The 72,089-nt window shown below is 35.7% G+C and overlaps 1 protein-coding gene across 2 annotated transcripts; it reads left to right on the top strand.

Moving 5' to 3' along the window:
- Positions 1-31,440: 31,440 nt before the first annotated feature.
- LOC110110737 (cyclic nucleotide-gated ion channel 1) lies at positions 31,441-71,077 on the top strand. Of its 2 annotated transcripts, none has more exons than XM_020842343.2 (8): positions 31,441-31,712; positions 39,424-39,598; positions 55,935-56,478; positions 58,927-59,139; positions 59,253-59,530; positions 63,815-63,926; positions 65,284-65,520; positions 70,046-71,077. In XM_020842343.2, exons 2-8 carry the CDS (start codon positions 39,570-39,572, stop codon positions 70,742-70,744), a joined length of 2,112 nt encoding a protein of 703 aa, XP_020698002.1. In that variant the 5' UTR covers positions 31,441-31,712; positions 39,424-39,569; the 3' UTR covers positions 70,745-71,077. The 2 variants fall into 2 exon arrangements, with proteins under 2 accessions (XP_020698002.1, XP_020698013.1); XM_020842354.2 differs by having other exon boundaries at positions 31,441-31,823.
- The last annotated feature ends 1,012 nt before the right edge of the window (positions 71,078-72,089 follow it).

The following is a 72,089-nucleotide window of genomic DNA, read 5'->3' as shown; positions in this document are numbered from 1 at the left end:
AGACCCGAGATGTTCATCTTGGTATGAAATGGGGATCGTCCCGTATGATCTAGACTTGGAAAAAATGTTTCGTGCAAGAAACAAAATAGAGGCTTTCTTCCCTGCACGAAAATTAAGATCGTCCTATATGATCTTCATGTGAGAACAAAAAGAGGCATTCGTCCCTATACAAACACTAATATCGTCCCGTAGATCTTCGTACGAGAACAAAATAGAGGCGTTTATCCCCATATAAAAACTGAGATCATCTCGTATGATCCATACTTAGAAAATTTTTCTCCTATCGGTTCGTTTAATTGCTCGATAGAGAAATAGCTGGCCAGATCATCCCATACGAAGTGACATCGTACTGTACGATCAGTTTAAAAATATGATTTTTAAACTCTCCCTTGGTGTGTGTGTGTGTGTGTGTGTGTGTGTGTGTGCTTAGTTACTCAATTACAATCACACTCTCTTAGACTCAATAAAATGGTAAATACATACTTCGATTACAATAAACTCTAAACTGATCTTGATTTGAAGTTTTCAACAATTCAGAGTATAATATCTCTAAAATATTAATACATACAAGAATAAAATAATTTTTCCAAAATGTGTTAGGATAAATAATAATCAAATCAATAATATTTGCAATCATAAAAAACATACAAGTTGCAAGAATATTAAACATGCATGCAAAACTAAGTAACAACTATCTCAACAGTATTGTGCTCTCTATTACAGAGTGGTGCAGTGCTGGGTAGGTAGCGTTATAATGTTTATACAATAAAAATATATTTTAAAATATCTAAATTCATTTTGCTTAAATCCCTCACCACCATCCTAAGCTTCCATTTAATATCTTTTAGTAAAGGTAAAGAGAGGAGAGAAGGGGGAGAGAGAGAGAGAGAGAAGAAAGAATATGAGAGAAGAAGTTCACCTTAAGCCTTTTTATCTATCATGCTTGCTGACGTGGATCGTATTGTACGAAGTGGAGGTATCGTACAGTACGATACGCAATAATGTCGTACCAAACGGCTTTAATTCGTCCCAATCCGTTGCTGACGTGGATCGTATTGTACGAAGTGGAGGTATCGTACAGTACGATACGCAATAATGTCGTACCAAACGGCTTTAATTCGTCCCAATCCGTTGCTGACGTGGATCGTATTGTACGAAGTGGAGGTATCGTACAGTACGATACGCAATAATGTCGTACCAAACGGCTTTAATTCGTCCCAATCCGTTGCTGACGTGGATCGTATTGTACGAAGTGGAGGTATCGTACAGTACGATACGCAATAATGTCGTACCAAACGGCTTTAATTCGTCCCAATCCGTTGCTGACGTGGATCGTATTGTACGAAGTGGAGGTATCGTACAGTACGATACGCAATAATGTCGTACCAAACGGCTTTAATTCGTCCCAATCCGTTGCTGACGTGGATCGTATTGTACGAAGTGGAGGTATCGTACAGTACGATACGCAATAATGTCGTACCAAACGGCTTTAATTCGTCCCAATCCGTTGCTGACGTGGATCGTATTGTACGAAGTGGAGGTATCGTACAGTACGATACGCAATAATGTCGTACCAAACGGCTTTAATTCGTCCCAATCCGTTGCTGACGTGGATCGTATTGTACGAAGTGGAGGTATCGTACAGTACGATACGCAATAATGTCGTACCAAACGGCTTTAATTCGTCCCAATCCGTTGCTGACGTGGATCGTATTGTACGAAGTGGAGGTATCGTACAGTACGATACGCAATAATGTCGTACCAAACGGCTTTAATTCGTCCCAATCCGTTGCTGACGTGGATCGTATTGTACGAAGTGGAGGTATCGTACAGTACGATACGCAATAATGTCGTACCAAACGGCTTTAATTCGTCCCAATCCGTTGCTGACGTGGATCGTATTGTACGAAGTGGAGGTATCGTACAGTACGATACGCAATAATGTCGTACCAAACGGCTTTAATTCGTCCCAATCCGTTGCTGACGTGGATCGTATTGTACGAAGTGGAGGTATCGTACAGTACGATACGCAATAATGTCGTACCAAACGGCTTTAATTCGTCCCAATCCGTTGCTGACGTGGATCGTATTGTACGAAGTGGAGGTATCGTACAGTACGATACGCAATAATGTCGTACCAAACGGCTTTAATTCGTCCCAATCCGTTGCTGACGTGGATCGTATTGTACGAAGTGGAGGTATCGTACAGTACGATACGCAATAATGTCGTACCAAACGGCTTTAATTCGTCCCAATCCGTTGCTGACGTGGATCGTATTGTACGAAGTGGAGGTATCGTACAGTACGATACGCAATAATGTCGTACCAAACGGCTTTAATTCGTCCCAATCCGTTGCTGACGTGGATCGTATTGTACGAAGTGGAGGTATCGTACAGTACGATACGCAATAATGTCGTACCAAACGGCTTTAATTCGTCCCAATCCGTTGCTGACGTGGATCGTATTGTACGAAGTGGAGGTATCGTACAGTACGATACGCAATAATGTCGTACCAAACGGCTTTAATTCGTCCCAATCCGTTGCTGACGTGGATCGTATTGTACGAAGTGGAGGTATCGTACAGTACGATACGCAATAATGTCGTACCAAACGGCTTTAATTCGTCCCAATCCGTTGCTGACGTGGATCGTATTGTACGAAGTGGAGGTATCGTACAGTACGATACGCAATAATGTCGTACCAAACGGCTTTAATTCGTCCCAATCCGTTGCTGACGTGGATCGTATTGTACGAAGTGGAGGTATCGTACAGTACGATACGCAATAATGTCGTACCAAACGGCTTTAATTCGTCCCAATCCGTTGCTGACGTGGATCGTATTGTACGAAGTGGAGGTATCGTACAGTACGATACGCAATAATGTCGTACCAAACGGCTTTAATTCGTCCCAATCCGTTGCTGACGTGGATCGTATTGTACGAAGTGGAGGTATCGTACAGTACGATACGCAATAATGTCGTACCAAACGGCTTTAATTCGTCCCAATCCGTTGCTGACGTGGATCGTATTGTACGAAGTGGAGGTATCGTACAGTACGATACGCAATAATGTCGTACCAAACGGCTTTAATTCGTCCCAATCCGTTGCTGACGTGGATCGTATTGTACGAAGTGGAGGTATCGTACAGTACGATACGCAATAATGTCGTACCAAACGGCTTTAATTCGTCCCAATCCGTTGCTGACGTGGATCGTATTGTACGAAGTGGAGGTATCGTACAGTACGATACGCAATAATGTCGTACCAAACGGCTTTAATTCGTCCCAATCCGTTGCTGACGTGGATCGTATTGTACGAAGTGGAGGTATCGTACAGTACGATACGCAATAATGTCGTACCAAACGGCTTTAATTCGTCCCAATCCGTTGCTGACGTGGATCGTATTGTACGAAGTGGAGGTATCGTACAGTACGATACGCAATAATGTCGTACCAAACGGCTTTAATTCGTCCCAATCCGTTGCTGACGTGGATCGTATTGTACGAAGTGGAGGTATCGTACAGTACGATACGCAATAATGTCGTACCAAACGGCTTTAATTCGTCCCAATCCGTTGCTGACGTGGATCGTATTGTACGAAGTGGAGGTATCGTACAGTACGATACGCAATAATGTCGTACCAAACGGCTTTAATTCGTCCCAATCCGTTGCTGACGTGGATCGTATTGTACGAAGTGGAGGTATCGTACAGTACGATACGCAATAATGTCGTACCAAACGGCTTTAATTCGTCCCAATCCGTTGCTGACGTGGATCGTATTGTACGAAGTGGAGGTATCGTACAGTACGATACGCAATAATGTCGTACCAAACGGCTTTAATTCGTCCCAATCCGTTGCTGACGTGGATCGTATTGTACGAAGTGGAGGTATCGTACAGTACGGTAGGCAATAATACTGGACGATAATCGTACAGTACGATGGGTATCGTATAGTACGATCAACAGAGCTGAATTCTGCCTATTGGTGGACGCTAGATTTGTGATAAGTCGTACAGTACGATATAGATCGTACAGTACGATGAACAGTCAGTGTGAATTTTGGTGTGGTGAGTGTGTGGTGATCAGGAGCAGCCCTAAAAATTTTTTTTTTTTTTTTTTTTTTTTTTTTTTTTTATGCATTTATATCTATGACACCTAATCTAGTCCTCAAGGTACTAAAGGTGTCAAACGCTAATGGTTTTGTGAATATGTCTGCCAATTGATCTTCTGTAGCGACGTGATGTAATTCTATATCTCCCTTAGCGACGTGATCTCTAATGAAATGATGTCTAATGTCTATGTGTTTTGTTCGGGAGTGCTGAATTGGGTTCTTAGAGATACAAATTGCACTTGTGTTGTCACACATGATTGAGATGGTTCCAACAGGTAGTCCAAGATCAAGAATTTGTTGTTTTAACCATAGTACCTGTGCAACACAACTTCCTACTGCAATATATTCTGCCTCGGCTGTGGAAAGTGCTACTGAGTTTTGCTTCCTACTGGACCAAGAAACTAATGATTGTCCGATGAATTGACAGGTACCAGAGGTGCTCTTTCTATCTATCCTACATCCTGCAAAGTCAGAATCTGAGTACCCAAGGATTTCAAAGGAAGTGCTGTGCCTGGGATACCAAATTCCTAAGTTTGGTGTGCCTAGTAGATATCTAAGAATTCTTTTAACAGCAGTTAGGTGAGACTCTTTAGGATCGGCTTGGAAACGGGCACAAAGGCATACACTAAACATGATGTCCGGTCTACTGGCAGTCAAGTAAAGAAGTGATCCAATCATTCCTCTATATTTTTTCTGATCTACTGATTTTCCACTAGGATCCTTATCTAATTGGATTGTCGAACTCATTGGGGTGTTCATGGGTTTTGCACTATCCATTTCATATTTCTTTAAAATATCCTTAATGTACTTTGATTGGCTAAGAAAGGTTCCATTTTCCATTTGTTTCACACTAAAGCCAAGAAAGTAGTTAAGCTCTCCCATCATGCTCATTTCAAACTCATTACTCATTGTTTTTGAAAATTCATCGCATAAATTTTTATCCGAGGATCCAAACAAGATGTCATCTACATATATTTGAACAATGAGAATTTCTTCTTTAACTTTTTGTAAAAAGAGAGTAGTATCTACACTACCCTTTTGAAAACCTCTATTCAAAAGAAATGAGCTAAGTCTTTCATACCATGCTCTAGGTGCTTGCTTTAATCCATATAGTGCCTTTTTTAATTTGTATACATGGTTTGGAAATTGTGAGCTTTCAAATCCGGGGGGTTGCTCAACGTAGACATCTTCCTTAATTACCCCGTTCAAAAATGCACTCTTTACATCCATTTGATATAACTTAAAGTTCTTGAAGCAAGCAAAAGCTAAGAGCACTCTTATGGCTTCTAGTCTAGCAACCGGGGCAAAGGTTTCTTCAAAGTCTATTCCCTCAATCTGGTTGTACCCCTTAGCTACTAGCCTTGCTTTATTCCTTATTATTGTTCCTGAATCATTCACCTTATTCTTGAAGACCCATTTTGTTCCAACAACACTCTGCTCTTTAGGTCTCTTAACTAACTCCCAAACATCATTCCTGGTGAATTGGTTCAGCTCTTCTTGCATTGCTAGAATCCAAAATTCATCTCCTAAGGCTTGATCTATACTTGTAGGTTCTATCATAGAGATGAAAGCTGAGTGACTAACCTCCTTCCTAAGTCCATGCCTAGTTCTTACACCTTCTGAAGGGTCACCTAAAATTAACTCTTTAGGATGACTAGAAGAATATCTCCATTCTCTAGGCAAGTCTTCCTGAGATTCGACCCTCTCTTCTAAGGTCATAGTCTCTACTCCTTGAATTGCCTCTATTTCATCATCTTCAATTTTAGTTTCTGAGGGCATATCAGATTCATCAAATACCACATGGGTGGATTCTTCTACTACCAGGGTTCTCTTGTTGAAAATTCTATAGGCCTTACCTACAGAAGAATAGCCTAAGAAGACACCCTCATCAGATTTGGGATCGAACTTTCCTAAGGGATGTTTACCATTATTTAAGATGAAGCACTTACACCCAAAGACATGTAAATGTGAAAGGTTTGGTGTCCTACCCTTAAGGAGTTCATATGGAGTTTTATTCAGCTTCGATCTAATGTTTACTCTGTTCAAAACATAACAGGCTGTGTTGACTGCTTCTGCCCAAAAGTATCTAGGAAGGGTATACTCCGCTAACATTGCCCTAGCAGCTTCTACCAAGGTTCTATTTTTCCTTTCTGCTATGCCATTCTGTTGGGGTGTTCTTGGAGCTGAGAAATTGTGCTCTATTCCTATCTCTTGGCAGAATGACTCAAATCTTTCATTTTGGAACTCTCCACCATGATCGCTATGGATTGTTGATATCTCACAACCTAATTTTCGTTGTATCCATGTGGAGAAAATTTTAAATTCCTCAAAAGACTCATTCTTGTGTGCTAAGAATCTTACCCAAGTAAATCTAGTGAAGTCATCTACAATCACAAATCCATAATTCTTTCCACCTAGACTGGCTGTACTAACGGGTCCAAATAAGTCCATGTGTAGAATTTCTAGTGGCCTAGAGGTGATCACGTCTCTAATTGAGTGAAAGGATGATTTGACTTGTTTTCCTTGTTGGCAAGCATCACATAAGTGATTCTTGGTGAATTCTAATTTAGGTACACCTCTAACTAGGTTTTTCTGAGTGATGTTTCTAAGAGTTTTCATACTAGCATGGCACAGTCTCCTATGCCATAGCCACGAATCATCAACTATTGTTTTCAAGCAAAATGATTTTGAGTTATCTACACGATCAAGGTCTAACATGTAAACATTGTTCATTCGTTTTCCTTCTAAAATTATTTCACCAAATAAACTAATCAGGCATTTATCAGTAAAAAATTTAACATCAAAACCTTTGTCACACAGTTGACTAATGCTAAGTAAATTATGTTTCAAACCATCAACTAGTAAAACATTTTCAATTAAAAAATTCTTAGCATTACCAACTGTACCTGAGCCTATCACCTTCCTGGTAGTGTTGTCTCCCAACGTTACTTTGCCTCCAGTTTTGGTCTCCAATAGGATGAACTTCTTCATGTCTCCAGTCATGTGTCGCGAGCAGCCACTATCCAGGTACCACATGCTCTCACTAGGTCTTTTGTGAGAGCATTCCTACAATTTCATTCACAGATTAGATTTGGGAACCCAAGTGAGTTTGGGTTCCACCTTATGCTTGCATGAATGAGATGTATGCATGTTATGCTGTGATGGATGCAATTTAGGTCTCCATACTAAGTGTGTCCTACGGTGAATTGTGCATGTGCGGGCTATGTGACCTAACATGCCACAAGAGAAGCACCTAACACCAGGAAATGGGTTTACTAATCTATGAGTGTGGTGGTGCCTCTTCCTAAGATTTTGTGATGCATGCTGTGTTGGGGGTTTTCTAGGATGGCCTATTGTGAGTGATGCAATTTCTTTTTCTAGTTCTTTTATTTTTTCACTATAAGTTTTATTTTGAGCTGTCAATCCATCAACTTCTATCAATAGCAAGTGCTCACTATGGTCTACTTCTAATATAAGTGCAGTTAGTTTTTCATACTCTACATCTAGTTCAATATGTGATGTTTTCAAGGATTCATGCGCTTCAATTAGATCAATATGCTTCTTATTTAATGCATCATACTCATCAAGAAGTAACATGTGATCTTTATCTAAATCAGAATTTTCTTTAACTAAGTTAGCATGCTCAATTTGTAAGGAACTAAATTCAATATTAAGTTTAGCATGCATTTTCTTCAGTTTTCTATAAGAGTCATGAATATTCTCAGAAATAAGCAATAATTCATCATAAGAAAGTTGACATACCTCATCCTGATCCAATTGATCAAGGTTATCATTAGCCATAAGACACAAGTTTGTTACCTCCTCCTCTGCTTCTTCTTCTGATGATTCTGAGGCAGAGTCGGCCCAAAAAGCTTTCTGTGTCTTGGTCTTTCCTCTCTTGTATTTACCTTTGTCATCTCCTTTCTCCTTTGTTGGTTGGCTCTTAAGATTAGGACAATCTGCTCGAAGATGACCTGGCTTCCTGCACTCAAAGCAAATTGTATCAGATGAAACTTTATTGGTCCTTGAGCTTTTACCTTTATTCCAGCTGTTCTGATGACGCTTCTGTTTTCTCTTCAGAAAATTTTTGAACTGTCGGGTCATCAGTGCTATTTCATCGTCTTCCTCCCCTGCAGAGCTTTCACTTTCTGAGTTGCTAGCTTTTAATGCCACCGTCCGCTCCTTTTTCTTTTCACCTGCATCACTTTGCCTTTGGCTCACTCCTTGCTCGTATGCAATGAGTGACCCGAGGAGGTTATCAATAGAATAAACATTAAGATCTTTGGACTCAGTGATAGCAGTTATCTTAGCATCATAGGAACTAGGCAGACATCTAAGAATTTTATTTACTTTCTCAGAATTTGAAATTTCTCTACCTAAAGCATGCAAGGATGTCACAATTTGGGTGAACCTAGTGTACATGTCAGAAATTGTTTCGCTAGGTTTCATACGGAATAATTCATAATCATGCAGTAAAATGTTAAGCCTAGACTGTTTTACTTCGTTTGTTCCTTCGTATGTAATGCACAGTCTATCCCAAATCTCCTTACCAGAAGCACAAGTAGATACTCTCATATAATCCTCAGATTTCAATGCACAAAAGAAACAGTTTAAGCACTTAGCATTCAGTTGGGCTAATTCCCTATCCTCATTGCTCCATTCATTAAACGGTACAGGAGTTTTCAAACCATTAACAGTTTTAAACGGTGCAACATACCCATCATTAACTAACATCCACATGCGGTAATCTATAGATTGCAAAAATGTAGACATTCTAATTTTCCAAAAATCAAACGGTATGTTATCAAAAAGTGGTGGACGAGTTATTGAATAACCCTCCGCAGTGTTACGATTACCAAAATTCGACATGATCGTTTTTTCAAGGTTTTCTAAAACACTATTTTTGAAAAACAAGCTCTGATACCAATTGAAATTACTAAACGACAAGAGGGGGGGTGAATTGTAAAAAGTTTTCTCTTAATAAAAATTAACCCTAAACAAGAGTTCTAATTTTTTGTTGTTTTTTGAAATATTAAAATAAAGATCAATGCAATTTTGCTTTATCAAAAAACCACGTGCAATAGATATGAAAAATTAAAGTGCAAGCAAAAAGTAAACAATGATAAAGAACGAACACACCAAGATTTTTATAGTGGTTCGGTCAAAATATGACCTACGTCCACTCCCCGGAGTCCTCCACTCCGGGATTTTCACTATAAAAATAGTTCTCCTTTTGCCCCCCTTGGCAAGGCGGAGAAGCCTGTACAAACCTCCCTTTCACCAACCCGGCGTGGCGGAAGACCAAACTCTGTTTTCGCCCTCCTGGCGACGGCAGAGAACCTTCTCGTTTTTCTCCCTCCTGGAGAAGGCAGAGAACCTCGAGGTAACGGATGCAGACGAGCCTTTCCCTTGGAGATCCTCCCTCAAATCCTTCTCGGGCCACAGGAGGAGCAAGATGCAGCGAGCTTGGAGCAACCGTGTGATCTCCCTCACACCTCTTCTCCCTCACAACGCTCACCTCCTCCTTCCTCTCAACCCTCAAGAATTTCTCTTGAGTTTTCTCCCTTGGAATCCCTCTCTAATCACGTTCACCCTCTCTAACAATCTTACCCAAAAAGAACTTGATTGGCATATTAAAAAAGGCTCCAAAAACCTCTGAATTCAAAATTAGCCGTTACTGTTCGTACAGTACGATTCATCATCGTACAGTACGATCTTCATAAACAGCCGTCGTCCTGGTACGAAGGTGTACGAACAGTACAAAAACAATTCGTACTGTACGATACAATATCGTACGGTACGATTCAACAACATACTATTCGTACAGGACGATGGTCTGGACGATCGGATGTCGTCTCTGTTCATCGTATGGTACGATCAAGTTCGTACAGTACGATGTTCAAATTTCAATTAGGCCTTGATTACGTGCACTAATCACGGGTTAATTTAAGTAAGTATTTAAAACCAATCGTACAGTACGAACATATTCGTACAGTACGATGTGCAAATCTCAATTAGGCCTTGATTACGTGCACTAATCACGTGTTAATTTAAGTAAGTATTTAATACAGATCGTACAGTACGAACAAGTTCGTACAGTACGAACGGCGCAAAAATCACTTCCTCAAATTAAAACACGACCAGGGTTTTTGGATCTGAACATATCGTACAGTACGAAGTACTTTCGTACAGTACGATCTATTCACAGATTTGCCCACATAGCCTGGATCGTACGGTACGAAATAAAATCGTACAGTACGATCTCCAGAGAAGAATTTTACTTATATTTTCAGTTAAAAAAATTCTCCCCCTGTGTGTGTGCATGGTTGCTCTTACTCTTACACATTTGTGGCCAGACTCAATAAAGTAAAAAATACAATAAATGGAAAAATACAATTTTTGACTCGTACTCCTAATCTACCCGGTCTTGAGTCTTCCTTTCTTCCTGAGTCACTTGTGATCTTCCTGAAATGTTAGTGCTCAAGGAAAATAACAAATAAAATAATAAGCAATGAAAAGCAGTTCCAAGACACTCATTATTTGGCATCATCAAAATCTCAAACTCGGGGTCATGAGTTGCAACATCTTTCTCTCCTCAAGGCCTTCTCAGGTCAAGGTAGCAGCAAAAGATTTTTCAAAACATTGAACAAGAGCTCTTAAATAGAAGAGCTTCAAAGGAGCTCATTAATTGCAAGTTGCTGACAATATCGTCCAGGACGATATGGACATCGTCCTAGCCGATCAGTACAAATCTCAGAAGATTGGCCAAAGCATCGCCCTGAATGCAAAACTGGACGATTTAAAATTGGCTTGATCGTCCAGGCTGAACTCGCGATTGTCCTGGCCGATCAGTTCAAATCAGAGGAAAGTTGTCCAGAGCATCGCTTTGAATTTGAGCTGGCCGATATTTATCGTCTAGAAGTAACTAAGGTTTTTGAATAGATTGTCCAGGACGATATGATCGTATCAATCATCCTTAATTACTCCCTTGATTTCATGTTAATTAAGGCATAATTTGTGAATATCATCCAGGCCGATCAATTATCGTCCTGGCCGATTATTAAAAATACATAATACCTTAATTGTCTAAGCAACTTCTTTTTGTTTTGAGCTTATCATCCTGGCCGATACACGTATCGTCCAGGACGATCTGTTAATGGCGGCTGCCTTAATTAAGAATCCTTGTTTTGATTTTCTATTTTAAGCCCGATCGTCCAGGACGATGTAAATATCGTCATGACCGATATGATTAAAATAGAAATTTTAAGTCTCTCAAGTGTGTGTGTGTAGTGTTACTTAGCATCAGTCTCTTTGATCATTACAAATAGACTCAAGAAGAGAAAAAACAAAGTACAGACTGACTCAACCATAAACCTACATAATCTTGAACTGGCTTCGTTAGTTCGTCCGATCTTCGATTCCTAAAATGTTAGAAGTAACCGGCAGTCCAAGAGAATCAATAGTGTTTGTCAATCATCAAAACATAAGTCATGAAAATAGATTTGCAACAAACTGGACTATAAAAGAATGTGACTTAGCACAACTAAATGTAAAATGTTTAAACAATTTCTTTTGTGCATTTAAGTCATAAGATTAAATGCGGGTTTCCACTTGTAAAAGTGGAAAGGACATTTGGGATAAACTTTGTATTACTTATGAATGGACTAATGAAGTAAAATAATCTAGATTAAATATCTTGTTATATGACTATGAATTACTTTGCATGAAATCCAATGAATCTATTTTTGACATGTATACAAGATTCACTCATATAGTTACTTCTTTGCATGCATTAGGTAGGGAACTAACGAATGCTGAAATGGTCAATAAAATTCTTCGTTGTTTGCGTACTACTTATGATGCTAAAATAATTGCAATTATATAGTCTAAAGATTTAAATATTTACTCTATTAATAATCTTCTTGGATCACTAATTGCTTATGAGCTAGGAGTGAGTCAAAGGAAGATTGATGCAGGTGAACAGGGAAAGTAAAATAATATAACAAAAAAGTGGAGGACTCGGAGAGTGATCAGTCACAACCTGAGGATGAAGATGACATTGCCTTGATGGCTAGGTAATTCAGAAGTTCCTTAAAAAGAAATAAAGGAGATGCCAACAGTGGAATAGAGGTAAATTCAATAAAAATATTATGGTTTCTAATGATGTAATTTTCTATGAATGTAAGAAACCTGGACATATAAAATCAGACTACCTAAATCTTAAAGCCACTCCTAGCAAGGAGAAGGTAGAGGAGAAAGCAAATGTGAAGAAGGGCAAGAAGAGCTTTTAGAGAGCTTTTTGGGCAGACTCGTCTTCATATTCATCATAAATAGAAAAGGAGGAGGAATTCACCAACCTATGTTTAATGGCTGATAATCTTAATCAGTCATATCAAGAAGAGGTATGTGACTTAACCTATAATAAATTATTAGAAGTTTCTGAGAGAATATATGATTCATATAGAAAATTTAAGAAAATGTAAGCTAGTTTAAACCTAAAAATGCAAGAATTTAAAAAAGAGCATGAAATCCTTAGAAAAGATCATGCACTGATAGATAACAATTACATGAGCTTACTTAATGAATTCGATGATTTGAAAAAAGAATGATCTTTTGAAAATATCCTATGCTCAATTAGAAAAACAATTTAAAGAGTTTAAGGATGAATCTAATAATAAAGAGCACTATTTAAAATATGATAACACTGTGTTAGAGGATACAAATTCATTTCTTAGAATAACAGTGAAAGATCTTGAAGAAAATAGGATACCCCTAACACTTGAAAATTTTTCTAATCCTATTTTGAGGTCAAAAATTTTAAAACCCATGAAGAGACAAAATTATTATAGAAAATTAAGAAACTCATTTCCTAAAGTAGAATGCTATACTTATGGGATGATTGGACATATTTCACACACTTGTATCTTAGATAGAAATTTTTATTTAGTGTGGAGACATAAGATGCATAAACTAAGTCATATCATATATGCATCTAGTTTTATTTTGCCAAAAGGAGAACCAAAACTTGTTTGGATTCCCAAGTCTAACATTTGATTATTTTGCAGGAACACTCTCATACAAGGCCTCATGAGAGCATTTGGTACCTGGATAGCGATTGTTCGAAGCATATGACTGGAGACACTAAATAATTCATCTTGCTGGAAGCTAGGAATGGAGGCAAGGTTACACTAGGAGATAACACCACTAGGAAATTTGTTCACACATGTATGATCGAAAACTTGCAAAATTTTTTCATAGAGAATGTATTGCTTGTAGAAGGCTTAAAGTATAATTTATTAAGTATTAGCTAGCTATGTGATAAGGGCTATAGTGTAAATTTTTTTCTCACTAGATATATATTAAGCCCAAATGATAATGATGTTTTACATGGAAAAAGAGTAAAAATGTTTATATGCAAGATTTGAATTATATTAAAAATCCTAATGCTTTTTGTTTAAAAATAATTTCTGATGAATCTTGGTTATGGCATAGGAGACTTTATCACGCTAGCATGAAAAAACCTTAGGAAAATTACTCAAAAATATTTGGTTAGAGGTATACCAAAATTAGACTTTACTAAGGATTACCTTTATGATTTATGTCAATTAGGAAAATAGGTAAAGTCCTCATTTCATTCGAATAAGGATCTTAGAACTAGTAAATCATTGGAGATTATTCTTATGAATCTTTTTGGACCGGTTAGCACTATTAGTCTAGGAGGTAAAGTATACGGATTTATGATAGTAGATTTCTCAAGATTCATGTGGGTTAAATTTTTAATTCATAAGAGTGAGTAATTTGAGGAATTTAGAGATTTTTTTACTTGAATTTAGAGGAAACTAGGGCATGAGATTTTAATAATTCAAAGTGATCATTGAGATGAATTTGAAAATAAAAAATTTGATGATTTTTGTAAAAAAAAAGAGGAATTGATCACAATTTTTCTGTACTTAGAACCCCTCAGTAGAATGGGATAGTCGAAAGAAAGAAAAGAATATTAATTGAAGCCACTAGAGCCATGTTGGCTAAATATTCGCTTCTTAAATATTTTTGGGCCGAAGCGATTAGTACTGCATGTTATGTTCTGAATAAGATGAACATTAGGTCTAAATTAAATAAAATACCCTATAAACTTCTTAAGGGGAGAACACCTAATTTGTCACATTTGTATGTTTTTAAATATAAGATGTTGCATATCTTATTTCATGGATTAGAATTTTAATGATAGCAAACATTCATGATTTTCTACGACTATCTTGCTTACTAACTTTCAGGTCCAAAAGATCGAGTGCAACTGAAGCCAGCTCAAGATTGGGCAGATTAGGTCTGAGTCAGTTTGTAATTTTTTCTTTCATGAGTCTATTATAAATGATGTGGTTCCTGATGCTAAGTAACCTTTCACACACATACATATGGGGGAAAAATTTTATCTATTGATTAGAATTCTCTATTTTGATCACATCGTCAGGGACGATCCTAAAATCTTCTTGGATGATCAGCTAAAAATAAAAATCCTAATTATGGCATCCTGGTTAAGGTAACTGTCATTAAGCACATCATCTTAGATGATATTCATATCGGTCGACATGATAGGCTCAAATTAGAAAGAATCAGCCGCTAGATCTATTTAGGTATTCTTTATTTTTGGATATCATCCAGGACATCGGCTTGGACGATGCAGCATAATTATGCATAAATTAATCTAGTAATTAAGGAAAGCAATTAAGGTTTGATTGCATGATCACATCGTCTGGGATGATCGCAGGATCATCCGAGATGATCTCTTGGATGATTGACATCGGCCAGCTTCTATTCAAAGCGATCATCTGGACAATATTCATAAAATTATACTAATCGTCCAGGATGAGATTATATTGGCCTGGACGATATGACCAAAAATCTTTTGATCATCCCAAACCGACCGGGCTGATTCAGTGAAATCTATGCTGATCGGCTAGGACGATATCCCTATCGGCCAGGATGATAAAGTCGGTTTGCATAAAATAAGAGCTATTCCGAAGATCTTTTATTTAAGAACTCTTGTTCTATCCTTTAGCTCATCTTTGTTGCTTCTTTGACCTAAGAGAGCCAAGAGGTGAGGGAGAGCAAGGGAGAGAGAGAGGATCTTGTGAGTAGGAATTTGTGAGGGAGTTCATAAAGGTTGCTCCAAGAAAGGATCCATCATCGTCTTCTCCAGTCATCATCCTTAGTTCCTTAGGGGTTCTAGAGAGGTAAACTTCAGCATTAGATCAAGGTTCTTTGTCTGTTTCAGGAGGAAGCAAAAAGAGTTGGGTTCTCTGTCTGCTTTAGAAGGAAGCAAAAGGAGTTGAGTTCTCTGCCTGCTCTAGGAGGAATCAAAAGGAGTTGGGTTCTCTACGTGCTTCTAGAGGAAGTAAAAGGAGTTGGGTTCTTTGCCTCACCTGGGTTGGTGGAAAGGAGGTTTGTATAGGCTTCTCCGCCTTGCTATGGGGGAAAAAGGAGAGACATTGAGTTTAGTGCAATACTTGGAGGACGCCTCCGGGGAGTAGATGTAGGTCGTGTTGACCGAACCACTATAAATCTCTATACTCTTTATTACTACTTCCGCATTTATTTTCAGCACTTTGATTTTTATGGTGAATCTTAATTTTTGTTTTAAGATTATATTTTGATCAAAAAAATTTTTAAATACCATTTCACCCTCCCCCCCTCTTGGTTAGCCTTGGGACTAGTTCACAAGGGCTTAACATCCCTAACAAACTTTTTAGTGCCATCAGTGCACTTTCAAGTGGTATCAAAGAGGGATTCATAAAGTTAAGTTTAAAAACATTTTGAATTTTGATTCATGGGTAACTTTGGTAATCATAACATAATAGAAGGATATTCTATTACACGTCCACCTTTGTTTGATAATATTCCTTTTGGATTTTGGAAAACTCGCATGTCTACGTTTTTACAATCGCTTGATTATCGTATGTGGATGCTTGTTAAAGAAGATTATACACCACCTTCTCATGAACTTAATGGCATTAAAATTGAAATTCTTTTTAGTGAATGGACTTTTAATGAAAGATATTTAGCACAACTTAATGCAAAATTCTTAAACTATTTTTTCTGTGCTTTAAAATCTAAAGATTATATGCGTGTTTCAACTTGTACAACTAGTAAAGAATAAACTATTTTTCTGTGTTTTACAACTAGTAAAGAATAAACTATTTTTTCTGTGCTTTAAAATCCGAAGACTATTTTTTCTATGCTTTAAAATCTGAAGATTATACGCGTGTCTTAACTTGTACAACTAGTAAAGAAAATTGGGATAGATTATGTGTAACTTATGAAGGAACCAATGAAGTTAAACAATCTCGATTAAATATTCTTTTGCATAACTATGAACTTTTTTGTATGAAATCTTCTAAATCAATTACTGAAATATATACAAGGTTTACTCAAATTGTCACCTCATTGCATGCTTTAAAAAGAGAGCTAACTAATTATGAAAGGGTTAATAAAATTTTGAGATACTTGTCTTGTTCTTTTAATGCTAAGATCACTGTAATTACTAAATCTAAAGATTTGAACAGTTATTCGATTGATAGCTTACTTGGATCACTCATTGCTTACGAGCAATGAGTGAATCAAAGAAATCTTGATGTAGGTGAGAAAAAGAAGAAGAAAATTGTGGCACTAAAGGCCAACAACACGGACACTGGTTCTTTCGGATCTGAAAATGTTGATGTTGCTTTCATCATTAGGCAATTCAAAAGCTTTCTAAGGAAGAAGCATAAAGACCATCAGAAGTGGAAAAGAGGTAAGGATAGCAAAAATTATAAAAGCTCTTATGATGTTTTTAACTTTGAATGCGGGAAGCCTGGACATGTTAAAGTTGATTGTCCTACACTTAAGGAGCACCCAAGCAAGGAGAAGGGTGAGGAGAACCCCAAATATAGGAAGGATATGAAGTAGTACCAAAAGGCGTTCTGAGCGGATTCTGCATTTAACTCCTCTAAGACTGAAGCAGAGGAGGAAACCACAAACTTATGTTTAATGGCCGATAATCAACATCAACACTCTGATCAAAAAGAGATATGTGAACCAACCTATGATCAATAAGTTGAAATTTATGAGAAAATTTATGCATCGTATAAGAAACTTAAGAAAATGCATGCTAGTTTGAAATTGGAGTTTTTAAATTTACAAAAAAAGAATGAAATTTTGATGAAAGATCGCCTCTAAATTGATAGCAATCACATGTCTTTACTTGATGAGTTTGATGAATTGAATAAAAAGTGCTCTGAGTAGAGCATAATTTTTTGAAAGCATCATACTCCTCACTTGAATCTAATTTTAAGACATGCATTGATAAATCTGAGCATAGGGGGCATAATTTGAGAATTAATAATGCAGCTTTAGAAAGTGCTAATTTTAGGTTTAAAGCTAAATTGAACACACTTAAGAGAATTGGAATACGTCAACACTTGATCTAAAGCCAAAACCTAGGAAGAGGCATTATAACCCAAACAGATTAGTAAATTCTTTTCCTGGAGTTAGATATTTTTCATGTGGCATACTAGGACACATTGCACACTATTGTACCATTCACCATAGTACACATTGGGTATGGAGACCAAAATTTCATGATTCATAGCATAACATAATTACATTGCATTCTTCTTTTCATAAGAAGTGACCCAAACCTATTTGGGTTCCTAAATTTGATTATTGATGATTTTTATAGGCGTGCTCTCACCAAAGACCTCGTGAGAGTATATGATACTTGGACAGTGGAGGCTCATGGCTCATAATTGCTTAAACTTGCTGCTTAATAAATTCTGGATTACATGTTTACTACTCTATTGATTATTGTTATTTTTTTTATATTTATTGAATTTTTAATTATTTCATCTATAATATTTTTTTTCCTTTGAAATGATATTTTGTCTTAATTTTTAGTTTTTGAAATTTTGTAGTCAATATCCGAACATCCCTAAACCAGTTTGAGGGAGAAACACCATTGATTGTTTCCCTCCCTCTAACCTCTTTTAGTGGTGTAATTTGTTTTCTAAATAAAAGTCTATCTCAAATTAACAACTAGACTTTGCAATTAAGATATTTTCTATCTTGCTACAGTAATCTATCTTATATATATAATGTTCAAAAGTCTTTATATTACTTTCAAGTTCTTTGAAATCTTATCATTGCATTTATCATATGAATTTGATTCTATTTTGTGATTTATTCTTCCCTTTATTAGAGAGTGAGATTTTCTTTTCTAATAATTAGAATATACATTCACAACTGAGAATATTTAAGAGTTTTAAAAACGGATTTAATTTGGAAAAATAACAAAAAAAAGTGGTCATTGACACAAAAACAAAAGATGTGCAATGATCGCCATAAATTGAAAAATACACAAAGTATATAAAAAATCAAAAGATGTGTAAAGTATGTCAATCAAATTGACAAGAGGCATAAATTGAGCCCACAAAAAGAAAAGCTTCCCTCTTTTTAAAACATTTAAATCTTAGAAGAGTTCATGTGTCACTTGATATTTTTAAATGCTTGATTTCAAATTTCATGATTGTGATAAATCACTTTAGTATATTATTCTATAAGATATTTTTCTAGAACCAAGTTTTGAATGTATCTTTTTTCTTATCCAATTGGTTTGTTCTGAGTTAGGTCTCCTATTTTGAAAAGATGATTTTTCCCTAAGAGAAGTTCGAGCTAAGGTTAGCAGGATCGGATATTCTATCTTTTTTTTTATTTCATCGATGTTAACACATTGGTCTTACAAGTCCCTAAATTCAATCACCTGGAGATTTTATTATGTTCATACCTTATTTTTTAAAATAAAAAAAATAAACTTTTTTGTTTTTCATTTTTTTCTCTTCTTTTTTTTTCATACTTTTAACTTTCTGATGTTGTTATGTTTTCGGGCCTTCTCTGATCATCTCCATCCATCCCCTAATTTAAATTTTTTTGTCACATCATCCTGGATGATATTCACATTATCCTGGATGATTGGTTCAATTCACATCAAAAAATCATCTGCTAGCTGTTTTGACCTTTATGCTCTTTATCGTCCTGGATGATGCATTATCAGTCGGGAGGATCTTATCATCTTTCTACTTCAATCATCTGTGATCATCCTGGATGATTCTCTTTCATCATATACAATGTTGTTCTCTATTTGCTCAATTTATAAAAAATTGACCCGGACGATCCACCTGTTCAACCTAGCCGATACATATGACAATACATTTTTAACACTTTAAACTCGGCCGGTACGATCAATTATTAATGATCAGCCCGGATGATCCACATATTCATCCTGGATGATACATGTGGAAATGTTTTAAATATTTCTAAATTTGGCCAATATGATCCATTATTAAGCATCATCCTAGACGATCCACCTAATCGGCCAAGGCGATTTACTTTTTCAATGGTCATCTAACTTGCCTCCTTGGGATAATCACCTGTGTCTTATCATCCTAGATGATATTTGATCGGTCTAGATGATATGACCACTTTTTTAACCAATCGTCCTGGACGTCATTAATGTACCCAATCAGCCTGGACGATTCTGCGATCGGCCTGGATGATCGTGTCGATTCTTTAAATTTTGAGGGTTCCAGCCATTTTTCTTCACTCCAAATTCCTCAAATCTTCTTGTGCTCTTGATTTTGTGCTCTATTCTCTAATAATGACAGGAGGTAAATGATCCCGTCATTTTTCTAGAAGTTTCTCAAGGGCATCTTTTGACCCTCGATTCATGGAGGTGGACAATCATGCCGCCTACCAACGATACAAAATGGCCGGAATCACTGTATCCCAGTCCATCAACTCAAACCATCTATCTTATCCGGTACTTGACTTATTTTCTCACACTTCTTTATGCTTCATTCTTACTCTTGAACCCCCTTTCAATTTAAAACTTCTCTTTGAGTCCTTTGCCAGTCTCCGCATAAATTTTACCTTTACTTCTCTTAGATCCTATGTGAATCGACGCCCAATTGAGATCACATATCAAGATTGTGCATAATTTTTACAACTTTCCACCACAGGGGATAAACTCCATACCCTGTGTTCTGATCCTGATTGTGATTGGGCTCCGGCCAACCATTTTCTTCGAAACACCAATGCTTATTTTCATATTGGAGAGACTAGCAGCTTGCTCAAAGATTCTAGGACTATAAAACATGTCCTTCGCACTTCCATCATTCCAAAAGCTGGTGATCGCATTCATATCACCACACTTATTTTGATCACCACCTTTTATATTTTGGCCCATTGAGAATTCAATGTCACGTATTTAATTTTTTGCTACATCAAGCATCTTACTACCATTCGTGATCTAGGACATAGGAGGAAGTCAAATCTAGCCCTAGGACATATCATTGCTTATGTCTTAGAATTAAAATATAACCTCCAATATCCTGCTCCACCAAACTTCCAACCTGCTTTCTACTCCAACAATTTCTTTCATGCTCTTCATAGTACTCATCTCCACCTAGGGGACGGGGAAGCTCAAGAGGTGGAGGAGGAGGCTCCTGCACCCGCTCCTGCACCTACTCCGCTCCGCCAGCACTCTAAACTGGATCAGCTGATGGAGCGATTCGACCAGTAGGAGCTTTGCTTTGAGGGATACATTGCTGCATAGGAGCAGCAACATACTTAGAACATTATTCACCTGCAACACTAGCATGACCAAGATATGGCCTGGTTTAGAGAGCAGTTCGTCACCCTTACAAGCTACTTTCACCCGCCACCACCACCTCCACCTCCATCCGATGATCAGGGGCTGTATTTCTATTAGTCTGTTTCTTTTATGTTTTTTTTAGTTTGTTTATGTTTTTAGTTTCTGCTCTTGCTTTTGTTTTACTTTTCTCCTTTTTTTGTGATGTCAAAAGGGAGAGTAGTTTGTGCATTATTTGTTCTTTAGTTTGATTTTGTTATTGGATAGTTAAAATTGTATTTTATTTTTTCTCACTAATTCTTTTAAAATGTTCTTGAACTACTTAGATTAATTTTTGGTTTTCCATCATCAAAAAGGGGGAGATTGTTGCATATCTGATTTCATGGATTATAATTTTGATGATAGCAAACATTCATGATTTTCTGCGACTATCTTGCTTACTAACTTTTTAAGTTCATAAGATCGAGTGCAACTCAAGCCAACTCAAGATTGGGTAGATTAGGTCTGAGTCAATTTGTAATTTTTCCTTTCTTGAGTCTATTATAAACGGTGTTGTTCCTGATACTAAGTAACCTTGCACACACACATGGGGAAAAAATTCTGTCTGTTGATTAGAGTTCTCTGTTTTGATCATATCATCAAGGACGATCCTAAAATTATCTTGGATGGACAGCTAAAAATTGAAACCCTAATTAGGGCATCTTGGTTAAGGAAGCCATCATTAAGCACATCATCTTGGATGATATTAGTATCGGCCGAAATGATAGGCTCAAATCAGAAAGAATCAACCGCCAGACCTATTTAAGTATTCTTTATTTTTGGATATCGGCCTGGATGATGCAGCATAATTATGCCTAAATTATTCTGGTAATTAAGGAAAGTAATTAAGGTTTGATTATACAATCATATCATTCAGGACAATCGCAGGATAGTCCAGGATAATCTCTTGGATGATTGATATTGGACAGTTTCTATTCAGAGCGATTGTCTGGACAATATTTACGGAATTGTACTGATTGTCTAGGATAATATTATATCGTTCTAGATAATATAACTAAAAATCTTCTGATAATTCCAAACCGACCGGGCTGATTAAGCAAAATTTATGCTGATCAATAAGGATGATATCCCTATCGGCCTGGACGATAAAATCAGTTTGCATAAAATAAGAGCTATTCTGAAGCTCTTTTATTTAAGAACTCTTATTATACTCTTTTGCTCATCTTTTGCTATTGCTTTGACCTGAGAGAGCCAAGAGAAGAGGGAGAGTAAGGGAGAGAGAGAGGATTTTGTGAGGGAGAGTTTATGAGGGAGTTCATAAAGGTCGCTCCAAGTAAGAATCCATTGTTGTCTTCTCATGTCATCGTCCTTAGTTCCTTGGAGGTTCTAGAGAGGTAAACTTCAGCATTTGATCAAGGTTCTCTGCCTGCTTCAAAAGGAAGCAAAAAGAGTTGGGTTCTCTACCTACTTTAGGAGGAAGCAAAAGGAGTTGGGTTCTCTGCCTACTTTAGAAGAAAGTAAAAGGAGTTGGGTTCTCTGCCTGCTTTTGGAGGAAGGAAAAAGAGTTGGGTTCTCTATCTCACCTGGGCTGGCAGAAATGAGGTTTGTATAGGCTTCTTTGCCTTGTTATGGGGGCAAAAAGAGAGACACTGAGTTTAGTACAATACTCGGAGGTCGCCTCCGGGGAGTGGACGTAGGTCGTGTTGACCGAACCACTATAAATCTTTATGTTCTTTATTATTGCTTCCACGTTTATTTTTTGCACTTTGATTATTGTGGTGAATCTTGGTTTTTATTTTAAGATTGTGTTTTGATCAAAAAAAATTTTAAATACTAATACACCCCCCTCTTGGTTAGCCTTGAAACTAATTCACAAGGGCTTAACATCCCTAACAAACTTTCTTATGCCATTAGTGCACTTTCATAAGGTGTTCATACATAATAATGAAAAATCTTCTTTAGGAAAATTTGATTTAAAATAAGATGAAGAAAATTTTCTTGTATACTCTAATATTGGAAAATATTATAAAGTATTTAACAAAAGAACTTTGATAGTTGAGGAGACCACACATGTTGTATTTAATAAATATGGAATTTTAATAGAGCCAATTTTGGAAGAAGAAGATTTAGAAAATAACTCCCAAAAGATTGAGAAGATTAATTTGGAAAAAAAATTGGAGATAGAAAACAAATTTCCTAGAGATTTGAAATTTTCTAAAAATCACCCTAAGTAATTGATTTTAGGTGAACATAATGAGCAATGGCGGATGCAAACTAGGGGCCATGGGGGCACCGGCCCCCACTGGATTTGGGAAAACGAATGAATTAATAGCATTAATCATATATTAATTACATACTTTATTAAGTTTTCTTTTAACTTTTTCATCAATTTTTTTTTGCTTTTTCCTATTCGGAGTCGGAACGCTGCCGCTGCCGCTTCAACGTCGGAGTCGGAACGCTGCCGCTGCCGCTTCAGTGTTCGGGCTGGTCGCGTAACACACCTGCTTGGAGTCGGAACGTTGCCGCCGGCCGCTTCAACGTCGTGTAATATTTCGCATCCAAGCCCGAACGATGCAGCAGGCCGCCCATTCAACGGCGTCCAAACTTGAAAGCTGCCACCGGCCGCCCATTCAACGTCGTCCAAGCTTGAACGCCGCCGGTCACCCTCTTCAGGACGCTTTATAAGATCGCTAGATCTTGTAGCTTTCCTGCATATTATTTTGAGTTTGAAAATTTTTTTGGGGGCATGATTTGTTCAATATGATGAATCATATTGACTGCTCCGTTTAATAACTTACATCTGATTCAAATTTTTTTTTTAACTTCATCTGATTCAAAAAAAAAAAATTCATGATTTTTAAATCAGCCGTGTAGAAATTCCGTGGGGGATTTTTTTTTAATGAAATCACATAGAATACTTATTAAACTAAAAAAAATAGGGTTTCAAGACCAATAGTTCGCACGTCCTAGCTTAATGAAATCAGTGTATTGCAAGAAAATATGATCGTTTTCATATGCCTATATTTGACATGACACATGTTATAAGAAATAATTTTTATTATAATAAAATGATAATATTTTTTTTCATTCAATTTAGCATGGATAGATATTTCAAAAGAAAAGTTGAAGGAGATCAGCACAAAATAATATGTGAAGAAAACAATACATAAATCAAACATAGTCGTGTAGAAATTAACTTTGCTGATATCCCCACCGATCCAAGATTGAGGAAAAAAATTCTGGATTATCATCCTAGATAATCAAATTGAAAATTTTATTATTGATATGAGATCAAATGATGCATTTATGAATTTAAAAGGACTTGGAGAACTTGCTCAAAAAATGGTGGTGACTAGAAAAAATGATATTTTTCCTTTGGTGTTCTTGCTTATGAAGCTTGCTCTGATATTGCCAATTGCAACAGCAATAGTTGAACGAGCATTTTCTGCAATGAAGATTATAAAGAATCGTTTAAGCAATCGTATGGGAGACTCTTGGATGAATGATTGTTTACTTACTTATATTGAAAATGATATTTTCAATAGTATTGATAATGACTTGATTGTACAACGATTTTAAAAAATGAAGACTCGACGGGAGAAATTATAGAAGACATATAATAAGAATATCAAGATTAGTATTCTCAATTGTAAGTTTTTTCCTTTATTATATATTTTCTATTTTAATTATGATTCTAATTATTAAAAAAAAATTTAAAACCGTCAATGCTGATCCCAAGCCCGGATGAAAAAGGTTGAGGGTTTTTTTTTTAACTTTAATATTTTGTGCCCCCACATGAACAAAATCCTGGCTCCGCCCCTGATAATGAGGGTGTTAGAACTAGGCGTAGACTTAGCAAAGAAGTCAATCATTCTGCCTTTATTTTAATGATAGAATCTACAAAAATAAATCAAGTACTTTCGGATGAATTTTGGATTTTGGTAATGCAAGAAGAATTAAATCAATTTGTAAGGAATAATGTTTGAGAATTTATTGCAAGGCCAAAGAATCAAAGTGTAGTTGGAACTAAGTGGATATTTAAAAATAAAATGAATGACTCAGGAGTTGTTGTTAGAAATAAGGCTAGATTGGTAGCTAAGGGATATAATTAAATTGAAGGGATTGATTTTGAGAAGACTTTTGCTCCTATAGCAAGACTTAAGCAACTAGAGTTTTGTTAGCTTTTGCCTATTTTAGAGGATTTAAATTGTATCAAATGGATGTTAAAAGTGCCTTTTTGAATGGGGTGATATAAGAGGATGTTTATATTGAACAACCTCCAGGTTTTAAAAATTCAAAATACCCAAATCATATTTTTAAATTAAAAAAAGGCATTATATGGATTAAAACATGCACCTAGGGCTTGACATGAGAGGTTAAGCACTTTCCTATTTGAGATATCTTTTGAAAAATGAAGTATGGATACCATTCTCTTTTTGAAGAAATTGTTACAATCCATGACCCCTAGTTTGAGCTTTTGATGATGACAAATAATGTCGTCTTCACTTCTATTCATTAAATATATTTTGATTTCTGCTATTGTCTGTGAGTACTAACATTTCAGGAAGATCACTAGTTATTCAGGACAACAGGAAGACTCAAGACTGGGTAGAGTAGGAGTGCGAGTTTGAAATAATGTAATTTTCTATTTATTTTATTTTTTCTTTTCTTGAGTCTGATCACGAATTGTATGTAAGTCTAAGCAACCATGCACACACATAGAGGGAGAGAATTTTAAAAAAAATGATAAGGATTTTTCTCTGTTAATCGTACTGTATGACTTTATATCGTACTGTACGATTAGATCTTGTAAAATGATTTTCTATGAACAGATCATACTGTACGAACCATATCGTACGGTACGATGTGTTACAAATCTAAAACCCTAGCCGCCAGATTAGTTTAAGTAAGTTATATTAGCCGTTCGTACTGTCCGAATACATTCGTATTGTATAAATTTATTTGAATACTTAACTTAACCAGTGATTAGTGGAATAAATCAAGGACTAATCTCTGATTGGTTATCATACTATACGAATTTGTTTGTACTATATGATGAACAGAGGCTGATTTTGATCATCCCGGAGATCGTCCTTGATGATCCCTTGATTTGGCCTTATCGTACTGTACGAAGTAGATCGTACCCTACGATGCACAGAGATGAGTTTTGATTATCCCGTCTGTCATCCTGTATGAACAAAAGGATATGATGATCATACTATACGAAGTTTTATCGTACTGTATGATTTTATTCAGAAGTTTTTTGAACTGTTCGTAAACCTTCATACTAGGATGAAGCCTATTTATACTAATTGTACTATATGATATGGAATCGTACTGTATAATTGTAACGACTACTTTGAAAATTTCAGGGATTTTGGAGCCTATTTTAAGTATAAAAAATAGTAATGTTTTTGAATGAGAAAGAAAGAGGGGAACGTGATTAGAGAGGAAATCCTTGGGAGAGAGCTCTTGAGAAGTTTTTGAGGTTTGAGAGAGGAAGGAGAGGGTGAGCTTGGTGAGAGAGAAGTAGTGTGAGGGAGATCACATGGTTGCTCTGTTCTTGCTGCATCTTACTCCTCCTATGGCCTGAGAAGAACCTGTGGGAGGCTCTCTGAGGAGGAGACTCTTCTATATCCGTGTTCTCGAAGGTACTTGCCTTCTCCAGGAAGGAGAAAAATGAGAAGGTAAGCTGCCGTCGCCATGAGGGTGAGAAAAGCCCTTGGCACTCCGCCATGCTGGGTTGGTGAAATTGAGTCTTGTAAGGGTTTCTCCACCTTGCTGAGGGGGCAAAAGGAGAACTATAGTTTTATAGTGAAATTCCTGGAGTGGAGGCTCCGGGGAGTGGACGTAGGTCATGGTTTGACCGAACCACTTTAAAATTTTGGTGTGCTTTTTCCTTATTGCTTTTTATTTTTGCTTGTACTTTATTTTCATTATATTTGCTTGTTGATAATTGTGAAAGAAAAATAATTTATTGTTGCAAATTATTTTCAAATAATTGCTTCCGCGTTAGATAAAATTTTCTTGTTAAAAATTAAAAAACACAAAAAATATTTAACTCTTGCTTAAGATTTTAATTATTGCAACAAATTTTTGCAATTCACCCCCCCCCCTCTTGGTAATCTAGTAATTTCAAAAATTGGGAGATGATATACTTATTGTTCAAATTTATGTTGATGATATCATTTTTGGATCTTCAAATAAAAAACTTTGTAATAACTTTTCTAAAATAATGAGTAGTGAATTTGAGATGAGCCTAATGGGAGATCTTAGTTACTTTCTATATTTTAGCATTAAACAAATTGAGGAAGGTACATTTCTTAGTCAATCAAAGTATATTAAGGACATCATCAAGAAGTATGAAATGGATAATACTAAACTAGTTAGTATACCTATGAGTTCCTCAGTTCAATAGGATAATGACCCAAAGGAAAAATCTATTGATCAAAATAAATTTAGAGGAATTATTAGATCTTTGATTTATTTGACAGCTAGTAGATCTGATATTATGTTTAATGTTTGTTTGTGTGCTAGATTTAATAAGATCCAAAAGAATCGCATTTGACAATAGTAAAAAGGATTTTAAGATATCTTTTGGAAACTCAAAACTTAGGGATTTGGTATCCTAAGTTTAGCTCTTCATTTGAAATTATTGGATATTCATATTCAGACTTTGAAGGTTATAGGGTTGATCGAAAGAGTACATCTAAAACTTGCCATTTTATAGGAAATTCTTTAGTTTTTTAGTCCAGTAAAAAATAGAATTTTGTAGCTCTATCTACTACTGAAGCTGAATATCTTGTCTTAGGAAGTTATGTGGCACAAGTTATTTTGTTGAAACAACAGTTGATTGATTTAGGATTTATAATAGGCACAATTTCAATTTATTGTGATAACACTAGTGCCATTTATATTTCAAAAAATTCTATTCAACATTCTAGAACCAAACATATAGACATAAGACATCATTTTATGAGGGATTATGTATCCAAAGGAGAAATTGAATTGAATCATATTTCTACTGAAAATTAACTTGCAGATATTTTTACAAAACTACTAGCCTTTGATACTTTTAGCACATTAAAAACAAGGCTAGGTGTGATTGATCTTAATGCTTAAACAAAATTCTCTACAAACTTGATATGTTTCTATGTGTTTTTACTATTTTTGATTGTTAATGTTTTGTTTTTGTGTGTGTGTTTTTAGATTTTTTGTTTTGTTTTATGTTTAGCATTTGAAGAATTACTACCATAAATCTACTAACTTTTAGTCTCAAACCTGATGAAAATGCTTCAAAATCATTCGCCTTTGATCCATGAAAGTTACTGCTTGAGTTAATCATAGGATTAACCATCAAAATCTTTTATTCTTCTATGGTATTCTTTCCTTTTCCTTCAACTGGAGCAGTATGAGTATCTGGCTTAAACCCTTCTTTAATAACTAGAAGTGGATTTTTTATGTCAATTCTCCTAATCCTTTCATCAGGTAATGAAATATTATTCTTGAAATCACAATTTCGGAAGGAGGAAACAATATTCTTTGTAGAATATTGAAGAATAGTGGAAGAAATAACAGTCAACGAATTCCATGGCCATCATCCACCATATCAGAGCTCCCACGAAAAAATAGGTCAAAGAAAATTTAAATTTATCTCTCTAGAAAACGTTTAGACTCTCTCTCACCAACTTGTTACATACATTATAGTGTTGAGAAAAGTAGTGCCACGACACTAGTTCAAATTGTAAGAAAAAATGTCTAAATCCATTATAAAAATCTATAAAACCCAAAAGTTATTTCATATCCCCTCATTTGGCTGAGAAAATAAAGATGAGGAGGGGAAGAAAAGAAGAGAAGAACAAGAGTAAAGAAGGGTATGCAGATCTTTAGGCTGATTTCATTTATTTGATCAGTTAAGAAAATTATTTTTTTCTCAAGGTAGGTTATCATTACCCTACCTCTATTTTTGATGGTTTTGGATTCTATGTGATTTTTTAATTTTAATTTGCAAAAAAATATGATATCTTGATTTCTAATAACTTTGACCTTATAACTTTTACTATGTTGTAGATTTGCTCATTCTGCACCTATTGACATAATCATATTAATTTTTTTACTAGGCATTTTATAAACTAAGGCATATTTCCCAAATTCAATTAAGATAAGTATATTAAGAAAATGATGATGATATTCTTCTTATTGATAATATTAGATAAGGAGTTGTAGGTAAATTTGAATTATAGAGTTCGACCTTAGAGTCTAAGGGATTTTGTTTGAGTAGGTCTAGAATTGAATATATGGAGTATAATTTTAGTAATAATAGATCTAGTGTGAGGATTATGACTTTGGTCTATTAAGTCATTAATAAGGATTATGACTTTGGGCTATCAAGTCATTAATAAGAGTACATATTTTTGATATTTTGGATTTATTATTTAGAGTGATGATGAAATAGATGAGGATATTTTTAGAAGAATTCAAATTGGATGGTTGTAGTGGAGGAATACATCAGGCTTGTGTGTGATAGAAAATCCTCTCTCAAACTTAAGGAAAAATTCTATAAGATGGTAGTGAGACCTACAATGCTTTATGGTGCATAATGTTGGCCATTAAAGGAGAAGCACAGTATTAAGTTAAGTTCTACAGAGATGAGGATGCTTAGGTGGATGAATGGCTTTACTCTTAGAGATAGGTTATGAAATGAGCATATACGTGAAAAAGTTGGAGTAGTTCTAGTGGAATATAAGATTAGAGTGAGTCACCTTAGATGGCTTGATCACATAATATGGCGGACTTCTCATGAACCGGTTAGGAAAGCATATTTATTATATTTGACTTATGGTAATAAAGGTAGAGGTAGACCTAAAAAGGCTTGGTTAGAAAATATTAGAAATGACCTTTATTTATTAGATTTAGATGAGAATTTGACTCTTAACATGACACAATGGAGAAAAAAGATTCATGGAGCCGACCCCACATAGTGGGATAAAGGCTTGTTGCTGTTGTTGCATTAAGAAAATAATGACTAATTATTGTATTCATTTTAGATAGAATGAATGATATGCATATCTAACAAGATTTAGTTGGCATGACTTGTGTAGTCGATTCGTTTTATTACAACATGCACACCTACTATATTTCATATATTAAGTTTATAAATATGTGAAAACAAGCATATTGCATTATCATATGAATCTCTTTTATTATGACTTACATGCTATTCACATGCATGAAGAATTGATATAATGAAATGAATCTTGAATAAAATATTAAATATTACCAGGATGTATATATGCACATGTTATGAAATATGTGTGAGAAAGGAAAGTTGGCTACTATATGATTCAAGTTGGTACATACAGATATCTTAAGTAAAAGGGTGTGTTGACATGCTTTCTTTTAAATATGAGATAAGTGGTGTAAACCTAATAAATGATATGATGGGAGGCATAAGAAGACCTGATATAAGTATGATTGGAGTGATAGCTCCTATGATGGGAGGCATAAGAGGTCCTGATATAAGTATGATTGGAGTGACAGCTCCTGTATATGATGTCATTTGACTGTTACACATGATATAACATGATATGGTATTATACGAAATGATATGATGTGATATGATATAATATGATATGAAATGATATTCTATGATATGATATCATACTTGATTCACTAATTTGTATAATCTTAATTTTAGCATATAATTTTCTTTATTTGACATTTGTCAAAATCATATAGTAATTTATTTGTTTTATTCCAATAAATTATATTATTTATTACTATCATTATGTTAAATAAGTTCTATATATATAATGGATGTAAAAATTTATATCATTATTAACCTTTTTTAAAAGTTGATACACAACATCTAATTTGAAGTTCTCATAATAATAACATATTTTAATTTTCATGCCTAATATATCATTACTTTAGTATCCCTTTGAAAGACAATGACTAGCGTGAATGTACATCATAAAACAACATATGTACTTATTTGAGGGTAGTCTCAAGAAAAAATATTTTGGGCTTTATTTGAATACCCTAATATTAAAAAATATGTGACTAAACATTTTCTTAATGAATATTTTGGCTTAAATCTAATTATAATAAATTTCACACTCATTAAAATTCATTTTAAATTAATTATGATGAAATATTAATTGATGAATTTTATAATGCATTTATTTTAAAATATATATTTTTTGCAAAATAAACTTTATTTTTATCAAATTTAAATGAAAATAAAAAAGTTTGTCCTTTTTTGGGAAAATTAAGCCTATTAAGGGTATTGCCTAAATTCATTAACTATAAGAAGATAATTCATGTAATATGAACTATTAAAATGCTGAGCTGTTAAAAATAGCCAAGCTAAAAAAAGCAAATCAACATCAAGAGAATAAGTTAGAATAGCGAAAAAGACAGTAGCCAATGAATAGCCTCAAAATGCACAAAAACAAGAACATCTCGAAATCGAATTCTAGTGACAAGAATCCACATTGATCAGGTGGTTGAGAAATTCTGACTATTAATCATAAAATTTAAATATATAATATGTATATAAAATTGACTTGATTTGCTAGAAAAAAATGACAATAATTAACAAAATTGTTCCGACCGGACACATTTACCTTCTAAAAAGAAAAGAAAAAAAAAAAACTTCTCAACTCATTTCGGGTACGATTCTTTTCTCCTCCTTCAGAGCGCCGGGCATTGACCAGTTTTTAAGTCCCTCGCGTGGGCTTTCCACATCTTTAAGTACCGTGACTCCAGCTTTACTCTCGTGGAAACAACCAAGAAGTTTCTGTCTCTCATCTCCTTCTTCTCGATAATTTAATAAAATATAATCAGAACAAAGGCAGCGGAGCCCCCTCAATCCTCCGTTTTCAAATCGATGGATACCTTCGTCTTTTAGGTTTTGAAGGTTAGTAAGCTCTGCCTGTGATGATCCGATCTCCGAGTTCTGTTTTGTCTCTTGATTCTATGCAGCGGATGTTTCAATCCGTGCTGAATATGCAGTGTTTTTTGTGTTGTTGTAAGTTTCCAAGCTTTTTTTGTTATTTATCCTATTTGCTATAATTAGTAACCCAACATTTGGTATGTTTCTGTTTCATAAGTATTACGAGAACAAGTGGAGGAGACCATGGAATATGATCCTCTTTTGTAGTTCTTCTTTTATTCAACTGATATTTTCCGTAAAATATTGGTTTAACTAATCAAAATATGTAGTCTGCTGTAGATGTGATGTTGAGCTATAGAGGAAGCCTACAATAGTAGCAAGTCATGTAATTGATTGGCACTTCATTGGAATTGAAGTAGACAAACTCCTAATCTAGTAATCTCCTATTGTTTATGCTTTTTCTTATTCTCAGATCCTTTTATGCTGTGAAAACCAGTTTGGCCAGTTTCTTTCTAAGCAATCCGTTAACTTCATGCTACCTAAGCTATGTTTTTGATATGATCAGTAGTTTAAGCTGTTTGGGATTGTATAGAATATAACACCTTCTGACCTTTAGGCTATTACATTGATTCTGATGTTTGCGATATTCTGATGTTTGCGATATTCTGATGTTTGCGATTAAGATAAGTTTATGAACATCTCTATTTTCGACCTTAGAGGGTTCAAATAAAGAATGTTTATGAAGCAAAAGCGACATCGATGCAACAATTAATAATATGGAAACATCCTCTCAAAATTCTAAGGTAAGACTGCATAAATCAACCTCTTGTTAGGTCCCACATTGGTAGGAGTCTTATGCACTGGCCGTACAGTCTTTTTTTCCCATTTGTACCAGTTGATACTACATAAATGCGTGGTTTTGTGGTGGTTCTTGGTTGATTTGATGTTGGTTGTGGATTTCCATGAAGCAAATGGTTAAATTTCTGAATGTAAATGCCTACGTTTTATTCTTTTATGAGAAACTTAAGGTGCTGTTTTGTTGGAGGAAAACTGGGTAAAATAAAAAGCAATGTGGCTAAATTGAAATGCTGGATGTTTTATTTTGATAGAAATGAGTTTAAAGTATTGGGAGATAGAAATGTGGCGACTTGCTTATGCAAATGTGCAAACCAATAAAATTCTGTGTGATAGCATTTTGACTATTTTGCTTGAGGTAAAATTGCTGCACTTACATTAGACCAAACATTGCTGCATTTAGAATCCTCAGGTTTATTTTTTTGCCATGCTTTGTAAATCTTGTGAAATCAGTATATATATAGGAGTTTGAAAGGATAATAAATGTGGATATTACTAAAATCTTTTTTTCAATAGATCAGACCAAATACCTTCTTAGATTTACAAAAGTTCTTGCAACTGTATTAGGCCATATTTTTCAAAGTAGGATACGTGATAATATTCAATTAGGCCGGCCCTTGTAAGGAGAAAACAATGAGAACACAAAATCCAGTGCTTTACATGGGTAAGAAAGGCGTAGTTAGCTCTAATAATTAATTTTGATTAGTATGCTATTTGTGAATGATTCTTATTGATTTGGTGGTGAACCTAAATGTTTCAGCCTAAATATTATTAGCTCTAATAAATAGGCTTCACAAATTTTTAAAAAAATCAAAAGAAAGATTTATGTTGAACTAAAGATGTTGCATGGTTGACAAGAAAAATGAGTTGGACTTTAGTATTTAATTTGTTAAGTTTGATAATTTTTAAAAGAATCCCTGTTGTGTCAACAAAGAAGCCTAATAACATCTCAAAATGTTGAAAATACCTTTGTTGTGCCTTACTAGATGTATTGGGTTCAGTCAGACTTGACTGACTTGCCCATAATTTGATATTATCTCTTTGATTCTACTAGAACAGTCTTTACCCAAATTTTGTTGAGGCAAATTAAAAGGGAGATAATTATTTTATGCTCAAGTTTCTTGGAACCTCCATTAAAACACCCATCTTTGGTGATAGATGAGAATGATTTAATCCACTGAGCCAGTGCGACAAGATTGCAATTGCATGTACGTAGTAATGGTGGTAATTGTAAAGTTCACCTCCATCATTGGACAAACATTGTTGTCCCTCTTGACAACCTTGTCGACCCATACGTAGTTGCTATCGCTCGGAGTTCCAAGCAAAAATTGTAGTGATTGCTATACTGAGATGTTGGTATCCTTGTGCTTATATGCACATCCAATCTCATCCTTAAGATCTAATGGTTTCTCAATGACAGACTAGCCCTAAATCATGGAATGATGCCACATCTCCTCATTTTAATATAAGAATGAGATCGTGATTCTTTAACCCTTTAGACCTTTTGAAACTCAAGGAGTGTGACCATAACCTTGGCTCATTGTTGTGCTTTGTAATTCCATAATAGAGAGGTATGCCTCATGACATATCATTTAACATTAAAGAACTAGTGATGATTGCCAACCCCTAAGGTATTGGCTTTGTTTACTTCATCCACTATTAAGGGGGCTTTACTATTGAATGAAGGAAACTACCTCCTTCTTGGTTGCTATAATTCCTTGCGAGTTAATCAACTTGGCTTGAAAGATGGGTTCAAGTCTTGTTTGGGTTTTCTGTAGAATAATCTTAGCTATTTAATCACTCGAGATGTATACCCTTCATCTGTTTTAAGAATTTTGAAGATGATGTGTCTATGCATAAATAACTTGGAGTGAATATTACATAAATCATTGGAAATGCTCATACTCTTTATGACTTGAAAGATGTTTCATCCATCTTTTAGTCATGAAGGTCTGTCAATGATCCTATAATAATTAAGTGACATATTGAATAATGTGCTACCAACGTGACTTTGAAAGGCAACGGGACTTGATTGGCATCACTATATTGGTATCTCCACATCCACCTTTTTGAATGAGTAAAGTTCCCTCCACTAATACCTTAAGTTGGACCTTAAGGTGATTTTTTATTTATTTTAGACATTCTTGACTTAAAAGATTTTTTTTTTTTCAAGATTTGGGCTAAAAACTTAAGAAGTTAATGGATTCTTTAGGAGTTTCCATACTTAAAAAAAAAAAAAATGATCTTCTAATTCGTTTCTTTATGATTTGAATGGCAGAGGCTTTTCCGGGAGGCAAAATCTTTTATGACCAAATAAATCTATTGGTTGCTTGGTTGGGCACAATATGGTAGCTCAAGTTACATGCTTACTTCTAATGACTTACTTTACAAGGGATATACATAGTTTGCAACAATTGAAATCATTAATAACAATTTGTTGCATATTTAGATTTGGGTTGGCAATCTTGTGAGAACTCATTCAACTTTTAATTGACTCTAAATTAAAATTGATTTGCTTTGACCTTAGATGTCCCCTTCAAAATTAATTTGATTCAACTCAAAATCGATTCAATTCATGTAATATACATATTATGTTTGTATCTTCACTTCTATCTACACATTCATATATTTGCTATTAGCAAACAATATACAAATATATTCATATTTCATACATAAATGTTATATATAATCTTTAAAAAAGTACAAGTACGTATATATATATATATATATTAGTACTAAATAAAGAGGTTTTGTTTGACTCAACTTGAAAATTGAACCAAAATCAAATATTTTTTACTTGACCTGAAATCAGCTGAAATTGGAACTAAAACTTCCAATTTTAAGTTGTTCCCTGCTCGATGGAACTTAATTCGATACCATCCCTATTTTTGATTTTTTAGCATTTTGTGGTCAAAGGATTTAATTATTAGCTCTTACCAGAACCACATAAAACACTGTAGAGTTTCTAATTCATAATTTTCTTACATAATTTTTTTAATTTTTTAGCAAGTTATTGACTAAAATGTTTGTTCCTCTAGATTATTATTAGGGTTTTTTTTTTCAATGTATTTTTCACAGCATAAAATTTGCATTACTATTCGTCGATAAAGCTTTGATAAACATAGGATAACTCTCTGTTATAGCCATGAAGTTGATAAGTGGTCTTCTTTGTGGATCTGTCCACCCATCACAAACCAAAGTAACTCATTTTTCCTTCCAAACTCCTCTAGTAGGCTCGAGCAACTTCTCAATATTATCCATCTCTCTTTGTAACAACTTTGTTCTAATGATATTATATCCTGGTGGCACGTATGCTGCAAGATTGTTATTGCATGCATATGTAAAGGCATTCTTGTAATGTGGATTCCTTGCTAGGTTAAAAGGAAGTCCAACTGAGTAAAACATTCTAGCTATTTCTCCGTCCAGTTGTTCTCTCATTTGTAAATTAAATGTTTTCTCCAAAGCACTATCTACAACAGGTTTTTTTCTTTTTGGTTCAAATCCCTCCATTTGAAAAGGCCCTTTGTTTACAGTACTATCATCACATCTAATTAAAGAAGATGATGAAGGATATGAAGCATGAGTGCTTGGAAGTGGAATATGTTTTGGAAGCTCTTTTTTACTCCTTTGCTCAGATTCATTGATTTTCCTTTGTAATTCAACCATTTGTGATGAGCTTATCTTCGGGAAAACTTTGATTATATGACCACTAATCTTTAATAAATGAGTTTTCACTCTATAATATGATCATTTGTATGTTCAACAACAACAACAACATCAAGCCTTTATCCCACTACGTGGGGCCGGCTACATGAATCCTTTTTCTCCATTGTGTCCTATTAAAAGTCAAATTCTCGTTTAAATCTAATAAAGAAAGGTCATTCCTAATATTTTCTAACCAAATCTTTTTAGGTCTACCCCTACCTTTCTTAACACAAGTCAAATCTAATACCTCTACTCTCCTAACCGGGTCATCGGAAGGCCGCCTTTTTATGTGACCAAACCATCTAAGGCGACTCTCTCTAATCTTTTCTTCTACTGGAGCTACTCCAACCTTTTCACGTATATGCTCATTTCGTATCCTATCTCTAAGGGTAAAGCCACTCATCCACCTAAGCATCCTCATCTCTGCCACACTTAACTTAGTATTATGCTTCTCTTTTAATGGCCAACATTCAGCACCATAAAGCATTGCAGGCCTCACTACCATCTTATAGAATTTTCTCTTAAGTTTGAGGGGTACATTTCTATCACATAACATGCCCGATGCATTCCTACATTGCATTACAAAAATTACATTTGAATGCAATATTGCCTCCCCCTTCTGATGTTTTACCTATTTTTGTAACATAACCCCATAGAGGTTTGTTATCTTCAATATTGATTTCTGCTGTACCATCATTTGAACCAATTCTACTCCAATAGAGCTCATTAACCTACAAAGGATCTATACAAATTAAAACATGAATTTGAAACATGAAAAAATTTAAGTGAAAGTGTAGATATGTTGCGACTCTGCCGGGGGTCCAAGGGGGCGCTTCCCCCTAGAGGGGTTCGACCTGCCCGGTCTGGTCGCAGGGTCAAGGGGCAGCGCCCCTGCGAGGGTTTTAGGGGGCAGCTCCCTCAGAACAAATTTTTTTTATAAGAGTAATTTTGAAGTGCTGTTTATTTTTAAAGTTATTTTTTTGGAAAGATACCAAGCAGTACCGAGCATGTTTTAGCTTCTCGGTGCCGCTTGGTACCATTCGGTACCCCTCTATACCGAGCAATACCGAGCGGTACCGAGCAATACTGAGTTCCAATACTGAGCAGTACTGAGTTCCAGTACCGCTCGATACCGAGTAGTACCGAGCAATACCGAGTTACAGTACCGAGCGGTACTGAGTTCCAATACTGAGCGGTACTAAGTTCCAATACTGAGCGGTACCGAGATCTAATACCGAGCGGTACCGAGATCCAATACCGAGCGGTACTGAGTTCCAGTACCGCTCGGTATCGAGCAGTACCGAGCAATACTGAGTTCCAGTATCGTTCAGTATCGAGCGGTACCGAGATCCGAGTTTCGACACCGAGCCTATGATTAAGAAAACAAAGAACGAAGAAAACAAACCTTCACTGCTCACGTCGCCTTCACTGTTCGCATTGTCGAGCCGCTTCGTCGACGAAGGATGATCCTATCGACTTTAATGCTTGCGTCGTCAAGCCTCTTTGTCGACAAAGGATGATCCTGTTTGCTTCTATGCTCGCGTCATCGAGCCGCTCCTTCAACTATAACAAAGGATGATCCTGTTTGCTTCTATGCTCGCCTTCACTATTCGTTTTTTTAAAAGGACACGAGTATCAGATACGCGTCCAGTCAAATTTAAATAATATTTTAATTGGACATGGCAAAGCCGTATCCGACACGTATCCGTGCCGTATCAGAGGCGTATCCGTATCCGACACGTGTCCGATACAGCACGCCTCGTAAATAGGAGTATCCGTGCAACATAGCTATTCGGAAAGCATTGCTTTGAGACTTGTCTGATACAAGGTTATTTGTATGTTGGAGACATATGGCATGGATTCTGCAATTACAAAAATTGACTTAATCATAATGGAAAAATAATCCTTTGTTTTGTATGTTGTTTTCTTGCTTGATCTACTATTTATGATTGACGTTTAGTGGTCCTGAAACAAGAATAATTGACTTAAACACATTGCTTGGTTTGATTTTAGGTAAGAGATCTCACATGTGATTTAGATTTTAGAGAATGCAAAGTGAGCTTCAGAATCAAGTTGATTTTAAGAAACATTTGTTCGAGTTTTCTTTGTGTTATCCATGTTCAAGAGAATTAGATATTGTTAATAGAGATTGACTTTTTCCATCGTCATAATTGGCTTGCCTAACCTCTTTGAGTTTGTTTGATATTGCTTATGTAAACATGAGGTTATTTGAGAAGATAGTTGAGGCATATATTTCTTTCTTTTTTTGCTTCGGAAGTACCGTCCTATCTGTGGTTAATGACTCCACTGCTTATGTTGTAGATTCATGGAATAGGAGTGATTGTCTAGTCCAAGTTATAATAAGAAAAATATAATAAAAAGGATATGAACAATGAAAAATCAATCATGCTAAATCTACCATGCAATCTAGCTGATTACAGGGGTTCATTATGAGCGATGAAAATTGATCATGTTAAATCCTCTACCTGCAATTTAGCTGAATAAAGCATGAGAATTGTATACGCTTGGCCTTCTAATTTATTCCTTTTCATAAAGTTTTTTACGATGCAGATGAGTTTTCTAGAATCATTTGGTGGCTATTGATTTCTATTCTTCTAGAATCATTTGGTGGCTATTTCAATTCTCCTGGAATTATTTTACGAACAATTTAAGTTAGGTATATGTTGTTCTCCAAGTTATTTCATCTTAATAACATGGTAATTGAAATAGGGATGCGTGATTCTTATTTAAGAGAGAACAGATTGCTTACACAATGGGCATGAATTTTTAGAAAGAAAATTTGTTATTTTCAATGTCTAAAATTCTTTCCATGCCTGCACTTTCGCTCCTTTTTCATTTTAAATCATTAATGATTTAATTGGTTTAGTCACATGTTTAAGACTGATTCTGGTTCTTTGGGAATTATGTTTGACTTGACTTATACTTTTCAGAACTCTGCCATTCTATCAGTTCAAAAGCTTGAATTCAAAGAAATGGGTTTCTTTATTTTGGTTACTTTTTGTTTCTAATACTTCTTCTTAATTGCTTTTCCTGATCAGCTCATTTTCCTGCTAATCATTGATGATCTGTCATGAGGAAGCTTTTTTTTTCTCCTTTCTGTCAATTTGTTTAACATTTTCTGTCTGCTACTGAATTTCTGTATTTGTTCACATAGGCTCGATGAAAGGGAAGCATTAAGAAGTTCTCCTTGGGCTTAGTATGGTGAAATTGTCATGATATTGATATGCCGACAGAACCTTTCTGAACTAATTTGAAGACTTGAAGGTTTTTTATCTACACCCAGATACCACATTTGAAATTATGAATCACCGGGACGAGAGATTTGTGAGGTCAGATTGCTGTTCTTCCTTCAAGTTAAACAGTGCATTAGTAAAATGCTTGCTCATGGCTGGATATCAGTTTTCTTAACAAGACAAAATTTGATCTTGTTGGTTTTTGAGCATTCCCAGATGCTATTCATAAGTGTGGTATTTTTTGGTATTGCGAGTCCTGCTCTTTTTGTTTGTAAAATGATAGGGCATGCTTTGTTGGATGATTGATGTCAAATGGACTTGAGTTTAAGATCATAGTTTCTAATCAATATGAAGTATAATGTTCTTAGTATCCACTAAAGATTGTATAGTTAAGGTTGCTAGACGTTGCCACATGAGCAAGGGAATACTTATTTCTAAATATTACCTTGCTATTAGGGCTTTATGTGATAGAAAATCAGTCAGTCGAGCAAATAACAATCAGATTATTTTCTAAGAATATTCATATTGTTATCATGTTTCATGGTGAGTCAAGACAATCCAGGAATGGGTGCTGATTAGGGTACTTTCAAATTTTCTTGTAAAATAATGTTAAAGATTATTCATTTCTTAAGAGTGTCAGGAACATGTCAGAGTTGTTTTAGCCTATTCGTAATTGTCCAAGAAATACTGTGACAGAGAAGTATTCTGGTGTTGAAGAGCTGAGAGAAAATTTTAAATTTAAAAATAAAACAAATTTATCTTTAAGCTAATCATAAAAATAGAAAATTTTAATCACACATGGGATGTGGGAACAAGAAACTATTATCACACCTGGGAATTGAGAATAGCAGCTAGCCGTTGAAGGCTTGTGGTTTCAGGGGGTGATGAATAACATTTAGCAAATCAATGAAACTTGTATCCCTCCCCAATCCCCATCTTGAGAGGTGGTTTTTTTCCTTTTTTTGGAATGAAGTTTTGGACTACCACTCTATCCCTTTTCAGCCATTGGAAAGGCTGCTTCTTACTTCTTAAAGGGAGCTATGTTCAAAGGCTTAGCCTTGTGGAGCTTACCATACAAGGCATTTTCTTAGAAACAATGTCTTATAGCTTGGAGATTTTGCTCAAAAGCATCTGGAAGGTTTTTTTTTTAAAGCATCTAAAAGGTTTTTTTTTTTAAAGCATCTGGAAGGTTGAAATGCCTTTAGATATGACAATTGGACTCAGTATTTTCAGCAAAATGTTCACTCGTACTTAGGTTCTCCATTTGATAATGCATTGAGACAGAGACTTTGAGTCTATATATTTTTCTATCACCAGGTTACCAATCATTAAAGGCCATTGGCTTCCAAAGAGTGACAAACAAGATTTAACAAAGTAATGAAACCTAAATCTTTAATCATCAACTTAAAACATAAAAAAATAGAGTTGTAATATCCTTGGTATACAAGTTCATAGTAATCTAACTACACATAAGCATGTAAAGAAAAATTTGATGTTCTCAAAGTTTACATCATGAGTGAGGAGCAGAGTTAGTGATTGGATTTATCTTTATTCTAAAGTGAGCTCCCTTCAAAAACCAAAAAGATAAAAAAAATAAATAAATCAACATAAAAAAGCAATTACTAACAATTATCACATGATTTAAACAACTAACCCTTAAATCAAATTTATTCCTTGGAAACGAGGCAACACCCTCATCTTATAGCTTGGCTAGCCATTTCTGGAACAACATATTGGGAATGTATTTGAACTCTCCTCATTTTCTTTGGGTGTGGCCCTTCATGTAGTCTTTGGAGGCCTTGAACTCTTCTTCTTATTGCTTTTTGTATGCCCGTGCACATAAATTGACCATGTATTAAATATTTCATTGTTCTCGAGCTTGGAGGCTCCTATTACATTCACATTCCATAGATCACAAACATGTAATATCCATTGTTCCTTTCACTATTCAATTTCAAATTTGTAGTATTGAAGTTAAAATGATGTAACTACTAGTAGGTTTGTCATCCATCATGATATTTGTGTACAATTCTTGTTTGACTCATTTCATGTGCTTATTTACTTGATGACTTGAACATATAAATGGTCCTGTTTGATTGTTTTTTTCGCTCGATACTAGATCTGTCAGTATTAGTTATCCTTTAAAATATTCATATATCATATATGCATGGGTGTATGCATGCATGTATTTATTCTATATTTTGTATAAAAAATTCAATTAGGCTTTGATGTTAGTGAACAACTTAACCTCAGCTTGATAATAAAATAAGTAAAACATGAGAAATGCATCTCTGTTTGTTTACTTTAACAAGTTGAGCCCTACAAAGCTTAAGCTCGTTCAACCCTGCTTTGTTAGTGCCCTAGTTATGAACTAAAACCAAACTGTATTGATATAAACTCTGGAGGTTTTTTGATATCATGAAACTGATTTAAAGTGATTTATAGTGATTTCCAAGTAATAGAAAGAAGAGTTTTCTTGACCTAGTTTTCGTCCAAGACTGAGAAAAAAAAAACAAATAAAATGATTTACTTGAAGGGATTTTGGAACAATCAAAATTCACAAGAAAATCATTTAGAAGAAAGCTTTGGGAATTTAAAAACTTTAAACTGACTTTTTTCCAGTGTCAAAATCTTGTAGAATATTTCCTTTTCAAAACCATCTAAACTCAATAGAGAATAAAGCACATAGTTTTATGCACCTTAGGTTTAAACTAGCTACTTTGCCCTTTATAGCAGTCCATGGGAAACACTTCGAATGAGAATATTTTCTAATTTTTTGTTATTAAATCCTGCTTTCAGTTGAAAAAATAAATTAATTTTCTGTCAGAAACATGGTTTTAACTGTGTGCCTGTATGGCGTGTGGCTATGAATGTCTTGTTGTACACCTTTGTCAAAATGCTATGCTACTTCTGTATTCTCATATTGAATATGTGGTCAATCAATTTTTGTTGGTAAAGAATTTAGTATATTTCTCCTTCATGGAAACAATAAGTCCTAGCTTATCTCAAATGTGCCCATCCCCATTATTATACACTCATCTGCGGACTCCATAATAATAAAGAAGCTTCCAAATGACTCTCTTCTGTCTTGATGCTCGAGTTTGAATGCTTCTATTCAGCCATGCAACCCATGTAACTGCACATCTCTTAGCAAAGAAATGTCAATTGAAATAAGACAATTATAGAGCATGCTAGCTGTGGTTGTGCGCAATAGTGTAAATGATATGCTTTGGAAGTGAAAACAGCGAAAGAAAGAAGAGAAACTTCAAGAATACTTCAAATGATGTCTGATTTTGAATTATAATTTCAATGCAAAAACAAGATATAGGTGATCTACGTTTAGAGAGATAGATTGGCTCTTCCAAACAACCTAGACGTCGTTAGGAAGCCCTTACAATGAGAACTACAACAAAACTCCAATCAAAACATAACCCTAATATTAAATAACTAGCTATGAATAATTTCTTCCTATTTCTCCCTAAAACAATCTTATTGCCTTAATTAATTCCCTTCCATATTTTGAATTCAAATTGGAATTAAATAACGATTAATTCCTTCTTTATTCCTTCTCTGTACATATGGAATCATAGCTTTGCTGGGCCCCACAAGGGGGGCCGAACCTTCCTTTGTTCTTCCAAGTTCTGCCCAGTTCGCTCCCTCCTATTGGATCGACTGGCTAGGTTGGCCCAGCCAACCCCCTCCTGCTGCTGCTCCTGCTGCCCTATCAATACTCCCCTCTCAAAATACACTTTGTACTCAAGGTAAAAGGATAAGAATTCTCCTGATTCATAGGGCTCCCATGTAGCTTCATAATCAAATAGATCCTTTCATCAAACTAGGACCTCCTTTGCACCTGTTGTCCCATGTCGTGGTCCCACGATCTCCATGGGTTCTAGAATCACTTCCATGTTCTCAGTTTGAGTTGCCGGTAGTGAGGAAGATGGTGTGTGATCTCCGATAGTACGCCTTAGTTGTGATGCATGGAATACTGGGTTGATTGATGATGATGCTGATAATCTCAAACAAAAGGCTACTAGCACAGTGTGCTCTATCACCTCATAAGGCATAAAATATCGTGGTGGTAACTTCTCATCTATGTTGCACCGATACACCTATTTATGAAGGCGTGTTGTATTGGATACGTGTCGGACATGGATATGTGTCCGATACGTCAAAGCCGTATCTAATTAAAATAATATTTAATTTCAAAAGGACACGCATATCGGAGAAAAAATGACCTGTATTTCATATTTACTTCCGCTGTTGTGAGCGAGGTTCTCTCATTTCTGAACTCGCAAAATGAGGCGTTAGGGCTTCTTCGTTTCTACGACCACGAGCATGCATTTAGGGTTTATGTTTAGTAGAAGTTCAAAGACAAACCATCGAAGAAGTTAATCCTATCGTTCCTTCTATTGAATAGTTGAAGCTTCATGTGCTAGACAATTTATGTTTATGTTTTCGTTGTTGTACTTGACATTTAATGCTTATTTTTATTTTGATATTATAAGCTACAAGACTATAGATGATGTTGCTTTCATTTTTCTTATCATTTCAATTATTATGCTTTGATTGCTTTCTTAATTTTTATGTATAGTTTATCAATTATAATGTTGTATCCGTGTCGTACATGTATCTTATATTTTTATGAATTGATATGTCCTGTATCCGTATCGTGTCGTATCTGTGTCGCCGTATCTATATTAGTGCAACATAGCTTCTCATTTTTCCTCTTGGCTAGTGTCCTCTGTCGGTAGGGTCTCAATTTTAAATAAACTCTATCCTCGAGCTCAATCTGTACTCCCGTTTGTGTTCCTCTACTTTTCTCTTCATAAGCTGTTGAAATCTTAATAGATGCCCTTTGAGTTCTTCTAATTTCATATCTCTCTCCTCCAAGTATTGGCCTATACTGGATACTGGTGTAGTACTCTATCCGTAATGTACCAAATGAGGTGAAAATCTTGAAAGCGATTGTTCGTGCAGCTTTGTGGAAAGATGTGTTATACCAATACTCTGCCCATGTTATCCATTTAGCCCATATTTTAGGTGTGTCAGACACAAAATAGTGCAGGTATGCCTCCATGCTCTTATTGACCTCTTCCGTTTGGCTGTCCGTCTGTGGGTGATATATTGTGCTCCTTTTCAGGACCGTCTCTTGCATCTTGAATAACTACTTCCAAAAGTGGTTGAGGAATATCTTGTTTCTATTTGATACTATAGATTTTAGAATGTCATGTAAGCATACTACCTCACGAATAAAGATCGTGGTGACTGAGATAGCAGTATAGGGATGCTTCAATGGAATGAAATGAGCATGCTTGCTCAATACTACTCCCAACCTATAACTGGATGCGTCTATCTCAACTATAAACTGTTTCTCAAAATTTGGGAGCGCCAATACTGGTACACTAATTATGGCTTTCTCTAACTCCTAAAAAGCTCACATTGCCTCCTTCCCCTGCTTGAAGTTATCCATTCTTCAACTGCTCTATTAAAGTTCCCACAATGGTATCATATCCTTTAACAAATTTTCGATAGTAACTTGTGAGCCCTATGAATCCACACAATTCCTTCAAGTTCTTGGGAATAGGCTAGTCCACCATAGCCTAAACTTTGGACTGGTCCGCTGATGGTCCTTCCATAGACACCACATGTCCTAAATGCTCCACCCGTGGTTGCCCAAATGAGCACTTTTTCCAGTTGGCAAACAATTAATGCTCTCTCAAGGTATCCAAACCGTCTTCAAGTATTCCCAATGTTATGTTTCTGTCATGCTGTATATCAATATGTCATTAAAAAATACCAAGACAAACCTTCTGAGGTGTTACTGGAACACTCGATTCATGAGGGATAGGAAGGTGGATGGGGGCATTGGGGGTATCGCTTGGAATTCATAGTTCCCCTCATGTGATGCAAGCAAAAATTTGGGAAAAAGCCCCAAATTTTTTGCAAGAGAAAACAACTCTTCCTAGGACAATAAAAAAAACACAAAATACTTCAAAATACGACAAACAACAAACTTTATAAATAAAATATGACGCTTACAACAAAGTACGCTTACAAAGGATGCTTACAACAAAGGATGCTTATAAACGACGCTTACAAACTTTTAAAATAAAGCTCCTAAAGTTGCACTTTTTGATTGAGAAGAAAGGCACTTATGGGGTGGATACTTGCGGGGAGAAGAATGAGATTAGAAGCCGAGACGAAGTATAGCTCGCAAGCTATAGGGAGGAGAAGAGGAAGAGGTGGAACAAGCTCGCAAGCCTTTCCAAGGAAACTCGTAGGTTTTTTATTCCAAAAATCACTCACATATCATCTATAAAACTCTTTTTTATCCACTAATCATCACATATTCATAGGACCTAAGAGGGCAGCCAAACAACCACATAAAAACCCCCATTTAAACCAATTAAAAGCATGAAATAATCTCATAACAACACCTGAAAAAAACAACACAGAGAACCAGGTAGAGGAAACCACGGGAAAGCAGCTAGGGAGCAATTCGAAAAGGCAGCACAGGAACCGGGTAGAGGAAGCCATGGGAAAGCAGCCAAGGAGCAAACCGAAGGGGCTGCACAGGAACCGGGTAGAGGAAGCCAAGAGAAAGCAACCTGGGAACAAACTGAAGGACACAAAGAAGGGCAAGAAGCAAGGTTCCAAACTCCACAATAATGAGCTACCAAGTGCAATAATTCCACAAAATAATGTGTCAAACATCAGCTCAAGCATTAATGAGCTAGCACCAAGTAGATCACAAATTATTAGCTCAAAACCAAAGCAGCCAAAACCCAACTTGAGTGCATCCAAGGCCCAACCAGAGAGGTAACAAGCAACCCAAAGACCAAAGAGCCCAAAAAGCTTAGACCCCCTCCCTTGCCTACATCAATTATCCTCCGGTCGAAAAATCTCATCTCCCGATGTGGTTGTTTTAGGTTTCTTCCGACAAGGCGAAGGAGGTGCATCAATCTCTTGAATTTTTGCTTCATACCTTTTCAAAATTTCTTCTCGTTCTTTTTTGAATTGATCTTGTAGAATTTTGTTTTTCTTCAAATATTGCTTCATAGTTCATACACATATGCATTCTCATCTGTAGCTTGTATAATTCATTCTGTAGGGGATCTGTTGAATCACCTTCTGATGGAACTCATCTATCCATTGGTATTTGGACTTTAGAAGCTTCTAGATTACTTTCTTTCACGACTGATTCAATCTTTTTGTGATTTTTCATTTTTTTAACTCTTAAAAAAAACACGAAAAGAGACTTAGGAAGACAAAACCTAAGCTCTGATACTGAATTGATGTAAGCAAAAATTTGGAAAAACCCCAAATTTTTGCAAGCAAAAACAAAAGCTTCGTAGGAAATAGAAATGACACAAAATTTCTCAAAAACTAGACAAAATACGACAAAAATAAACTTTATAAATAAAAAATGACTCTTACAACAAATGATGCTTACAAACGATGCTTACAAACTTTTAAAATAAAGCTCCTAAAGTTGCACTTCTTGGTTGAGAAGAAAGGTATTGATGGGGTGGTACTTGCGGGAACAAGAATGAGATTAGAAGCCAAGACGAAGTACAGCTCGTAAGCTATAGAGAGGAGAAGAGGCGGAGGACATAGCTCGCAAGCTATTCCAAAGAAACCCACAGGTTTTATGCAAAAATTATCATCATAATACTCTCTAAAAAACTCCAAAACAGCCACAAACATCTAATATATATAGAAGAAAAGGTAGCCAAACAGTCTCCCAAAACCTCCCATAAAATCAATAAAAAAGGGCCTGAAATAATCCCATAACAGCACCTGAAAAAAACAGCATAGAGAACCAGGTAGAGGAAGCCATGGGAAAGCAGCCAGGGAGCAATCCGAAAAGGCAGCACATAAATCGGGTAGATGAAGCCACACGAAAGCAGCCAGGGAGCAAACCGAAGGGGCTGCACAGGAACCGGGTAGAGGAAGCCACGGGAAAGCAGCTAGGGAGCAAACCGAAGGGACACAAAGAAGGGAAAGATGCAATGTTCCAAACTCCATAATATTGAGCTACCAAGTGCTATAATTTCAAAAAATAATGAGCTAAACATCAGCTCAAGCATTAATGAGTTAGCACCAAGTAGATCCCAAATTATTAGCTCAAAACCAAGGTTTAAAATTGCGTAAATAAGCCTCGAGGCATTTTTCGCGGTGTGAGGCGTAAGTCTCACAGACGAAAAATTGTGTAAATGAGAATTTAAGGGTTTTAGCAAGTAAATAATAATAAGATTATATCATACAATAAAGACATCTAAATGACAAGTAAAATTAGTGGAAAGTAAGAAAATAGATGCAATAAAATCTTGTTCCAAAGTATAGAACCACAAAATATTAATCTATCAAAACTCCCAAAGTACAAATAAAAAAGAACATATATAATCCAATCATGTCCCATCACTAAATGAGTCTTCAAGGGAATCTTTTTCTCCAATTGTATTTATGTCATATCTTCATCATCTTTAATGTGACTCACTTTTCTCTTCCCTATTCAATAAGAATGATCATTATCATGTTACTTGTCCACTTGATATAAATATAATATAATAGCATATAAGAAGTTGTGGAATACCTTTATTTGGTTGTTGTGCTGCAGAGCTAGTGGATGTGTGTGGTGTGGTATTAGTAGATGTGCCCACTTGTTCTGCTTCGCCCCTCAAGACGTTCACACTTAGATCCTCTAGTTGCAAGTCTGCTAATGACAAATTTGTCTTATCATCTATGAACCACTCATTATCAGATGCCACATCATCACACACCAAAGGGTTCTCATCATCCTTCAACCCCTTGTTCCGCAACCTCCTTTCTCTCAACTTCTTGTTGTGCATAATATACACAAGGGAGTTTATTCTGAGTGTTGAAAGTCGATTTCTTCTCTTTGTTTGCACTTAACTATATGTAAATATTTGGCCGAATAAGTGTTTGGCCGTCGTACTCTTTTTCATAGAAGCTGTAATTTCCTCTTTCACGTTATTCGGAACATTCGCACAAGGTGCTACATTCTTGTGTGAGCCGGATAAGTGTTCCTTCATGCGAGTTACTCTTCCCTTTAACACTATATCACAAAAATTCCATTTTAAATACACATACGTCTTCTCTCCACCTCGTACATCAACTTGTACACTGTATTTCCAAGAAGGGTCACGCCGCAATGACGTATTTGTCTTTTCTTTGTCCCTAACCACGTTTCCTAATGCACAAATGCAAAAACATACAAAAAATCTCAAAAAATAGAAAACCTTAGATTTTCTATAACTTGAAAAAACTTTCTTTGAACTTATAAAAAATACCTAAAACCAATAATAGAGTGCTTGTAGAGGGCAGCTGGACCCTTCTTGCTCACTGGCGTGAAGTGGCGCTGGCAGGAGAGGCGGCAGAAAGCCAACCTGAGCGGAGCCGAGTGGAAGGTTCGCAAACGGAAGAGGGCTTGCGGGAGAATTTCGTTCGGTTCAGTTAGAACCGAATGGAAGAATAGAAGAAATACCTAATTTTAAGTAGTTGGGACCCGATTTTAAGAGATGTGCGCCTCACATATAATTGCGCAATAGCTCCTTAGAGGCGCGCCTCTTAGCCTGTGAGGCGTAAGCCTCACATGAACCCAAAATTACTTAGGCAATGAGGCGTTTGGGGGCTGAATTGCGCAAAGGCGCGCCTCAATTTTAAACTATTCTCAAAACCAAACCACCCAAAGCCCAACTTGAGAGCAGCTAAGGCCCAACCAGAGAGGTAACAAGTAGCCCAAAGACCAAAGAGCCTAAGAAGCTTAGACCCCCTCCCTTGCCTACATTATCATGTGTTCTAAAGGCCGTCTTATGCACATCAACAACCTTCATCCTTATTTGATGATACCTAGACTTCAAATCAATCTTGGAGAAGATCACAGTCCCAAATGACTTATCCAAGAGTTTATCAATCACTGGGATGGGAAATTTATCTAGCACAATTTTCTTATTTAGAGTCCTGTAATCCACACAGAAGCTCCAACTGCAGTCCTTCGTCACCAACATAAGTGGACTAGAGAAAGGGTTAACATTTGGCCTAATGCTTCCATCATCTCCTTGATTAGCCTTTCTATTTCATCTTTCTGAATCTGGGGATAACGATTTGGTCTGACACTTATAGGAGAGGTTCCTTCTTTTAGGTTGATGGGGTGATCCTGCTCTCGTGGTGGTGGTAATCCGATCGATTATCAGAACAAATCCTAATGCTGCTGCAGAATATGCTGGACCCCTACTGGGATTTCCCTTGCCTCTTGTTTCTGGACCCCTTCTATGCTATGTAACTCCACCAAATACCCCAGGCCTGCACCCTGGATTGTCCTGAGTATGGATTTTTCATAAGCTAGCATCCTCTTGAAACACTACCTTCTTCCCTTCTATTTGGACCTCCATGGTCAAAAACTTCCAATACATCATCATTTCCCCCATGGTCTGTAGTCATGTCATTCCCATAATCACATCCATACTTCCTAAGTTCAGCGAAAGGAAGTCTTCCATTACCTGAATATCCTGCAAGGTCATCACCACCCCTTCACATAATCCCCAACTCCTCTATATCTTACACGTACCCATCATAACCCCACATCCTTTCATCTTCACCAACTTCAACCTCAATTGGTCCACTACCCGATTCAAGATAAAGTTATGTGTATCCTCAATTTTTCCTCTCACCTTCATGGTGTGATTTGGGGTAAATCCCACCATAGAGTTCAAGGACACCTCTGCCAAGTGTAGGTGTAACGACTTTGTTTTTCCTACAATCTCCTCCTGCTCATCCCTGGTCTCATCTTTCCCCTCACAGAACATCAAGACCTAAAGCGCTCGATTCTTGCACTTATATCCTGGTGCAAATCTCTCATCACACCTGAAGCATAGCCCTTTTGCCCGCCTATCCTACAGCTCTTGTTCTATAAGGTGCTTGAAATTGCCTCCAGGACGAGCTCCAATGCTCTTTTCTTTTGGTGCCTCCCTCTGAAATGACACCAACTGGGTTCTCCCTCTCAACCCTTATCATCTTCCCCTTCAAAAATTGGCATATTTAACTTGCTTGATCTCGTATCCATGCCCCAATGGCTTCTCCCTCTCTTAGTTCCTCCTGTATAATAATGGTGTGGTTCTTTCCCTTTCTCCCATGGATGATTTGGACTCCATGTCTCTGCCCAGCCAATACCTCCTCCAGTTCACATCTCACTATTCACAGGTGGTCTCCCAAAGAGTTCGGTGTCCCCCCTTCTTGCTTCCCTTCCTTCGGAATACCTGGATCCACCCCCTATCGGTGCCCCCATGGGGGTTTTGAGGGAAAACACTCTCCACTTAATCATCACCCTCCTGAATTTCCTTTCCCTTTGGTTCAACCATAGGAATCACAAGTGAGGCTTTCGACTGCATCTCGATCATCTTCTTCATTATGCTATCCAAGTTTTCAAAGCGGTTCTTTATAGACGAGAGTCTTCCATGTCGGAATAGTTTTCCTCCATTCTGGCCTTGAGTTGTTCCATCTTGCCTTCCCATGCATCCATCTTCTTTGCTATCATTTACCTCGCTATGATACCAATTTGATATGCCTTGAAAGTGAAAACAACGAAAGAAAGAATAGAAAATTGCAGGAATACCCCAAATGATGGGTGATTTTGAATTATCACTTCAATGCAAAAACAAGATACAAGTGATCTATGTTTAGAGAGGTAGATTGACTCTCCAAAATAACCTAGATGCTACTAGGAAGCCCTCACAAAAAGAACTATAACAAAACACTAATCAAAACATAAACCTAATACAAAATAACTCGCTCTAAATAAGCTCTTCTTATTTTCATTTTACAAAAAAAAAAAAAAAGCTCTTCTTATTTCCCCACAAAATAGCTTTGTTGCCTTAATTCCCTCTCTTATTTTGAATTCAAATTGGAATTAAGCGGCGATTAATTTCTTTCTCATTCCTTATCCGTACATATGGAATCATATAGCTTTGTTGGGTCCCAAAAGCGGGGGCCAAACCCTCCCTGGTTTTTCCAGGCTCCGCCCGGTCTGCCTCCTCTTGCTGGAATGGCTTGCTGGGTTGGCCCAGCCTGTTGCCACTCCTGCTGCCGTATCAGTAAATTAGGAAAGATATGAGTAGCATATGTCAGCAGTTTTTGTTTCATTGTTAGGGCACCATGTTCCCCGTATTGTTCCAATCTTCCCATAAGCTACACTTGCTACCTTCTCAGTAGAAGAAAACAGTGAAAAATAAGAAATCTATAAAGGAAGTAAAGTGGCATGCTGAGAGAAGTTAATGCCGTAGCAATTCTATCAAATTAAGAGCATATTGAATTTATATCCTGTCTAATTAGTTGTTGCAGAAAGGAACCTCTCAGAAATCTTATTTAACCTCCACATAAATATTGTTTATAAAATTCAATTATTTTTTAGTCAATAATCACATTTGGAGAGTTTTCCTCATTATGCTTCTTGTTGTACATATACCTACATTCAAAATTCTTTATAACTGAATTTCAAAAAGTATAATATAAGCAATTATAGTACTTGAAAGAAGATATGAGTGTTGTTATAATCAAAGCATTACCATATAAATAACAGGCGAACTAAAATTTTAATGAATATGTCTATTAGAATGCTAGATCTGACCTGTAATACTTCTTGGATAGGATTGATATCCAAGTACTTCCAATTGGATATGGATAGTTTTTTCTTGGTGTTATAGTGTTTAAGAGTTTCACTCGCCTATCACTGATCGAGACTGCGGGATAGATTTCCAGCCTAACTACCTAAGGCAAATTAAATCTGATGAAGTTTCCCACAATCCCTTCAGGTAATCCTACCAAGTGAGTTTTATAGGACTTAGGAGAAAAAGAGCAAAATTAACAAATTAGGAATCACACCATTATGAGGAAAAATAACCAATTTGGACATATAATACTAAAATATTGAATGAGATTGAAAGAGCATTTACAAACTCAAGCGAATGTTCAGATAGAAAAATATACTGTTTGCTTTTCCATTGAATTCTTCTACTGTTTGATTCCGCTTTGCAATTACCTTTGGTTCCTTACCGTTTTTTCCCAAAACAGTGAGCAATCTCGTTGTATTTATTGTTTTTGGTGAAAAGGACAGTAGCAAGAATCCCAATTATCTTCTTTGGATTCACTCCTGCGTCAGGAATAGGAAGGAAGCAATGACTTTTTAGTGTAGACAGAGTCATAATCTGAAGGTAACCTGAAGACCAGTGGATGATAGGTGCCAGTTCAGGTGCTGTTCCTGCCACTGGAGAAGAAATTACAAAGGATGCAGCAGATGAGTTTGGGAGGGCTGCGATCTCTGGTCCTGTGCAGGAATCTGAACTTTTGTTGCTTTTGATAGATAGTGGAAAGGGAATAGATAGCTGGTTGCTAGATAAATTCAAGGGAAGTATTGAATTTGCAGATTTTATTAGATTCAAAGCTAACTGAATTTCAAAGCAGTATCCTAATTTTTCTAAATGTAGTAGGGCAAGGATTATAGAGTTTAGATTTGAACGTATCTAGAATGCATAAGGATGCATTAAAATTTAAAACAACTCATTTTCCTTAAAATCAAGTTACCAAACCTAATTTAAAGGCATATTTTGTGGAACTATCCAAATTAAAATTACATAAAAATATTTAACTAAATTACCTAAATTTCAGTTATTAACTGCCAAATTTTCAGGAAAATTCAATTAGTAATTTTTATACATGTATTTCTATTGGGGCTAAGCTTATGGGTTTTTTGGTATGTGTGCGTTTGTCTATATATATATATATATATATATGGGGACATTAGAGCATGAATCGTATATCAGAGGCGTGGCCGTTGATGTACGGCCACAATCACGTCGATGTATTTTGAGTTATTTCATGTATTTGTTTTATTTTGTTATTTGTTATTTATGTTGTATTTTGTTTTTCCCGTTTTACCCATTGCTTAAGGGAAGTCATATGTAAGCCCTAAGGGCATTGTCGTCTTTCTTATTTTGAGTCTTATGTATGAAACTATTTATAGCCCCTATGTTTCTCTTTGAAAATTAATGATTGAATGATTAGAAAAAGCTTTCCCCTTGCTTGAGTTCTTGTTAGATCTTGAGAGTGCTTGAGTGGTGAATCCCTATGAGAGGGAACTCGTATCACCCACCAAACTTGGAGACGGTCGGGTTCGTGATTTTACCTTCCCTTATATTGGGAAATTAAATTAGGGAAGAAAGATATCATCCTAATTTAATTTAAATTCAAATAAGCAAGCATTCAGAAACTTTCCTGAAATAAATCTCTTAATTTAGGAAAGAATTTAAATTAAATTAGGATGATATCTTTCTTCCCTAATTTAATTTCCCAATATAAGGAAGCATTAAAGGCTCCATAAATTTCGACCACCTAACCCCACCTTCCCCAAGTTGCCGGCCTTCATAAAATCCCCTCCCTCCACCCGCCGGATTTCCCCATCTCCCCTTAGCCGCCGTCCTTATTCTACCGTCCTCCCCCTATCACCCTTCCACACATCAATTCCTCTTAAACACTTTCCTTAAACAATTATTCCTTAGTTGGGAAGATTTTAAATTCAAATTTGAAATTATTTGAGTTTGAATTCTTTCCTAAATTAAGAGATTTATTTCAGGAAAGTTTCTGAATGCTTGCTTATTTGAATTTAAATTAAATTAGGATGATATCTTTCTTCCCTAATTTAATTTCCCAATATAAGGAAGCATTAAAGGCTCCATAAATTTCCTCCCCTAGCCCCTAAGCCGCTGGCCCCCCTATTAAATCCCAAGGGATTTGTTTCCTAAATCCCACTCTCCACTTAGGGAATTAATTCAAATAGCCTCTTCCCGCCCTTGGCCGATATCTCATAATCCCCACACCTTATTTTCTTTCCTAAAGCAAGCATTGAGATTTGGAAACAAATCACCCACCCTAGCTCCCACTCATGCCGCCGCCCCTACCTCTCTCCATCCCCTTTTAATTAATTCCAAGCTTAAGGATTTATTAAAGGATTGATTGGCACCTAAACCTCCCAAAATCTGAACTCAATTTCCCAAACCCTTTTCCCTCATGGCCGGCCACTTAATCCATCTCCTTCCTTGAGGGTTTGCGAGATAAGCTCCTCCCTCTCAATAGGAGCCTTCAAGGGAAGTACCGTCTAGCGTGCTCAACACTTCAACACTAGAGAAATTACTTTCTCTCTAAGTTGAACCTTCAAGAAAATTACGACGAACTTTTTCAACATCTCGACTACTTGTTTTCGGATTTTAACTAAGGTGAACTTCTTCCCCTCTTCAATTACCTTTTTAATCCCCTAATCTTATAGGTGATGGCGAATCACAAGGAGCCGAGTTTCTCCTTATGCCTAAGCTTAGTAAACGTAGGATTTTGTTTCACCGTTGCCAAAGCTTAGTAAACGTAGGATTGAGTGCACTTTCTATGCTTCTAATCTAATTGTTAGATTAGAGATTTTGTTGTAAGCTATTTACTTTGCATGTTATTGAATTTCTAACTTGTTTTGATTTTCCAAGTGCTTGGCAAGTGGCTTAGCCTAAACGAAGGCACCTCTCTCTTGTTTTCTATTGTCGTTTTGATTGCTAACAATTTTAATCATACTTATTTAATTCAAGAAATCATGCTAATCAATATTCCATCCATTTAAAATCATTTAGTTCTACATCAATATATTTACGTAGAAGTCTTCAATGATTCATCAGAACTTGTGTTTAGATTGAACTGTGCTAGTCATTCACGATTCCTTGTGTTTTTTGGCTCATATTTGAGTGGAAGATGCATTGGAGATCTTCTAAAGTGTGATCCTCCCGGATCAAGGGTAGGAGAAAATTTTATTAAAATTAAACAATTGGCTTACTTTGAGAGGTAAGCTAATTATGAAACTGATAAGACTGTTCATCTTTTCATTGGAATTCGACTTCAAATAATCATTCCCTACTTAGTGTCCTCTAAGCATGCATGTGTAAAGAAGCTTAACTGTTTACTTCCAAAAGTATTGAAGTACATGTGACTATCTATGTGGATCTTAAACAGCTAATATGACTGAAAACATTGTTCACTTGGATTCTATTTTACTTAATAGTGGTCATTTATTCATCTAGTTTTTTTGTTGAAGCATATGGAAATGTAGAAATTTTGTTAATTTTCCATTTTATGTATAGTTTCTTCCTTTATCTAATGGAATATTGTTTCTGATTGCAACTCCATATTGTTTTATCCTCTGCCTTCGCAAGCAAAGTAAATTTTGTTTAAAACTATCCTCTCTTTGAAACAATTTTGGATGCAAGTATGATGCCTTTGAATCAGAGTAGTTTTCAGAGCAGTGTATCATTTTACCTGAGTTTCTAACTTATTTTTTCATTCTAATGCGTGTAACGGACTTGCACCTTTCCAACTTGTGCAGGTTTCAGGACTTGAATTCTGAGAGAGCCTTGATCACAGGGAGGATATCCTCGTGTGGAAAAGGAAAAAGATTCAGTTGGATAGTGAAAATCTTTTACAAATTAGTTCAGTTTATACAGGAAACAATTAGAAGTACTTCTTTTGACAAGTCTATGAAAGATTCAGCTCTAGAAGAACCACAGTCTAGGAAAAAAGTACTTGATCCTCAAGGAACTTTTCTTCAAAGGTGGAACAAAATTTTTGTTCTTTCTTGTGTGATTGCAGTATCAGTGGATCCCCTATTCTTTTATATCCCAATAATTAATGATAATAATAATTGCCTTTATCTGGATAAAAAGTTAGAAACCACTGCAAGTACCTTGCGGTCTTTCACGGATATCTTTTATGTACTCCATATTATTTTCCAATTTAGAACTGGTTTCATTGCTCCTTCATCACGAGTTTTTGGAAGGGGTGTTTTGGTTGAAGATTCATCAGCAATAGCAAAAAGATATTTGTCTTCATACTTCCTCATCGATATACTTGCTGTCCTTCCTCTTCCACAGGTATGAAGCCCTTTTCATGTTGCATGTATTATCATAATGGATAGCCTTGTTAAATGTGGTCATCTTGTTACAAAGTGATTGATTGATGTGTAACATTAGTGGTTTCTTGCAGGGAAAAGATAAATGTTTCTTCTCACTTAAGCCTAAGAAGTTTATTCTGTGATTTTTTTTCTTTCACCCACATCAAATATTTTCTAATTGAGTTTTTTGAGCTGATGTACATTTATATTGCTTTGGGCCTACATTTTTATGGAAGATGGTCTACATTGTATTCTGCACTTGAAATTACTGAAACGGTTAGCCTTAGGTAGGGGTGTAATTGAGTTGAGCTTTAGCCACAGCTAATTTAAGCTTGACTTAGTTATCTTCCTCTACTCTTGAACTTGAGCTCGACTGGCTACATGTTGAGCTCAGCTATGTTGGCATACTAGTGTAACCTTTGTCCTGCAAAGAAGGTGGTGAGTGATGTGGTATGCGGGTTTGTTCAATAAAGAAGAAAGTTGAGAAAGAGTGGGGTATGTTTTTCCTCATTTGGTTTCGACTACGAAAGCATTCACAATAGTGATGGAAATGATAACAAGGCATCAATGGTGGATAAAAAGTCTAAGTCTAAGTTATTAATGGTGTCGACAATGTCAGAGTAATCGACATTAAAAATAAGAATTTAAAAAAAAAAAAAACAATCTTATAGTTTCTAGATAGTAAAAATAAAGAGAAGCTTAAAAAAAACAATGTATTTTTATGTGTCTGAGGTATTAATGGTGTCGACAATGTCAAAGTAATAGACAGTAAAAATAAGAATTAAAAAAAAAAAACAATCTTATAGTTCTAGATAGTAAAAATAAAGAGAATCTTAAAAAAAAAAAAGCAATGTAGTTTTATGTGAAATTATGGCCTGCAAATGGGATGAGATTTCATTTGAAATTACAAAAAAGTTCTTTGGTTATTATATTCTGAGATATTTATTTAATTTTAGACTGTCGAATCTTATGTCAGTCATATCTAACGGCTTAAAGTAAATGAGTTTCTAAATAGTTATTCTGAGTCGTGTAATTGGGAACTTATGGCTTGAATAAAAATTCTCTGTTTAAGTTTTAACCTCATAAGAACAATTTTAATGCGTGATTCTTTCAAATGCGACACTAGTGTGAGTGCCTAATTCTGAGATAAATCATTTCTTTGTACCAGTGTGAAGTATAATTTTTTTTCTTATTTTGATATTTTATATTTCATCTGCATAATTTGTTGTTGCTTATTGGTGGCCGTGATGTTGGTAATAATTTGATAAATTTGAAACCCAATTTAAAAAACGCAAGTTCTTTTACTTGCTGATTTTTTATGATTCTGAATCCTTGCTCAATTTCTCATATTATTTCAATTATTTCATTATTAGTCGGGTTATGATTCTAGTATTGCTCATTTACATTTAAAGAAAGTATTATTTTAATTTATTTGTGATTTATGATCTGTCCTCATTTTTCTATGTTAAGAAAGGTAGAGGTAGATCTAAAAAGATTTGATTAGAAAGTATTAGAAATCGCTTTTTTTTATTAGATTTAAATGAGAATTTGATAGGACAGTAGAGAAAAAAGGATTCATGTATTATATTAAAAAACTGTTTCAATGTTTTATATTATCTTCAAAAAATTTATTGATTAAATTAAACCGAGAAGCACACTCATTTGAAGCGTGTGATACAATGGAATGGTTTTCCCTTTTATTATGATCATCACTATCTTTACATTACATGTACGAATATCATTAAGAAGATCTTTGGAGCTGAAAGTTAGTGGTTCATCCTGAGTGGCTGTAGTCCATGGTTAATAAAAATGAAACAACTTTGGATGCAACTCTATTTCTCTGAAACTTGGTTACTATTGAGACCATAACAGAATGGTAAGAGTAAGAACAAATTGGCCAGGATTTGGTGGTTGAGTAATGCCGTTCCATAGAAATGGTTTAATGGCCAATAGTTTTAGGCCCTATAAGTTGGGATAGACGGTCAATATAAATTTGAAGGACTATTCAATATGAAACCCAACTCTTATGGAAATTCAATGGAACATCCTGAATCTCGCTTTTCTAATTGTGCATTTGAAGTAAGTTTCAACTTAATGTAGCTTGCTTCATATTTCTAGCACATAACATCATTACGCTGAAGTAGATTTCTCCCTTTTTTTTCTTTGTTTTTCCTTGTTGAGATGTGTGTGAACATGCTTGGTTATTGAATATTTATGCATCCTATTTTTTATTTGCGGTCCATTATTGCTGAAAGACTACCGTAGATAAGGCTTCTGTTGATATTGGATGTGCAATCTATTTCCGCTATGGTTAGTACTTAATATATTTTCTATACGTGTTTCCTGTTCATGTTGTCATTGTAAGATACGATGGTTCATCTTTCTTGGCAAGCATTATGACAATGCATTTCTTTTATCTAACATTCAGGTAGTCGTACTGATCATAGTGCCAAGATTGAAAGAGTCATCTCCATTGGATGCGAAAGACCTATTGATGCTTATTATCTTATTCCAGTATGTCCCTAGACTTATAAGGATCATACCCTTGTATATGGAAGTGACTAGATCAGCTGGAATAATCACTGAAACAGCTTGGGCTGGGGCTGCCTTCAACCTCCTGCTTTACATGCTTGCAAGTCACGTGAGTTCATTTTTCTCGTTTGTGTTGTCTTATAATATTCTGAAAGGAAGTTCTGAAAGAATAAACTTACATGATTCCTGATGGAGGCCTGTGTACTCAATAAAATCTTTCAGGTTCTTGGGGCATTCTGGTACTTGCTTTCAGTTCAACGAGAAGATGCATGCTGGAAACATGCTTGTTCAATAAATAATTGCAACATTACATCCTGGTACTGTGGAAAAGAGAACGGCCAAGACAATGGCTTTGTAGTTGATGCATGCCCCATACAAAATCCTAACAGTTCTGTCTTTGACTTTGGAATCTACCAATCAGCCCTTAAAAATATTGTTCAGACTAGAAATTTTCCACAGAAGTTCTTCTACTGCTTTTGGTGGGGGCTGCAGAATCTCAGGTGTGCATTAATGGAATCTTTTTTTATTCTTTATTTGATAATTTCTCTTATATGTGATGATTTTACAGGGCTCTAGGAATATTGTCCATGTATTAGAACGGTCCATTGTACCGGTCTAGCCGGTCCACATGGGACCAGTGGACAGAGGCGAAAGAGTTCCGCCTCCTTGTATATGCCGACCAAACCGCTTCAGCCAATAGAGCAGTTTAGGAAGGATTTTTGAGGGAGTTAGGAGGGAAATTTGAATGTAGGGACTTTAGAGATTTCCTTTTGGATTGTATGCATTAAATAGTTTATTTTTCCTAGGATTAGGGCATCTTGAATTTGGCTGAAATTTGAGATCTCTTAGTTTCTTTGGGCTCTAGTGGCATCTAGAGATTTGGGAGAGAAAGATCCTCCTCTCGAATAGAGGATCAATTGTATTGTGGTATTTTTCGTTCGTATTTTTGATTATTGCAATAAAAACTATTCTTTTTCAGGTTTTCGTTGAATTTAGAAGAGTTTTTCTTGCTGTTTTGTTTCCGAAATCGATAGCAATTACTTTAAAACATCAAGTCTTTCCTATCAAATTGGTATCAGAGTAGATTTTGGGATTGTTTGTGGGCCATTTTCTAGGAAATCAACAGTTGTTTTTGACATGTGGAAGGTATTTGTTGCTCTTTTTTATTAATATACAGATTTTTTGAACCTATAAAAATTCCAGGTATTGATGGAGGCCAAGAAGATAGATGCGTTGGAGGAACGCCTTGAAGGGGAGATGAGCCAAATAAAAGTGATGGTGGAAGATCGAATTTCATCCGTAGAAGACAAGGTTTCATTCATGGATGACAAAGTTTTTGATCTTCATGCGATGGTGACGAAGCTATTGGAAAATCAAATTCAAATGGAAGCTTCGGAGACAAAGGGACAGGTGGGAAGAACTATGAATTCTTAATTTTGTAGCAGGGAAAATGATGTAGAGATCATGGAGGAGAAAGGGGGAAGGTTTGGAGAGCCGTGGATATGGGGGGCATGAACCAAGGGGTGCTGGTTGGGAGAGAAAAGAGGGAACTTATGGTCAGAGGGGTGCTGATTTTGGAGAAAGGAGGGGAGAAAGTGAAGAGGGGTTCGAAGATGAGTGTGTAAGGGAAGATCGGGAGACTTGGGGAGGATCAAACACTTGTGAAAAGAGAAATTATGTGGGAATCTGGGGAAAAGGGGAGATCCGAAGGTGCCTAAGTTGAAGATGCCCATTTTGAAGTGGAGGATGCACATGGGTGGATCTATAAGTTGGAGAGATATTTCACCGTCAATGGGTTGACAGAGGAGGAAAAATTGATGGCCGCTGGCTTATGTTTGGAAGAAAAGGCGTTGTCTTGGTAACATTGGAGAGATCTGATGAGGCCCATACGGAGTTGGAGGGAGTTCAAGAAATACTTATTGGAACATTTCCGAACCGTCAGGGGAGGAGACTTCTATGAGCAGTTCTTTGCACTAGTGTAGGAAGGTTCAATGACAAATTATTGGGAGAAATTTGAGTACCTTGCAAGCCGATTAATAGACTATCAAAGACTATTCTAGAGGGAAATTTTATGAAGGGGCTCAATTCAGAGATTCGAGCAACAGTGAGGGTCATAAAGCCTCATGACTTGTGGGAGGCTATGGAGCTAGCACAACTAGTGGAGGGTCAGAAGTACTAGGAGAGGGGAGCCAGAGGCAGCAGTTTAGACAGCTCTTATAGGATGACAACCACCATTCTAGCACCACGGGGCCTGCATCAGGAAACATTAATGAGACTCCCAGGGAGAATTTAGTAGGAGGAAGTGGGGGGAACTTCAAAAGATTGACGGAGAGGGAGATACTGGAGAAGAGGGCAAATGTACTATACTTCAGATGTGATGAGAAGTATATTCCAGGCACAAATGTAGGGATTGAAATCTTCAGGTTCTCACCATATGTGATTTCGAGGAAATTGAGGAGGGGAGTGAGAGTATAGGAGAGAGAGATATGGAGGACAAGCTGCATCTAGACGTGATGGAGGTCTCCCTGAATTAAATGGTGGGATTCACTCCGAATCATACCATGAAGGTGAAGGGGGAAATGACAGACAGGGAGGTGATTGTGTTGATTGACAGTGGGGCTACCCATAATTTCATCTCCAACCAGGTCGTGGACCAATTGGAGGTGACATTTGTGAATACAGGGTGTTATGGAGTGATGATGGGTATATGAAAGATGGATACGGGTCAGGGGATATGTAGGGGAGTAGTGTTGACCATACAAGGGGTTTAGGTGCGGGAGGATTTTCTCCCGTTGGAGTTAGGGATCATTGATATCATCTTGGGGATGAAATGGTTGCAAACCTTAGGGACACCAAGGTCAACTGGGGAGCATTGACAATGGAGCTGATGGTGAAAAGGAGAAGGGTAGTGATCATGGGAGATGCAAGCTCACCAAAGCCATGATATCACTTAAAACCTATGTGAGAAGTATACAGGAGGTGGGGGAAGTTTATCTGATGGAACTACATAGGCTGGAGGGGATCAGATTGGAGGAGGGGCGGGGACATTCCTCTTTAAGTACAACTATTGATTCAACAGCTCAATTAGGTTTTCAGCCGCCTCAGGGGTTGCATCCTCCGCGGGAACACGAGCATGCTATCATCTGGAAGGAAGTAGTTTTGCCTCTCAATATTCATCAATATCGTCATCCTCAAATCCTGAAGGATGAGATCGAAAGATTGATTAAGGAGATGCTGGAAGCAGAGATCATTCAACCAAGTATCAGTCCATTTTTTAGTTCAGTGTTATTGATTAAATTCTTTAGCAGCAGTTTTCTTTGTTCCACCTTGAGGACAATGTGACATTTTGGAAGGGGAGTATTGTTAGACCGGTCCAATTGGTCCACACAGGACTAGTGGACAGAGGTGGAAGAGTTCCGCCTCCTTGTACATGCCGACCAAACCACTTCAGCCAATAGAGCTGTTTAGGAAGGATTTTTGAGGGAGTTAGGAGGGAAATTTGAATGTAGGGACTATTTAGAGATTTCCTTTTGGATTGTATGCATTAAATAGTTTGTTTTCCTAGGGTTAGGGCATCTTAATTTGGCTAAAATTTGAGATCTCTAAGTTTCTTTGAGCTCTAGCGGCTTCTAGAGATTTGGGAGAGAAATATCCTCCTCTCGAATAGAGGATCAATTGTATTTTTGTACTTTCGGTCCGTATTTTTTATTATTGCAATAAAAATTATTGTTTTTCTTATTTTTGTTGAGTTCAGAAGAGCTTTTCTCGTTGTTTTTCCCAATTGGTAAGAATTACTTTAAAACATCAAGTGTTTCCTATCACCATGCTAGTTCAAAACGTGGATAATAAAAGTTGAGAATTGATGTAACCTTAGCTTGAATGAACAAAAACCTAGCAACATGTATGATTTTCAGTTCACTAATATTAAATAATGGACTCTCTTCACAAACTGACCTTATGTAAAGAGATGGTACAAACTCCCTGTTTCATCTCATAACTCATAAATGACACTACACCTTACAGCTGAGTCAAAGTGCTCTGGACAGCGGGTATCAAAAAGCTTGAAGTTTGTGAAAAATTTTTGTTTGGCTCAATGACTATGTCATGGGCTTATTCATTAAGTAAATTAGCTGAGTTTTAATACTATTTTAGAACATTTAGTATATGAACAAAACATGAGCAAGTGCCATCACATTTTTACCTTTGTGTTTTACTATTAAAAATTATCGATGTATTCTAAAATTAATGGACAATAAGTTTTAAGTTCTGTGATACCCATGGATTGTTATACTTCAGAAGTCACAAACCTTTTCTCATTTGCCTGATTGACGAGTGTTGTAGGATATGCAAGAAAATGTGCAAAGAAGGCTATTTCTAGTGAATAAGAACTGTGGAAATTTAAGTTCGAGTAATGTATAATCACATTAACTTCCTCAAGCAAAGGAAGGGTTGCAAACCACATGCCTTAATGCATGAACTTATTATTATGGATCGTCCCTTTCTATGGTTTCTTGAAGTAGGAAACTTGGGGTTCAATGAAAATATTAATGCACATCCATGTCCATAAAAAAGTAAAAAAAAAAAATTATTTTCAATACGATGAGCTATATGAACTCAATAAGAATGTTCTTTTAAGCTCTCATATCATAGTCAACACTTACATTCCCTGATCTTTTTTCATTATTTTTGTTAGTTGTGGCAAAAATTCTTGTTAGTTGTGGCAAAAATTCTTGTTTTTACAAGTGACTTATGAGTTAATGTTGGGTCATACTGTCTTTTTGCAGTTCTCTTGGACAAAACCTGAGCACAAGTACTTATGTATGGGAGGTTCTCTATGCTGTTTTTGTATCTGTCTCAGGCTTGGTACTTTTTTCACTTCTAATTGGTAATATGCAGGTAATTTGTAGCACTCTGTGTGCCCCGAGTCTCTCACTCCACCAAATTATTTTAATGTTTTACTGTTTTAAATTGTATTCGACTTGTGACTGTTAGTGTGGGTGCACATTTGGATGCATGCATATGGATATGTCCAGTTTTATTTAACTCCCCTATTGACAAGTAAATGCAACATTTAAATTCATACTAATTTAATTTTAAAACACTTTTCAAGTGCTGTTTTTGATTAGGGGTTTTTTCATAAAATGCTTTTCTTTTTTAAAGAGCCATATTTTAATTACTCATGTAAATTTTCTTTTATAATTTCATCACATGTGAAAATCCTCCTATAAATAAGAGAAGCTTATAAGAGAACTCAATCAATCACATGAATATTAAACAATTGCAAGAAAGTTATTGATTTCACTCTGTTTTTTCTTTCATCTCTCTCACTAGTGTATTTAGATTCGCTCCTCTTTCTAGGCCCTAATTTGTATCAGTGTGTATGTACACACTCTTAATACTTTATGCCCTCTTGCATTGTTATATTTGATGTGGGAAATTTTTGATTGGATAACAATTTTCAAGCTATTTTCAGTTTTGATTTTTCAGTATACCGATCCACATGCTTTAGAATTCAAGTCGTGGGTTCTTTTTTTGTTTCAGTTTCTAGAGTGTTTTAAGACAGTAGAATATGTACATAGAGCCTTGGCTAAAGCATATTTGCTTGAAATAAATCCTTTTCTATTTTTACCAAGCATAGCCCATTCAAAAAAAATTATTGAAACACTTTTCGGCTTTTTTCTAATTACTATTGTTCTAAACTAATTCTGAGATGGTTTATATATTGCAAATTTGCAATGCTATAAGCTACAAATAAAGTTATACCATTTAGGGGAAAAAATTATCATGCCAATCAAATTAGAAGTCCAGAAAATTAAATGTTTGGTTTTGGTTATAGTAAACAAAGAAAATAAAGTTTATATGGGTGCAAAGCACAACCTAATCACAAACATGTACTTGGCAATAATTTATCTTGGTGCTCAATCTTTGAAAAAGTTGGCTAAGACTTTAAAGAGTACTAATTTTTTGAATGGCTGATTAGTTATAAGCAGTGCTGACAGCTTGGCCTATGTTGGTGTCCGCCACTGCTGTGCAGGTCTTTTGCCTTATTCCAGAGAGTTCCATATTCCTACCCTATTCTGTGATGATGTCTATGTATATGTAATACAAATGTAGTTTTTTCTTGTTCTTCACTATCACATAGATGCTCTGTACATTTTCTTTTCCATCATCTTTGTTTCCATGCTTTAGAAGTTACTAAGAATCTGTCATTACAAATGTAGATGCGGCATGATTGATATTTTTACATATACAGACTTATCTTCAGTCCACCACTGTAAGAGTAGAAGAAATGAGAGTAAAAAGGCGAGATTCAGAGCAATGGATGTCTCATCGCTTACTTCCAGAGAGCTTGAGGGATAGAATTCGTCGGCATGAACAGTACAGATGGCAAGAGACAAGAGGCGTTGATGAGGAGAGCCTCCTTCGAAACCTTCCTAAGGATCTTAGAAGAGATATCAAGCGACACCTTTGTTTGGCTCTGCTCATGAGGGTATACTTTTTTCAATTATGTTCTTTTAAGTATCATGATATAGATTTCTGCATTTTTGCTTATGATATAATAGTAAAGTCTTCGGTCTTCCTCTTTTAAGATTTTCTAAGTTGGTAATGCATGAGAAATGGTGAGGAGTAAGGAATCATAATTTTCTTGCTTAATTAAAAAAGTTGTGTTGTTAAATCAATGTTTAAAATTGCATAATCGGGTATTGAGGCATTTTTCGTTCGTGAGGCGAGGCGTAAGCCTCAAGGCATTTTGAGGCGTAAGCCTCAAAATTAAAAGATTGCGTAAACATAAAATGATAAATTTTTTTTATACTGAGTAAAAAATATAAAACATAAAAAGACACAAGATATGAAGCGAAATCAAAATATCCCAATAATAAGACAATATGAAATATAATTCAACTCATAAAGAAGCAGACTAACACTAACAACTATTAGTGCAATATATCAAACCCCTAAACATAATGCTTCAGTTATTCTACATTAAGAAAACTTATGCAAAGCATGCACTCATGAAGAAGCAGATTAACACTAACAACTATTACTAAAGATTATGAATACAACAATATGCTGGGCAGCCGGGGGTCCAAGGGGGCACTGCCCCTTGGCGGGGTTCGACCTACGTGTACCGAGCGGTACCGAGCATGTACCGAGCATGCACCTAGCACTACTGAGCATGTACCTAGTGGTACCAAGCTTTGTTGTACCGAGTGGTTAGATTTTTTCTTTTAACTTTAAGAGGCGGACGCATCTAAAACATGAGGCGAGGCACGCCTCAGTGAACTTGAGGCATACGCCTCAATGCCAGCTCTCATTGCGTAGGCTTTGAGGCGTAAAAGTTTAAAATTGCGCTAAGGCGCGCCTCTTATTGCGCAATTTTAAATCATGTGTTAAATTAACCAATGGAAAATAGTGACGAAGTAGAATCTTTTATATAACAACATTGGCACATAACTATGATAAAAAATAGGTCATTGCTTAAGGTTTTAAACTTGGTGGCCCTACTATGAAAGTTTGGTTTCGATGATTTAGGTTATTTTGATGGTTCTTTGTTCAATGTTGTTTTGGTTTTCATTGATTTTTATCTAGAAATGTTTGAAGAAGTATAGTCAAATACAAAGTTGATAAAGTTAAAATAAAAGACAATTTTATCATGTGAAACAATTTTTGGATATTTACTATGTTGATCATAAGCCTTAAGAATGCTAATTATAGCAAAGTAGAAAATTAAAAAAAAAACTACTTTGAATTTTATTTCTTGATTCTATACAAAATATGAAAGTATATATAGACTTTTTTAAAAGTCTTATAATGGAAATAATTCAAAGCAATTTACAAAAAAAGAAATAAATCTCCAAGATGGGCTGGTGGCTAGACAAGGAATAGGAGTTGCTTGAATTGCAATCTAAGTGCCATATGAGGATCAATCTAATTGATAGAACCCCTAATCTATGTGTTCAAGGATTCCTGCCAATAATGGCTGACTTGTGGGTCCCACAATCATTCGACACTTTCCCTCAAATTGAATGATATTATTATACAATTTCAAGTTTACTTATCATGTTTTTTGAATATAGGGTTGCAAAGTCTTTTGGTAAGAATATTTGCAAGTTAATTTTTTGATAGCATATATGGAGTTCAAATTAACCCATTTTCTAATTTTTCTTTTATAAAATGTCTATCCACGTCCAGATTCTTAGTACGATTATGTTATTTTGGATTATGAGTAATGTTGAGGGTGGATTTATTATTTCAATGTCTTTATTGATTTTTCTCGTTTGATTTGTAAAAGTTCTAAAATGATTTTAATTGACAGAAGCTAGCCAATTCTATAGCAGTGGATCTAAATTCAAGTTCAATTAGATATTCAACATGTTTCTTGCTATCACAAAATCCAGGCAGGGATTTTCTATCTATTGGTGATTCAGCATAATCTATATTAATATATACCCTTCAGTTTATAAAGTATCCTATTTTTAATAAATAGTTTTTTATCAAAATTTCATTTAAGATATTTGAGGATTATATAAGCAGCTTGAAGGTGAGACTCTTTGGATCTATGCATAACTTGATTGATAAGGCTCATATATGCATAACTTGTCCATGTATACTTCTTTGTTTTCATTATTTGCGTCCAATTTTTGATCTGGTTTAGTTGGGATTTCAAATTTGCAATTGGTCATAATTGTTTCTTTCAATAGATCCGAGTTATATTTTTATTAAGAGAGGAATATTCCTTGTTTTAATTGAGCAATGTCTATCTCTAAGAAGTGTTTGAGTTTGCCCAACTCTTTGATCTTAATTTCTTCAACAAGTTTTTTCTAAGAGATTCGTTTTCTCTATTATCACCACCTGTGATAATTATGTTGTCAACGTGTATGATGAGAATTGGGATTTTGCCATTAGTGCTTTATAAAGAGGATACAATTTCCTTGGTTTTATTTGTATCTAACTTCATACATGACTTTTTTGAATATATCAAAATATACTCTCAGAGATTGTTTAAGGTCATATAAAGCCTTTCCATAATTTGCATTTTTTATTCTTTGTGAAAGAACTATCAAATTGAGGCAGTGGATCCATATATACTTTTTAAACATTCGCATATAGGTAAGCATTATTTATATCATATTTTTTCGTGAACCATCCACAATTGACTCCACAAAAATTAAGATGCATAATGTATTCTTTTTTATGATAGGAGCAAAAGTTTCTTCGATGTCAATTTCATCGAACTAATAATCCTTTGGCTACTAGTCTCACTTTATATCAATCGAAGTTTCTCTTTACTCTTTATTTTGCAGAAAAAATTCATTCACATCCTATTGTTTCTTCTCTTTTGATACATCGACAATCTCCGAACTATTCTTATATGGCATCATTCCAATTCTTATTTTCAAATATCTTAAATAGATTTTGGGGTATTGTAAGGGAATTAGAGTAGTTATTCATAAGAAATGCTTTATGGGTTAGAGAAATTTTTTTTTGAAAATTTGTGTTTTTAGAGATGGGATTCACAGGAGAATATGTAGGGATGGGTGGATAATGGTTAGCTTAAAACACTTTCGAGTTTCAAGCTTGTTGGAGATTTTGGCTACGCTTATTCCTTTTTTAATTGACTTGAACGGATACCTTGTTTCGATATTTTGGAGTTTGTGATGTAGGAATGTCAATATGAAATATTGAGGTTTTATCAAACATCTTCTAGATGAGAGTTGTATCCTGGAAGATGAGTATGATTGAAAAAAGTTTACTTCTCATCAAAGGTGACATTTTTTGAAGTAAGAGATTTTTTGATGGTTGGATGGTAACACTTCTAGCCTTTTTGAGTGAAAGAATATCTAATAAAGATATATTTGAAAGCTCTAGGATCAAGTTTACCTCTATGTATGTTGACCCCTATACATCAGACCACGCAAGAAAGGAAAACTCCCTCGCCGAATAAGAAAAGCGAGCGGGGGCCGGGGCCGAATTTTCGGAGCCCACAATGTAGTATACCGATGTGACCATAGGCAAGACACCCAAAGATTTTTGGATAAAATTTTAAGACGTATTTATTGAATTGAGATTTATATTTCTTTATTTATTTTTATATGAAGTAATTTCTAACGAACTTAATTTTAATGTTTGAGTTTCCTTTTTATCTTGTCATTTGATTAGTTTCATATTATTTTATTATTATTATCATGAGTAAAAGTAACATTCTGACTCATTGTCCTTTTAATGTCATTGTTTAATTATTAATTTTATGAAAAAGCAAAAGCAAATGAGACTTCTATGATGCACTAATACTTCTCCTCAAAGCGATATAGATTATCCGACACATTAGACACAACACACCTCCGACATGTGTCAAACATGCTGAAGATGTGTTTGATTGAAAAAATATATATATTTAAAATAAATTGGACACGAATGTTCGATATACACATGTTAAATATTTTGCGAAATATTTTTAAATATAATTTTTTAATTGGTCAAAATTATAATTTAAAAAATAAAAATATAATTTTGTATTTTTTTCTCATAGACCCAAATCTATTGGTTGTACTCAATACTCTATTCCTCAAGCATTTTCATTTTCATCTCTCTGATGGATCGTGGTTTCATAATAATGTCCGATGCCGACCCATTACAAAATCAACCTTTCAAAACCTTCTCAACATAGAAGTTTGATAGTGTCTTGATATTTCATTTATATCTAAAAGGTCTTACAACCAAACCTATTTGTATGGAAACAAATCCCAATAATAGGATTAAGTAGTTATTTTTCCTTATCACTCAACATGGGGATGAGATTATTATTCTTTTTATCATACACAAAGAACTTAATATCTAAAATTTGGTTCGATCCTTTGTAGCCTAGTTCTTTTGCTTGGCATGTAAATATTTGTTTTTTTTTTCTAGGTTAAACTAATTGACTTTTACTGCATCACCTTCATTTTATTTGATATAATTTTATGTGAACACGTTTATTACAAGTAAATATCATTCCATTCCGTATTCTTTTGTAGGTTCCAATGTTTGAAAAGATGGATGATCAACTAATGGATGCCTTGTGTGATCGCTTGAAACCTGCTTTATACACTGAAGAAAGCTGCATTGTTCGTGAAGGAGATCCTGTCGATGAAATGCTCTTCATCATGAGAGGGAAGTTGCTGAGTGTGACCACAAACGGGGGAAGGACTGGTTTCTTCAATTCTGAGTATCTTAAAGGCGGTGACTTCTGTGGCGAAGAGCTGCTCACTTGGGCTCTCGACCCACATTCGTCTTCCAGCCTTCCAATCTCAACGAGGACGGTGAAGGCGTTATCTGAAGTCGAAGGTTTTGCTCTGTCAGCTGATGATCTGAAATTCGTTGCAACCCAATTCCGAAGACTCCACAGCAAGCAGCTCCGGCACACATTTAGGTTTTATTCACAGCAGTGGAGAACTTGGGCAGCTTGTTTTATACAGGCTGCTTGGCGTCGCTATTCACGCAAGAAGCTGGAGGAATCCCTCCGTGAAGAGGAGGGCAGGTTGCAGGCTGCACTTGTGAAAGGCAACAGCAATTCACCAAGCCTTGGAGCCACAATTTATGCCTCCAGGTTTGCTGTTAATGCGTTACGGGCCTTGCGACGAAATGGGACGCGGAAGACCCGGCTACAGGATAGGCTGCCAGTGATGCTGTTGCAGAAACCCTCAGAGCCTGATTTCACCGCCGAGGAACACTAGCAAATCTGTTGATATTTGTTTCTGTGTCACTCCTTCGCTGGTGGGTTTGAAATTATTTTATGATCTATGGCTTTTGGGTGTACTGTTATGTGTGCTTGTGATGGCAGAGGACATCCAACAGTTTTTAAGGCATTACCATTGGAGCGAGAAATGTTATCCAAGCCATGGTGATGTCTGTATGCTGCTGTTTGTACATAAATCAAACTAAGAGGGGCAATTTTTTTCTTATAAGTTTCTCCTTTTTAGTATTGGATGACATATGTAATATTGTAGAGGAAATTTATTACGAGTGCTACTATTTCGACCAATTAATTAAGGGAAGTTTTCTTATTATGAGTGTATCCGGCCAGTGACTTTGCTCAGACCAAAGGAAAAATTTTAAGACTAAGCACGTTTAATGTTTGTATTAAGTGTATAAGCATGAATTATAAAAAATATAAAATTAGGTAAGTCACCCGTTATCATGGCGACTTATGTTGACTTGGCATAGCTGAGTCAATTTGCCGTTATACGGATACAAAATAAGAATGAAAATGAAAAATTTTGTAAGTCGTCTATTAAATGGGCAACTTTGACCTTGATAAGAAAACGACTTTTCCTTCTCGATGTCTTCCTCTTGAGTCGGAAAACTTACCTTCCTCGAGCCATATGCTGTCGATCTTCGCTTCTTACCGTCGTTTGGAGTCTTGAGGTAAGGGATCTTGTAATTTTTAGTCTAATTTATGTTAGATAATTCATGGTTAGCATTTCTTTTGCTTAGATCAGTTAAATTTTAAGAGAGAAGTGTAGATCTAAACATTTTGGTATTTTTTGTTGAATGTTTTTACCGTTTTTGAGTTGTAGTTAGGGAAGAATATGTACGTTTAATGAATTTTGAGAAATATGTTGTGTTTTTTTTTTTTTTTTAAGTGAAGTTGGAAGCAATGTCGAAGATTTAATTTGATTAGAGTAAATTTGGTTAAAACTAATTTTTTGGAAAGGTTGAACAATTAGTTATTATTATTTTTTGTTTGGTGATGATTTTGTTATTTATTTGGTTTGAAGTTATTTTTTATGTAATGTGTTAATTTAAAGTTAATTTTTTGTATTACCAAGTTATATATAATTTTAAGAGGTTAACTTTTATATTGTATTAAGATAATTTTTTTGTTAATTTGTAAATTTTTTCTCATAGAAATAGTAAGTATTGTAATTATGATATAGTATACAGAGTTGAATTTGTCGATCTTACGTAATGAAACATATCATTTTAGTAATGAATAGATGTGCTGCAAGGTTCATTCTAATATATAGAGGCAAATTATACGTGGATGCCAATTTTGCCCCAACTTATTATGGGGGTAGG

The sequence above is a fragment of the Dendrobium catenatum genome, unplaced genomic scaffold, assembly GCF_001605985.2.
Source record: "Dendrobium catenatum unplaced genomic scaffold, ASM160598v2 fragScaff_scaffold_633, whole genome shotgun sequence".
NCBI lineage: Eukaryota > Viridiplantae > Streptophyta > Magnoliopsida > Asparagales > Orchidaceae > Dendrobium > Dendrobium catenatum.
This window is presented reverse-complemented; position numbering and strand designations above follow the sequence as displayed.

Coding starts and splice junctions, on each gene's coding strand:
- LOC110110737 (XM_020842343.2), top strand. CDS start 39,570: ATGAATCACCGGGACGAGAGATTTGTGAG. Junction 59,140..59,252: donor TTTACATGCTTGCAAGTCAC/GTGAGTTCATTT, acceptor AAAATCTTTCAG/GTTCTTGGGGCATTCTGGTA. Junction 59,531..63,814: donor TGGGGGCTGCAGAATCTCAG/GTGTGCATTAAT, acceptor GTCTTTTTGCAG/TTCTCTTGGACAAAACCTGA.